The sequence below is a fragment of the Pempheris klunzingeri genome, chromosome 3 (assembly GCF_042242105.1).
Source record: "Pempheris klunzingeri isolate RE-2024b chromosome 3, fPemKlu1.hap1, whole genome shotgun sequence".
NCBI lineage: Eukaryota > Metazoa > Chordata > Actinopteri > Acropomatiformes > Pempheridae > Pempheris > Pempheris klunzingeri.
In genome coordinates, this window is record NC_092014.1 from 12,316,504 (window position 1) to 12,388,592 (window position 72,089).

The 72,089-nt window shown below is 39.4% G+C and overlaps 1 protein-coding gene across 1 annotated transcript; it reads left to right on the forward strand.

Moving 5' to 3' along the window:
- The first annotated feature begins 434 nt into the window (after positions 1 to 434).
- Positions 435 to 20,539, forward strand: suclg1 (succinate-CoA ligase GDP/ADP-forming subunit alph). Its single transcript, XM_070827468.1, has 9 exons — positions 435 to 494; positions 2,914 to 3,014; positions 5,443 to 5,559; positions 5,792 to 6,004; positions 6,600 to 6,657; positions 7,285 to 7,368; positions 10,623 to 10,774; positions 14,819 to 15,007; positions 20,104 to 20,539. Exons 1-9 carry the CDS (start codon positions 461 to 463, stop codon positions 20,128 to 20,130), a joined length of 975 nt encoding a protein of 324 aa, XP_070683569.1. The 5' UTR covers positions 435 to 460; the 3' UTR covers positions 20,131 to 20,539.
- The last annotated feature ends 51,550 nt before the right edge of the window (positions 20,540 to 72,089 follow it).

Genomic DNA, 72,089 nt, shown 5'->3' on the forward strand with positions numbered 1-72,089 from the left:
AACAGCATTTAACACAACAACAACAACAGGGATGCTACACTATAAATGCCTGTGAGGTAATATTGGGTGAAGATTTGTTTTTAATTACTGTTTCAAGTTTAACTCAGGGCAATCAGACATTTACTGAAATTATCCAAGTGGTTGACGCGACCTCTAGTGCTGACATGGTTTCTTTCACACACCCTGTAGAAAACTACACTACCCAGCATTCATTGTAAACTGAGGTAGCCCACTGTATCGCCTGATATATTTCTTAACACGTCTGTTCTTTGTACTATAGTCATAATTCACAAAAATATTGACAGTCAATCATAGATACACACGGGACATTTTGAGTTAATTGTGAAACTTAAAAAAATTCCAAGATTAGTAAAATTGGAGATTTCAGGGGATATTTGTAGTCAGCTAAAATCCGTGTGACAGGTCCTCAGCCCCCGGTGTCATTGGTGAATGACCGAAGATGTCTCATAGCAGGTTGTTTGCCAGGCTGCTTTGTAAGTATTTTAATAAATTGTAGTCGTAGTCACTTGAAATGTGTGACAGTTTAGTATCTGTAACAGATGTGTACTCATTGGCTCTGCTGTGCTTTCGCTTAGCTTTGCAGGCTCCTACAGTCTTGACCTGCTAGCAAAGCTCCACTTGGTTGACTCAGTTAGTTAGCGTCCAGGCTAGTTAGCCACATTAGCCTGCTAACCGTCAATGTTTTTATAGCTCAATGACAGTCAGCCAGTCAGCTAACTAGCCAGGTTTTCGCTAAAGTCCAGCTGAAATCTAATTTTAACCCCGTGCCAGCCTGCTCCCAGGCCAGAGCAAGCGGCGGTCTTTGACCTTGCAAGTTCTCTCGACTAAATGTAGCGTGTCCGTTATTTAGCTTTGCTCAAGTTGTTGTTATGAAGTAGATCATGTTTAGCTTTCACTCAGCAGTGGAAGCAGCTAGATTAGCTGGTCAGTCTGTCTGTCTGTCTGTCTGTCTGTCTGTCTGCAGCATCTAAGTGTGCTTTAGACAGTGCGTTGACAAGACTACAGTTGGTACTGTTGGATCATTAAGGTACAGCTGTAGTTCAGTAGCTGTTACTTTGTCAGGACATGGAGTTTAAGTGGGGAGCTGAACTTTGTACTGTGTCATTGATAAGTTGTCTCTGACTGAAGACCAAAGTTCATTCAGTGAGGATGAATCCTGCTGCTTCAGTTTAACCTTGTCAGACGCTACTGTTTTTATTAATAAACCTAAAATACATTACTTTGTCAAATGTCTGAATAAGGTTGAGTGGTAAGCTAGTTATTGCATTCAAAAATATGCAAACAATTACTTTATTTGGTCCTAGCATACAGCTTTAGTTTGATTAACTTTTCATGCAAGGTTGAACTGACTGTGTTTTGATAGGGGAAAAACTATTTGAATAAATGAATTAGCTTCATAGGCTTCAGAACATGTGTGTCCGACTAGCACACAGAAAAGTCTCAATTGACCATTGGAGGTCACTGTGTCACATGCCGCTTATCAATTATTGGTTAATGTAGTACTTTACCAAATGTCAGAAAGTAGTGAAAAATGGACACCAAAGGTTCTGACATTTGTAAAGCCTTTTTGCTTAATGAATTACTATTTATGTATTTAATATTACCATTATTGGTTATCAAATAAAAAAAAAAAGTGAACTAATCAATTGAGCACTAAATAAGTCATTGTATGTGTATTATATATGTGTGTGTTTATAATAAAATATTAAAGTGCATGCAAATGACTAGAGACAGCTATGATTTAATACCGTCAAAGCCATGCTGAAGTTTAGTTAAAACATCTGTCTAACCAGTTACTGCTCATGAGGTTGTGCATGCATGCGGTTGTCTCAGAGTACATGTAAACTTTGACAGAGCCTCCTCACGTGCACTTTGACCTGAAAGCATCTTGTTGCTTACTACAGTGTGTGTAAACCGGGGATTTGGAAATGGCTGTCTGCAGCTAGTGGCAACAGGGTTGATAAGAGCTGTGGGACTCGACTGAAGCATACAGTAAACATGTAGAAAAGCAAAACATTGAGCTAAAAGAGTCCAAAAATTGCAGAGCTGGGTTACGGCACTCTGTGAGGTTGTCCATACAGCAGTCGAATGTCACATTACATGTGGTCATATTATTTTATACTGATGAATGCAGCTTTGAAGAAAGTGAAGCACTAATATTCCACCTCCATTTTTAAACATCTGCAGTTACCCTGAAACTTTAGCTCACAGTATACAAAATATTCTTGTGAAATGCCTTTTTGAAATTAACAGCATTATCATATTCAGTCTGGTAAATTATAGTACAACTCTTCTAATCAGTCAGTGTAATTAGGCATAATGTGTTTATGTGTCAAATTTCCCACAGTAGTTGACACCATTGCAGATCGACAGTGAAAACAACCATCTGTAATTTAAAGTGTTTGTGGGAAATCTTAGAAAGCTATGCATGGTTGTGGTTGCGGGTGCAGTAAAAGTCAGCTGTCAAGTCTGATGAAAAACTGAAATTGTTGCTAAGCAGCAACAAAAGGTGGTTGCAGAGGCGAATCAGTCGTTGCTAAAGCACTGAGTTCAGTACGAAGAATAATTTATTAAAAGAAAAGGGAAGAGATCTTAGTTTAACCTTTTGCTATTCACTGGGAACAGAAAGAGACTTGTTCTTACTGAAAAAAATGAGAAACTGCATTTTGTTACGTTTTCTTCATCTTCCCAATGTTCAAACGATAGCTTATCGTTATGTTTTCCACACCTTAATTCAAAAAACAAAACAGAAAAACTATCTATCTGTCCTTGTCAGTGAACAAGTAATAAGGAAGATTTCATTCTGTAAGTTTTAAATGGTTAGTATCTGCTCTGTGTTTGGGTCACCTAAAATCAATCTTTGTTGCCCTCTTTTTCTCTTTCTCCGTTCAGTGCAGCAGAATGGAGTCAGGCACTGTTATACAGCATCAAGGTCGAACCTTTACATCGACAAGAACACAAAGGTCATCTGCCAGGGTTTCACAGGGAAACAGGTTTGTACTGGCGACTTGTTCCCATCCACACGTTTCTTTTATTACTGCTTCACACCAGATTAGGCTACTGAAGTCGTAAGGTTTCCCTTACTACTCGCACACAATTCCTCATTCTTTCTGCACCTAGTGCCTTTCTGTATGGGTAAGATCACGAGAAAGGGAAAATCCAGAAAGGTTTATTTAAAGGGAAAACCTCTCTGTTGCCTCAAGCTGAGCAGCAAAAAGCCCAATTAGGGCAATTAATTCATGTAATGGAAGTCGTATTTCCAAACTAGGCAGAAGAATCATTTGTAGAATCACAATAGAATACAACCGATTAACAGTACTCAGTCAAATTAAGTAAAACATTTTAAAGAACTAAAAATCAAGTATAATTCACGGGTTTCAGGCATAGTGTTAAGAGTAAAGTCAAGACTGGATCTGAGAGAAGAAATGCATATTATTATTTGTAATATTATTCATGATCTGTGTAAATGCTGAAGCATCTTTGGATCAGTTCGTACTGCTGTAATATACTGTAGTTCACTGTTGTAGTGCAGCTGTTGCCAGAGTTGTTTTTTGCCTTAAAGGCTTTTAAAGTAGGTTTATTCCTGCTTTATGTCAGCTAGTTTTGGAGAAAATATTTAAGTTTAAGTTTTTTCCCCATGACCGGCCTTAGTTTTACTCAATAATAATACCTCTGTGTGATTGGAAGGATCACCACCTTCCAGTTATTTCTCACAAGCATGGAAAGGCTCAGGTGATTCGTTTTGAACCATGTCCAGTCAAGGAGAATAAAAATCTTGGCAAGTGGCTTCAACAAGCCAGAAATGTGGACTTTACAGATTTATAACCCCTCCTCTGTCCTTACGCACAATCCATTTTTCATCCTCCATTTTCTCTTCAACATAATAAAAGGTTGTTAAATATAGTTCCAGTGAACACTCCGGGTAATTAGAAAAGGATGAGAAATGAAGCAAGTGCTATTGAGTGCACATTGTGGTGTCTTTCTGGCTTGATAAGCAAGTAATTTTTCAGATTTATTGTCCCAACATTTGCGATAATAATGACGGGCAAAAACAGCAAAGTTAGCAGAGTGAAGGAGTATATTACAGTTTGGAAAAAATGCTGATTCATAGCTTCTAATTCCTGTTAATAGGCCAGTCATAATTTTTACATGAAGGTCATTTATTTGCACTTGTACTTATGACCCTTAGCTACTTCACCTACATTGTTTCAGCATCTTCTGTAATAATTAACTGACTACAGACTGATTGGATTTGTTCAGCAGAAAATAAATTTACGCTGCCTTGATGTGCTTATTTTATGGGAAAGTGCAACTGAGATTCACTCACAAGATTTTACCACCCAAAATACATTCTGCTCCCTTTAGTGTTATTGCCGCTGTGCCTTGTTTATTTTAATTTCAAATGAGGCCTGATGGTGATATTTGTACCGAACACAGAACACTATAAACGACGAGTATGAGCAGTTGACTGAGATTACCAACACCAGTATTCCTCTCATTACCTACACATTTTTTACTCCTGAACAAGCTTTAAGGTTGGGTAAATTATCCTATATATGCACACACACACATGAGAAGAAGAATTGTTTAAGGTTGCATCTTTCCATCGATAACGATGGAAAATAATGTAAATTTCCCTCTGACATATATGGTATATGTGGGTTTGAACAACGTTTGGCTGCATCTGCCCTTAATGAGCATGGACACATTTATAGCGTGTATACGGTTGATATCTTTCATTGGTGTTTACTGCCATGCCAAATTATTAAGGTCAACACCTCCTCAAAAGTACAGTGTACACCCACCAGATGTATGTGAGCAGACAAAGCACCAAAAATTGACACTATCTTTCAGTTATGACAATTAAATTATGTTATATATTATAATGGAAACACAATGTGGGCACTTTTCCTATGAGAAATTGATATCTTTATATGAATTGGATGTGTTTCTTTTCAACTTGAATGAATGTCGGGACCAAAACCTTCAGTTGTGGCACCACAGCCATGACAGGTTCCCTGCAACTTACAAGGAAGTGAAAGTGTGGAAGTGTAAACTATCTTCCTTGGGAGATATGTTAGTGTTTTGTCAGTGTCGGAGAATGTCCAAAGCTGCTTTTGATTTGTTTTTCAAATGTTCTGCAAGGAGATTAAACTAATCTTACATCATTATTTATCTGTCAAGAACATTTCGATTTCTTCTCACTGGGTGCATTTACTAGTAGCTTCATCCTCTAGAAGAATCCAGCCCCACTTCTGTATCCTTCCCTGTACTCAGCAGCACAGGTGATTAATCCTGGATGGCAGCATATTTCCTCCTTCCTCTCTGTCTGTAATGATATCTCAAGGTTGATGCTACAGAAGTGGCTGTACTCCACTTCATTACACACTCATATACGCACTTACTCCTCTTTGCTTGTAGGGAACGTTTCACAGTCAGCAGTCTCTTGACTATGGCTCCCAGTTAGTTGGAGGCGTTTCCCCCGGCAAGGGTGGCAAGACGCACCTCGGTCTTCCAGTCTTCAATTCAGTCAAGGAGGTACGTATGACTCCTTATCCATCTGTGTTCTTCCTTTTCTTTTAAAAGTCTGTTCTAGACATATGGAAAACAAAAACTGAAATTTGTGATATGGCTCTCACAGATTTGCTGTTGATATCCTGAAGGACTGTGATGCTTTACAGATGATTTTCTAAACATTAGGTGGCACTATTTCATAACTTTAGAATTTCCATTTTTAATATGCCACTGTTACCTTCATTCCTCGCCTCAGGCAAAGGAGGGCACAGGGGCACACGCCACTGTGATTTATGTACCTCCTCCGTTCGCGGCTGCGGCCATCATTGAGGCCATCGATGCAGAGATGCCCCTGGTGGTGTGTATCACCGAGGGCATCCCCCAGCAGGACATGGTGAGAGTCAAACATAAGCTGCTGCGCCAGAGCACCACCCGCCTCATAGGCCCCAACTGCCCCGGAGTCATCAACGTAAGCTCACACACCCACACACACACACATACACTGGTTGAGGCTGAGAGAGCTGAAAGTCCAAACTCCCTCTCAGGGATCCAGGGATAATTCAAATTTAACGCATTAATATTCTGTTACCTTTTTAGACAGTGAATGCAAAGCAACTAAAACATGAAAGAAGCATGGTTTACTCATACTTGTGTGTTTTGTTTTCTTTCTCTGTCTTTACTAGCTCTAGATAATCTCACTTATCTCGACTGAATAGCCCATGTTTTCTGGATTTTAGGTTATAGCAAAATGTGCATTTTGACAAAGAAAACTTTAATAAGTTATCCGCACTCATGGGAATTTGTGCAGTGAATATTCATTGAATTTGTTCTGGTTTATTTAAAGTGAGGTTGTGGCGCAGAAAGTAAAGCTAAATAATAAATGACCATGTTCCATAGAGAAAAGCTTTTCCACAGCAAAGCAAAATCTTAAAGTGGAGACTGAATTCAAAGTTCGGAAACTAGTAATACAAAATTTCCAGTGATATTGAGTTAAAAACACAGTCATACGTGTTTGTCATAGTAAATGTTTTTTATTTTGATTTAAATGTAAAATCTTTTCGCAGCCTGGAGAGTGTAAGATTGGGATCATGCCGGGCCACATTCACAAGAAAGGAAGAATTGGTGAGATTTCCTAATTTATCTGTGAAATTCATGAGGTCACACACTTTGAATTTTTATTTTTAGACCTTAAAGCATTTAATTAACACCAGAAGATGTAAGCAGCCTCTTAAATGCCGAGGTTATTAAAAGAATAACTGCTGAAAAACAGCTTACATGTTTTTCGTCTTGAAAGGGAAGTTCACCTCCTGACTGTTCTCCCAACAACAAACTTTGAATGACTCAAGTTTGATGGAACAGGAAAAAAACCTTGATTCATACTAATACCTTTCTTCCCATATTAAAGTTTTTTTTTTATAGCAGTGTACTTAAATCTTAGATTGAACTTCTGCTGGTGACAGCATGATTAGCAGTGTGTGCTGCTGTTAACCAGTGAACCTTTACTGATGGGCTGTTTTTATTGTAAATCGGCTGCCATCATTCCCAAAGCATAGACGGAACAGCTGTTCCAGAGCTGTTATGTGATAGTGATCACATTTGTTTTTACTGTCACGATGAAACAAATCAGCCAAAGTTGGACAGAAAATAACAGCTGCATTTTATATCATTTTATCACCCTTGATTGGAGCGTTTATTTTTTTTTTTTGCAAAATGACAACATAATTTTTTTTTTAAAACTCTTTCTTTCAGGCATTGTGTCTAGATCGGGTACCCTGACATATGAAGCGGTGCATCAATCTACACAAGTTGGACTGGGCCAGTCACTCTGTGTTGGTAAGTTACAAATGACCTGTGGCATATTGAGTTTAAATTTAGCACACAGTAACACAGTTCTTAGTTTTCCATCCAGACAATATTTAAACGAGCTGTTGCTGGGCCTAAAAGAACAAATTAATCACGTCAAGGTGACTTGCTTTGTGGGATGCTGGAAAAAGATTTTTTTACAGAGAAAAATTGAGGAAATTTGAGAAAAAGAGATGGCTCTTGTAATGTCTCTACACTTTGGTGTTCAACAATCATGCCAGAGGAGTTAAAGAAAACACGAACATTTTACCGGACGTGCTGGAAGTAGGACAGTGAATGGGAAGGTCACCTTTCAGTGAAACCCATCAGATGCAGGCACAATTCAGCAAATAGCACAGACACTTTTTATTAAAAAAGCACTTGCCAACTTTCTGATCTTTGCATCGACTATTTCTCTCTGTTCTGAGCATTGAAGTTGCTGCTATCTTTGAGGGGCACTATTGAGATTGAATAGACGATCAAGTGGCTCAGATGTAAATGGAAAATTTTGCCTACTTTCATATGTCTTTGTCCTGAAAATCTTGAAGAAAGCGTGTTTCATCTCTGATCCATGACCACAGATTTTCCTTTTTTTATGCACAAACCAGAGGAGTACAACGTGATTCCATATCACATCTTTGTAGCAAGGTCTTTCAGTAGTGGACTACTTCGCTTCAAAGTATTCTATGAATATCCACAACAAACAAAACTACTCATGAGGCATTAATATCATAAATGCCTTTTGGCTGCCTCTTGTCTGTCAATTCATGTTCCTTTTTGGTGACGTGTGTCAGATGTCAGTGTTACTGCAAACACAGCTACACCTTTATATTCCACTAATCAAAGCAGCCTAACCCAACTTTCTACCTTCCTTTCTGGTTGCAATGGCTGGACTTCTCAAAATGTCCTCAAACTTAAGATAATTTCACAAAAGGTTTGTCATTGACCAGTGGCATATTGAGTTTAAATTCAGCACACAGTAACTTTCTTCTTAGTTTTGCATCCAGCCAAAATTAAAACAAGCTGTTGCTGGGACTAAAAGAACAAATTGATTACGTTAAGGTGACGTGCTTTGTGGTTTGCTGGAAAAAGAGTTTTGATAGAGAATAATAGAGGAAATTTTATTTAAGTTTGTGTTGTATTTGATTTGAAGACAGAATGATAATTTTATACCAGACACTCAACACCACATGGCTACATTTGATTTGAGCCTCACTGTGAATGATGGCATGACCTGAGGTAAAGGGAAAAGGGACAACGCACAAAGAGATGGCTCTTGTAATGTCTCTACACTTTGGTGTTCAACAATCATGCCAGAGGAGTTAAAGAAAACACGAACATTTTACCGGACTTGCTGGAAATAGGAAAGTGAATGGGAAGGTCACCTTTCAGTGAAACCCATCAGATGCAGGCGCAATCCAGCAAATAGCACAGACAGTTTTTATTAAAAAAGCACTTACCAACTTTCTGATCTTTGCATCGACTATTTCTCTCTGTTCTGACCATTGAAGTTGCTGCTATCTTTGAGGGGCACTATTGAGATTGAATAGATGATCAAGTGGCTCAGATGTAAATGGAAAATTTTGCCTACTTTCATATGTCTTTGTCCTGAAAATCTTGAAGAAAGCGTGTTTCATCTCTGATCCATGACCAGGCAAATTTTCCATTTTTGTATGCACAAACCAGAGGAGTACAACGTGATTCCATATCACATCTTCAATAACAAAAACTTGATTCATTGGTGTTGTGGCTCCTTGTCATTCTCATTGTCATAGGGAAATGATCATTTGCGAGCCCATACCTGTGTGTTCTATATTCTCCTGATGCAGCTAAATATAAATATCTGAGTTTTGGTTTCACTAGTCCATCTGCACATACTGTATTGATAACCATTGTATACCGCTCTGTTATTTCTTGGCAACACAGCCTTTGGCCAACTTATCTGACGCCAGGAAATCTATATTAAAGGACTGGTCGGACACCCGAGTTAACTGAAAAACAACTCTGCTTCATTATTATTTAGACATTTTAATTATGGAGTGTCCTCTAGCCAGACTTCATAAAGCTAGTGCCACAACCGTATTAAATATTGTAGAGTTCATTAAGGAGGTTTATTGGTGGTTCTGCTTGCGACTTTTTAAGTCTGAGGATGACCTAGGGGCTACAGCAAATTACAGTTAATACAATATTTAAAATCACTGTCATCTTTGTTGCTGCTAATGTGGTTCTCTTTGATTAGTATTCATGTAATTTTTTTTTTTTTCCTTAGTGTTGCCAGGTTTTTTAATGGTGTGAATATAAATTACGGTGACGCTTTGTCTTTGAAAATTTATCTCATGGAGGTTTGCCCATAATCTAGATCCTGGTGTCATTTTCTGTGGAAATCATCATTTTTACAAATTATTATTGGTCCCTTGGGACTTGGAAAATATGAAAGGAAAGGCATAATTAAACTACCATGCAGAGATAAAGGTGGATTCGGACAGTTATACCATTAAACAAACTTTGAAGTGACTTTGAATTCAAATTGAAAAATGCTGTTCTATGACCTCAGCTCAGTTTAATATTATTTGGGAAACACTGTTGTTCATCTAAAGTAGCTTTTGGAAAGTACTCAAACTCACTTCACTTTATTGTTACAGTGGATCACATAACACATGTATGTGAGTACGCTTATTATAACAAACCCACAGAGAATTATTCCCCAATTCTGCAGTTCCCCTCAGCTCTATGAGGTGTTTTTAGCAGCTTTCAGCTTATTGTTTTGGTTTTACAACTTACAGCATTACTGTTTTTGATTCGGTCATAGTTCTTTCCAAATGCAGCAGGTAGCTTTTTCACAGCAAAAAAGCTTTGATAAACCCAATGTACTTTACCACCAGAAAGGTCAGACTGTCATGGTTAGCAACTAACTGGTGAAAATAGTGGAATAGTAGTCATAGTAGCCAGAGCCAAATATTTATGAAATTGAGGCACAGATAAAAGTTGGAATACTCATGCTGGAAGTAATTCAGTCCAGTAAAATGTCATGGTCTTATGTCAAATGATTCAGGCAGTGCAGAATGGTTTCAGGCAACAATGGAAAAAAAAAAAAAAAAGTCAGTATAATTCTGATCATTGCAGCACTATCAGACATTAAGCTGCTTCTTATTTCGCTTCACAACAATGTGATCCTCAGACATTCCCCGGAATTATCCTTTGAGAGTCTTGAATATACAACATTTGTTTACTTTGTCTCCTGCAAGGTATTGGCGGGGATCCATTCAATGGTACAAACTTCATAGATTGCCTGGAGGTGTTCCTGCAGGATCCCAAGACAGAGGGCATCATCCTTATTGGTGAAATCGGAGGCAATGCTGAGGAGAATGCAGCAGAGTACCTCAAACAACACAACTCTGTAAGGAAATAACACACTGGACACCCATTATTTTTCTTCGCTCTCCCTGTAATATCCTCTGCCACAGCGCTTCACCTCTGCAGGTATATCTGTTCATATAAGAAAAATATATCCTTCGCTGAATAGCTTTGCCCTTTCAAATCTATCAGCTGCAGAGAGCACTGGAAACCATCGTAAGAGTAGAACAAGGTAGAACTATATGAAAGTGTCCTTTTTTTTTCAAAAATAACAGCCGCAGACTGTCTCTCTTTAGTTTTGTGTGTCCGTGTGATAAAGACAAAGAGTGACAGATGGGACGCAGGAATGATTCACGGGGCAAATCTGCAGTGTTGACGAGCAGTGAGGCTTTTGTGATGCCAATATGTGATAAATAGCAGCAGGTTGATGATTGGCTTACGTAGTCAAGTGCCTGAGAACTTGTAATTGACATTTGTAATTTCACCAGTCCTTCGCTTGGCATTTTGCTCCTTGCAGATGACTTTTACTCTGTTAATTTTTCATCGTGTATGTGTTTGTTTCTGTTTGTGTGCGCATGCTTATGGTGCTTTTAAGCTGAGAAATGGACTTGATTTGCCCTCGGCTGCTGTAATGCATGCAAATCTCCCGCTGGCGTCTCAGGAGAATAACTCCTCTCACTCAATAAATAAAATACACACACCACTACCACCACCCAATCACCCAGAGTGTTGACAGCGAGGGACAGTTCAAATGAAACACATGCATGAAAAAGCCCAGCAGAGCGTGGGAGTAAGCAGCAGATCTTCTGTTAAAAGTCAGTTGTGTAGAGCATTGGACATAAAAAAAAAAAAAAAAAAGAGTAGTTGTGGATGAGAAGAGAAGAGAGAAAGAAGTCTGGATACATTATTTTAACTTTAGCAAACTTAACTTTACTTGATTTGAATATATTTGAATTCACTTCACCAATATCCTAACCTAGGGCAGCTCCCGTATGTGAATTTTGCATTAATATGAAGCACAGTCTTACTGAAAAGGAGTCGCAGGTGAGCTCAGTCAAAATAAATACCATAAAATAGTGACGACCTAAACTTGATGATAGATTCTTTCTGCCCCCTGATGATCAAGAAGATTTAGTTTCTTTCTGAGATCTTTAGCACATCGATCTGTTGTAAAGAGATCTGCTTTCTATGCTGCCTGATGTGAATTTATATCCTTGAATTGGCAAGTGAATTCTGCCAATATGTTCAATACTCAAACTTGATGAAACATCCAGACAAATTCCAGGTCGTTGCAATAAGGCTTTCTTGAGTGGAGGGTTTTTTGGTCAATGTCACTGCCTTGCATTACCCTAATAAGAACTCAATCACCTTTGATGACACGGGTCATGCAAGCCTCAGAAAATTTTTTTTCTCTTTAACTTTCATTGTTCATTTCAAATATACAACAGTGGAAGTTAAAGTTTGGGAAGAAACAGCATCTTTAGGTAGTATTTATTAAGAGTTTAACTCTCAAAAAGACAGCTAATCTGCTTCATCATAATTGTGTAGGTTTGATTTGATTAGATTTTATTGACAGTGGGATGACAAACTGAGGAAACAACCCACCAACCTGCTGGGTTCACTGGGAGGAGGAACAACTGACATCAGAAAAAAAAATCAGAGCTTCGACTCATAGAAATAACTTAATACGTTTTTTTTAATCTTTATTAAAAACATTCATTGAAAATCCTCCATGTCTATTGAAAATGACATTGGGGGGGATGGATACAGCCCAGGAGCTTAGACGTTGCAGAAGACTGCAGCAAAGAGAAATCTCTTATGTAAAATAAACTAAACTTTGGCAGAAAATCGTGTGTTCATGTATGATACCATCAGTCATAGTGAGAAGTTAATTGAGAAAATAGCCTTTTTTTATGACGCCACATTTCACATTTACTTGACAAATTCTGCCACACTGGACACATTAAGTACAGACTGCTCAGTGAAATTAAAGGTCCAGTGTCATGATTGATTTCTGTCATGCAACATTAAATATATTGAATTCCTATTTGAGATATACACATTATACCAAAAGGTGAAGAAGTATTGATTTCAGTATCCATCAGTGTTACAGTTGAGCTACTGCAGAGTGTTTATCTACTGACGCCTTAATTCTGTAAAATTCAAGAAAACAACCTTATGCTTCTCACTCGGTTCTGCTGTCAAATTTTATGATTCAGGGCATATTTCAAGGTTCAGTCTTCATCAGTGTCTGCATTACTTGCCAGCATAATATCGTCTTAAAAGTCACCTGTATCAAAGGTCTGCCTATCGTTGCCAGAGTTTCACAGGCTCTCTGAAGTCAGAAATAGGTTTTACACAGAATAACCATATTACAGTTTGCTTCATGCATTTCAAGTAGGTCGGAGTATTTGGCACCTAAGCTACCGTAGAGGTTTACTGATTATTTTATTTATTTATTTATTTCCCTATTTCAGCCCAAGCCTGTCTCCACTGAGCTTAGCTAAACCCCTTGTAATTCTGTGGAAACAACGCTGAAAACAGGTTGTAGTCTGGAGGAAGACGGAGGATAGAAGAGTGTTGGTGAGCTCAACTGTGCACACTGGGTTTATTCATGCTTACCTCTCATCTTTATAGGGGCGTATAAATGTCTCACTTTGGCTTTTTAAGCTTGTGAGCACAATTCCTTACCTTGGAGCCAGGCGGCTTTGTGTTTATAGAACAAAGCCTTCCTCTAGTCATGTTGACACACAGAGGTGGATGAACTACCCTATCGGTCTCATAATTAAGGTAATATATCTAAACTGTTAACTGTAGAAGACAAAAGACGGGTAAAGTGAATGATGGTGAGACTCTCCTCCCTGTATGCATTGTTAGTACTTAGTATCCAGGGAGGCAGGGATTAATAGAGTAATTAAACCCCTTTCGTTTGAGGTAGATTTAAGACTTGATTCACATGAGGGCGGTTTGTTTATTCAAGACGCGATTCGACTTCTGAATACTGAGTGGGGTTTGGTGCCACTTTGCGTTGTGCTTACACTTTTCAACGCATAGAACAGATGCTTGTAACATATTTAGAGCACTTAAAAGTAATATTCCCTCTCTCTTCATTTCCCTCTTAGCTTTGCAAATGTTAATGTCTCATTAGCGATGCATTTCTAGCCAAGGTTCTCAATATTTCCCTGGCTGATATACGTCCTGCTAGTCTTAATTATTAAAAGTCATCTCCAGTTTATATTAGTGCCTGCCATCTTGTGTCTGCCAGTGGCAGGTCTGAATTTGGAGCTGAAATGGCAGAAGAAGTGGGTGTCTTTGAAGGGCCGCGCTGTATTGCCTTGGCTGTTAAACATGCCACATTCACTCTGAAAGCAGCCTGCCAGATGAGCCACAGCCTTTGTTGAAAGCCCAGGACTCTGTGTGCGTGTGTGTGTGTGTGTGTGTGTGTGTGTGCGCCGTCCTCTACAATTATGTTGTTTTTCCTAAGTGTGAAATATTAGCTGCTGTATGTACACACACACACACACTCACACTCACTCCTTCCCTCTTGCAGGTTATGATGTTATTGCTGAAGATGAAATATTAGCTCTCTTCACCTTGGAAATGATCTTAACTGTTGAACGTAACATCCATCAATGAGCAAGCAGCAAAGACAGGCGCTGAGCTAATCAGTGCCTGCATGACTAATTACTATCTCAGAAATGAGATGATATGAAATGGCAGGAGCCTGAGCCCCTATCTGGTCATACACCAACCCATGCAATTAAATGGCTTGATTGACCCTTTGTTTTAATAATGCAGGCTGAGACAGAGATGGCGGGTTAGACAAGCCTGTTACCATGGGGGCTCTGTAATGGGAGGACATGGGGTGTTTAATTTCTAATGAATGAATAAAATGCAGGTGCAGAAAACCAATTCTGTCTGTTTTAGTACACCCATCTTCGCTTGTGTTTCTCCCTTCCTTCCTACTATTCATCCACTGTGTTGCTAAGTGTGTCCACATCCACCCATTTTTCCTTCCGTTTATTCTCCCTTTCTGTCCATTTTGATGCTCTTATACAATCATGTATTTCTTTCTCTCCCTGTCCAGGGTGCTAATTCAAAGCCCGTTGTGTCGTTCATCGCGGGGCTAACTGCTCCTCCCGGCCGTAGGATGGGCCACGCTGGCGCCATCATCGCTGGTGGAAAGGGTGGAGCCAAAGAGAAGATTGCAGCCCTCCAGTCAGCTGGAGTTGTAGTCAGCATGTCCCCCGCCCAGTTGGGCAGCACTATGTTCAAGGTGAGTCGTTTGTTCCAGCTGAATGATAGTTGTCATGAACATCGGAGGAAAGATCCTAAGTACAGTTAACTAAGTGCTGTACTTACTGTAAATACAGTTTAAGGTGGTTGATCGAAATTGTCATGTAGTTACAAAAAGCTCTGCCACACAAGTCGCACATTAAATGGTGCTTGTATGTTAAAGAATCAGTAGTAATAATCCAATAATATAAATTACATGATAGTATTTTTATTTTGTGGTATTAGTACTTATGTTAAAGCTGTGATCATGATGTGATAATTCTACTTTTCCGTCTGGGTGTACAAGAGGACAAGATACCAAAAAATTACCAAGAAATGTATTATCATTAATAGTAAAAAAAAAAAATCAGATAAGTTTATGATCCAGTTTCACCAAAACTTTTCACACTTCTCTGCACCTCATTATGGAAATGTGATGGCAGTTTTACATGTTGGTCTCATATCTTAATAATCACCCGAGTCACTTACATGATGCTTGACGACAATTATACTACGCTGGACTTAAGAGTAAAATCTCCATAGCACTTCATCTTCCCTCCTCTAATGGTCCTGTCATATCTGAGTAAAATCTTAAACATTTCCGTTGTCGACATCTATGTCTGTTTGATCCATTAAGTAACATTAATAGCAGGCTGCGTGTGTCCGAAAGGGGTTTTACTTACAAGAGACATTAGAGAGATCTACACTACACTAATGTTTTACTCACCATTAAAACATAATCCCAAATGTACTAAGCTCAGATATTTCCCTTGTATTTATTTTATTTCATGGCCTCATGAAATCAGTCTCATCTCATCTCTTTCTGACTTGCATCTCTTTTCTCAAACCTTGCTTCTGTCTTCATCCTCAGTTTCTGTCTGTATTGCCGCTGGCATATTAAAATGTAACACAGTGTTTGCTTCAGATAATTACAAATATAAAAAATGTACAGGAAAATATTTCAGATCATCATGACAAACAGCCAAATGTACATTTCTGTGCTTCACTGTTTTACTCTGAACTGCTGGAATTGATACAAATAGCTTTAAGAATCCTACGCAAACAAACTAAAGAAGAAAGGTCACATTTTCATCATGCAGATGAATATGCAAGTTAATTAATGCTGGCTGTCGGCGTAACTAATTTGCAGCTATTGTAATAAGACTGTAATAATGCTCGTCTTTTAGCTTCAGAACAAAATATCCTGTGATGCTGGGTACTTTGAGCGCCATCTTTCATCACTGAGCAGTCACAAATGTGAGACGTGTTTTCTTTTTTTCTGTGAGTAGCAAGGTTGAGATTAAACTTTTAATATGCCGTAAAGAAAGGCAGAAGAGAAGGGCAGAAATTAATAAGCGCATGTTGACAGTGGCTGAGTTGGCGTCACTGCCCCTTTATTTCAATTTATCTCTAGAGAAGCACTGTTAACAAGATGTATAAAAAGTGAAAGCATGTATTACACCCATTCATCATCTTATACTTTCATTACCACTGCTGGCACTACTGCACACAGATATAGATTTACACACGTTTTTTTCCCAAAGTTTAATTCATAATCATTGTGTGTAATGATGAAAAACGTGCGACGTGGTTGCTCATTTTGCTGCACGTTGTGTTCATACATCTCTCTTAATTTCATTGACCGCTGTAATCGAAGTAAGAACACCTAAGAGAAGTAAGCAGACGTAATGCTTCAAGAGTGGGCAGAAACGGTGACGACCCCGGAGAGCATCTCTGCCCTCACTGACCTGCATGAGCGACGACACGAGCGGAGAAAATCTGTATCTGTGAAAATGGATACATGCGTCATCATATTCACTGAGAAGTTAATGAATTATACATACTGCTACAGTGGGTGGGTTTTTTGTTGGAAAATATCAAGCTGAACAAAATATTTCCTTGTATTAACTGCATTCATTAATTTGGTTGTTGGTGTTTGGCGTGTTCATCCCAAACAATATCTTTAAGTAACAGCAACTTTATGTTGTTTATTTCTTTGACTCTGAAACAGAGTTTATCATAATAACAGATGCAGGTTTAGGTAACGCAGCATTCATGTATTGCCACTACTGTCTCTGTTGAAATTAGAGTGGTTTCACTTAACCATTTGATAATTAGAAGAAGGTAAAATACATTGGGCCAAATAATATATTTCCCTCAGATCTTGTTTTTTAAGTTTAAATTAAGTGTTGTATAATGCACATCAATACACCCATTTACATCCAGGTGTGTATTGGAAAGAATTTGTGTTTGACTATATTCATCTTTTCCTCAAACTAACTAAGTAGTTTTGCTGCCTAAACCTAACCAAACTGCAGTTGAAAACTAATAATAAAAGAGAACTGAAGTCCACAGAAAAAAATATTTATTAATAGATTTTGCAGTTGGACTTTAGCCCTGCTCTCCAGGGTGAAAGTCTTGTAACTAAACCACTCGGCGTCCACACTCCAATCAACCTGAGGAGGAATATATCGCTCTATTATACTGTGTGACTGGACAAGGCGTGAATAGCTGAATAGCAGCTGCCTGGCCATTTGCACCAGGGTGCAAATGGCAGATGAATAACTCATTCAAAAAGAGTAGCTGAATTCAAACTGTCAGCATGGACTTTATTAGAATTATTGCATTTCTATCCTGGGCCTTGGGTGCAGGAAAATGAAAAAGAAATGATTTTTAATAGAAAAGTAAAGTGCCACAATAAAACTACCAATTAGGGAATAGGGGGGGAGAAAGAATCATGTTTCACCTCTCAACTGGAAATATTGTCATAAGCTTGAAAGGTTCTAAGTTTACGGTTTCATTTATGTTCTGGATTTTGACATATTGTATTGTTTCTCATTTTAAGTATGAGTTTATGGCTTACTGATGTTGTAATTGTCTCAGGTATTTGTGATTTAAGCTCTTACTTGATCGGCTGTTGCAGCCTGTGGCCTTAGTATAAAGAAACTGTTGTTTCATGATGTGCCTGGGATGTCTAACGAGGATTCATAACTGAAACTTTGTACATTTAACGACATCACTGCTGACAATTTCACTTACGACATCTGCACATTTATTCATAGCCTACCGTTTGCCTACATTTTTACTTAATATGATCAGTTATTTGTAGACACTTGTATTTCTTAAAGGGTCCTCAATCCCCTGGAAAATTTGGTTTTAAATATTAAGTATTGCTATAACAATAAATATTCACTTCTAATGAAGCAGCAAAATTTGTGTTTTAAAAAAAACAAAAAAAAAACATTCTGGTTAAGAGTTTAACATTCAAATTCAGCTAATCCTCTTCATCAGGACTGTGTGGGTGTGGTTTTATCATATCTGAATGACGGCACATAAAGAACCCGACAAAGGTCATCAGATTCAGATTGAAAAACAGTGAAACAAAACAGTGAAATAACCAAAACTGCTTAAACTTTTGTAGAAAAGTGTGCTTTATGTAGGACACACACATAGCTCACAGTAAGATATCTTACAAGAAAATGAGACTTGCGAGCCTTGAACAGTGGAAGATGGCAACACAGTATGTCGAAACAAAATTACATATGCAGTGCTTGCACTGATATCCAAAAGAACTTTCAATGCCACTGGCGCAAGGGCAAGATATCAGAATATTTATGTTTATCTGAGAAAGACTTGATTCATATGCAAGGTAGAATAATTATGACCTTTTACTCGTTGCAAAATATCCGTAACTCGTAATGGCAGCAGCTGATAATATTATCCTGTCCCACTCAATATTCACAGTGAACCCTGCATGCACATGTGTGCAGACAAACAGAAGCAAACTCAAGCTTTTGGTTGTGCAGTAAATTTGAAACTGAGAAGGTTACGGCGGCACACAGACTGTATTCACGGTGCCTCTCTCTATATCTGGCCCCATGTGTGTCACAGCTGTCGTCACTGGCAGTGTGTAAATGCCTTGCTTCTACCCTCATGTCAGGCTTTTCTCTGCTCACCTCAGTTTCAATCCAGGCGTATTTTCAGCTGTCCTTTTTGAGTGGCAACCTCTACTTTCCTCATTTTACTCTCCCCTCTTACTCTTGACTTGTCTTGTCAAGCATCTGAGTCTCGCACTCAAAGTCGGTTCTGTTTTTCCTCTCTGTCACAACCAACTCTGCTCACACCTTTGTGCTATCATTCCTGTCTTGTACCCTTGAGTTACTGTCTGCTACCTTGGACCAACAAAACATCTGTCTTCCTATGCCATAAACGCACTCTCCTCATCCTTTCGTCTTGTCGCTCTTCCTATCAGTTACCCCTCTTCTCTTCTCTCTCTACCCCTTTTCTGTCCTCATATCTTCTACTGCTTTGTCCCTAATTACTGAACTCTGTACCAGCCCTTCTTTTACCCGTCCTCATCTGTAAAGCAGAAATCTAATGAACAAGGCCACAACTCTACCCCTTCACTCAAGCGTCTCCTCATTCATTTCACCCTTCCCAGAAAGTCGAGGTTAGAGAGGCTGAGGTTGCCTCTCAAGCATTTCAGAAACCTGAAAATACTTCCTCCTCAAGGTGGCAGTAGACCTTCAGGTATCCACAAGCCACAGAGGGATGGGCCAACATGTGCAGGAGCACTTGTGTGTTCTGTAGACCTGATAAATGACATTTGCATTAAGTTACTTTCCCCCTGTGCAATGGAAAATTCTGAGGGAACGACGTATTCTATCATCCCACGGTTTGTGTGATATTTTCCAAATTGAATATGTAAATAGCTACATCCTTTTTAATGGCTATCATAATGCTTTCTCATTTGTAGTCACATGGTTGGACTGTGCTGATAAACACAGCCACTGTAACCTCACATAAATCAGATTTTTGCAGATGTGTAGCCTCTATCAATCACAGGAAGTGAGCTGTTTTAAATGTTTGACAACTGGAACTTGGTGACACGTACAGCGCTACATAATTTGCACTCTCCAGGAAAAACAACAGGCTCTGCAAAGCTCTAACCACCTCGGTTTCCCCGCCTCAACAGCAGATCTGATACACGGGATCAAAACAGAGCTGTGTGAATTCTGCATGAATAAATCATTCACTTCTGTCTCACTTCATTTCACATTGTCTTTTCTTCTTCCTCTCTGTTGTCCATCTCTGTAGGAGTTTGAGAAGAGGAAGATGTTGTAAATTGTGCAAGAAGGCAGCCCACCTTTTACCCCCCCCTGCCCAGAAATTGAGACAAACAGCCTGATTCTGGAGGTGGATATGCCCTACAGTATCTGTAAAACCTGATTATTTCAACAACAATGCATACACGCAGTGTTTATACTGTAATTTCTGCCATGATCTTGTACCTTGCACATAACACAAGAATAAAAAAAATGGTGTCTTAATAGTATCCTGAAGAACTCATTGTACACAATGTAAAAGCTCTTTAGATGTTTTTTCTTCCTCCACACAATGACGACCGCTCCAGGAAGGATGCCATGGTAACCTTTGTGATCTGTTTCGTTCTGTTATGCTCTTGCTGTAAAACATATTCATCATTCAGTTTCACCGGCTGTCCACCTGAATAAGAAATATTTCTCATATCATTTTCCTACTGTGTTGTTTCTGTACTTTCACGTGGCACGTTGATCAAGCAGAAGTGGTCTTGTTATAGAATGAGCTCATATTTCTTCAAGTTTGGAAGTAACATGGGCACAAATCTTAGTATTCGTGTAAAAGAACATGCATGTTGAGCAGGCGCGATGTTTTCAAGCTTTTCAGCACAACCTGCGCACGTTCCATATTGTAAGTACAGAGGCAGTTCTCAGGGGAGGAGTTAAGATGATGCTTTTCTTACCTTAGATCTTACAGTTGAGTTCAGTTGAGTGCCTTTCCTCAGTTATGTTAGCTGACATGTGAAATCATAGCTTGCCGTGTTGATGCCTCTACACTGTTAAAAGACTATTAAGAAAGAGAGAGAGAGAGGATGAATAGACAAGTCAATTAGTCAATCAAAAGATAAGCAACTGGCAACAATTTTAAATAGTAGATGAATCACTCTAAAGCCTGGTCATGCCAGCATTTAAAACGACAAACATTTTGCCTGAGATTTCATTGAAATTAATTAATCTTTGGTGATTTTTGACACGCAAATTCATGCTGTTAGCAAGCGGTCTTGTCGATGCTGATCTTTGAGACCTGCAAAGACTAAAATGGCGGAAGCTGTTGTAGCTTAGTAATTGTGTTACACCATCCGCTTTTATTTAACCACCTCAGGAGTGTAAACTGCAGTACAAAAGAGGAAGAGTTTGCAGTCAGACAGGAGTTGATGATATAAAAATGTGTCTCAGAAAAACTTATTGACCCCATTATCTGTCTGCCATTTGGCAAGAATTTTATCCCCATCCTGATGACTCTTTGAAATGAAATGCTGTACAGTCCTGAGAGCACAATGCCAGGGAGGTGTAAGCGCTACCATTGACAGTTGCTTTTTTCAGCTCCCAACAATTGGGCTTTGTCTTGTCATTATTCATTCAGTGTATTTTATCGGGCCTCACAGCAGTAAGAACTTTCAGGTTAGCCTCGAATTAAGACGAATATCCAAGTTCCATGAAAAACCTACAGGTTAAATTAATGCCTCATTACTGCACACAAGGTGAGAGGAGGAAAATGAAAGGGGCGGGGGGGGTAGGGTTACAGCTGGTTCTGCTCCTACTGAATCTTTTTTAAATAAACATGTGTAATGAAGCATATAATGCCCCACACTGGACATCTCTACAGCCTATTCTTATCTGCTCCACAGCAGTCAGCCAAGGCAGATTATTCTGTGTACACATTGTTAACAATTACTTTTTAATCTGCATTAGCGAATTAACATAATGACTGACAGCGGAACAGAAAGCTTATTTGTTTAGAGGCTCAGAAGTTCCTTCTTGCACTGAAGTTGGCAAGCTGTAGCCTGCTTTGGTTTGACTTGTATGTAAGATGTAAAGGAGGCCATAGTTTGCCTTCTGGTGGTATTTAGCTTAGTTAGTTTTTTGACTTTATACAACTTTAGCGCAATTAATTGGAAGTTAAAAAATAAATAAAACTGTCACCAAACACGCTGGAAAAGAGACAGATGTCAGTGGAGTAAGTTTCATTAAAAAATTAAGTTGGTTTGAAGGTGCACCATGTGAAGCCAACTACAAAAGTGAATCGTTTTCTTTCTTCTTTCTTGCTTTTCATCTAACCAGGAGCCACATAAAATGAGTCATTTTGACCCGTTAAGAAATCAAGGTTTAACTGAATTATCACATTATTGTTGATGACTGACTTGATGCGTCCAACAGTAGGTGATTCCTCACTTAGCTAAATCAAATAATGACTGCAGTAAATTCCTGAGGGCTGTTATTAGCCAAAATGTTCTTAAAATGCACCACTTGGTGTATAAATGTTTGTGAATACCGTACAGGATATGATGAGCGGATGTTCCAATTCAGTCCTTAATAATGTTATTAAGCAGTTGGTGAGTATATAGTGAGCTTGTATTGCACTGTACAGCTGCAATGATTAATCAGTTAGTTGTCAATGATTAGATCAATTGCCAACTATTTTAAAATTGCTTTGAGTAATTTTTAAAAGTTACACCCTCTTGAATTAGAATTTTCTGGTATCTTCTTTATCAAACTCTAGCAAACTACATATGTTTGGATTGTGGACAAAACGAGACATTTGGGACGTCATCTTTGGCTTTGGGAAACACTGAGCAACGTTTTTCACCATTTTTTGGCATTTTATTGATAAAATAATCAGTTGTAGCCACAGTGCACTGTTGGATCCTGTTTTCCCGCAATGTAATTCCAATAGATAATGGAGGAGCAACTCACATCTGCAGAACATTAAAACAACTTACAAAAGATTTGTTTTGATTTGAGGACCCACAAATAAACATTTAAGTGTCCACCGTAAAAAGAATAAAGTTTGTGCTCGTGATGAATCGTTTTTATAGGTGTGAGTAAAAATTAATTGGTCAGGATTTGAGAGCACTCAGTTTCAAGATCTGAGAGTTGCTTTTCGAAACAAAATTCTCATCACCACTTTCAACCTTCACCTTCAGTAACAAAGCAGCGCTGATGATACGTGTATTCAGTTTCGATGCCATCGTTTTTGGTGCAAAGAACTGGAGAGAGGTGGAGTTGACAGTCTATTCTCCCAAACCAACGCGTTCACTTTCTTCAAAAGCCCATGAATGGCTGACTTAGACTCACGCAGACCCACAGCAAAGGTCTCATTACCTAGAGAGTGCAGACTTCAGCCAAGTCAACCGTCTGACTTAAAGAAACAGGGATATTCCTCCGAGCAGACGGCAGTCTTAATGAACTCAACAGGGTACCCTGCAAGTGCCCTTGCACACACTGCAACACCTTATGACTAATGTATGTGAGGAGAAGCTGAACAGTGCCAGAGTGCCCAGCATGTAAATCAGTCATTTAATTAAATAGTTGCTAATGAAACAGATAAGGCAAATCTTACGTTATGAGGTAAGAGCTTCTTTTTTTTTTCTAAATTTCCACACCGTTCAGGGATGAGTAGGCGCCAACATGCTGTGTGCGGCAGGTCATTAACATCACCAGTGAAATGTTACAATAGCACAAGCTGCCATCTGTCAATTAAAGTAGCTTAACCAAAAAGTTGCGCGATCTGGAAGCCGTACAGGTGCAGGTTAGATTTGTTGCTCCTCTTTTTAATTACCTGGTTTGTTGGCAGCGGCCCTCAATGAGGTGCTCATCCATTCACTGTCACATATTGCTCTTTTTATCCTGAGAGTGCCGGCGATCATTGTCAGATTGTTTCATTGATACCATTGATCCTACCTGAGGCTGCGAAGTCTGGTTGGCACAATCTCCATTAAAGCATTGGAGAGCAGCAGTAAGGATGAGAAATAAAACCAAGGGGCTTGACAGTAGCAATTTGCATGAGGCAGTATTGTTTTAATAGAACCACTGACTTTAGATTGCTTTGGGAATTGAGGGCAAGGATGAGGACAGAGGCGTGGATGTATAGGGATCTTGGAACAGAGCCCCATTCTTTTCTCAACTCAGCTGTGGATTGGTTTCTTCTTCAGACAGGAAAGGTTTTATTTGTCTGGCTTATGATGATAGAAAGACACAAGACAATGCTTCACACACAGAGCAGGCTGCTCCATTTTGATAAATTCATTCATGTTACAGGCATTTATTCAATGACAAGAGTGAATAAGGCAGCCTTGTGTTTGGTTTTCTAAAATAATTCACAAAAGCAATCTTGCTTGAGTTTTATGGGGTTTTTTTTATTTCTAACAAGACACCCTATGATTTCTAAGTTGTAACCAATGCTTTATTAATGACTTATGTGATTCTGTAGAATTGTTAGAAGCCATTCACAAAACTTAAAGGTGTAGTTTGACATTTTTGAGAATACGCTTATTCACTTTCTGTCATATCTTATTAGTAAATACTTTTCCTTCCCGAAGAAGGAGGGTCATAAAGGGCAGGTGATGCCTCGGACTGATCCATTGGCCTCATCGACTGCTGGACTCTTTATTAGATTGTTTGTTCGCTTACACTTGTTTATTTCAGTGAACTTTGTAAAGCACTATGAGACACTCTGTTGTGATATTGGGCTATACAAATAAAATTGAATTGAATTGAACTGAAATACAAGGTTACAACCAGCAGTCACTTAGCTTTAGCTTAGCTAGCTTAGCACAAAGACTGGAAATGGGGGAACAGCTAGCCTGCTTCTGTTTTCAGCTTAAAAGAAACTATACCTACTAGTACAAGAGGCTGAAGCTCACTAGTTAACTCGTTATATCGTTTTATATAGTTTTAAAGTGACTAAGTTTGCTTTTGAGGAAAGTTCACTACTAGGATTTTATTTTCATGGTTTCCACAATCTGTATTATTATTGTTATGATCATTTTGCAAGTCATTTCTGAGATTCGGGTCACTGCCGCAGCACTCTGAGATCTCAGCAATTGCTTTGGCGTAATGATTACTGACAGAAATAAAACAGAAGCTGCAAATGTAAAGCTGTAAAATGTTTTAGTTTTCACCTAAGGTCCCTGAAAACTAGGCTTCAAATTATATTTCTGTATAACATTTAATAGTCATGACAAAATAAGAAACAAAGTATTGTGAATTGCCTTGATGAAAGTGCAGATAAACTTAAATTATTGGCTTTTAACTCTTCTATAAAGCATCAGTAAATGGGGAAAAGGCATTAGGTACAACCCTCGTAAAGAACGTCTCATTACAAAGTGGCATTGTGATTTTACCTTGCAGCTGAGAAAAGGTATGGACTTGAAAAGAGGGGGATGACTTTGCATGCACCTCCGTTGGTGGCCATATAATGACTGTAATGGTGAGCTCACATGCTGGGTTATCATGTCCGACCAGTCGGTGCGGCAGCTCCTCATCAGGATTCCTCCCAGTGGGAAGGACAGCAGTGTGGGCTAATCCTGAGCAGAGATGGGTTTTGATGTGCAGGGGTATATTTTGTGATTTGAACACGGGTGGCCTTTAGTTCACTTGTCAGCCACAAATGTGTTTGCAAAAATAGGAACAAGACTGACAAAAAATATGATAACCTAGAAACCAGGCCGTGGCAGTATCATTGCCGTTCTTGTCATGTGTGCCTTGGTATCATCTCGTGAACAGTCTGCCTGCAATATTGCACTGTCCCATCATGTTTATTCATGCAACATGTTTTTTTTTTTTCTCTTCCAGTGGTGCAAAAACACAAAAGCATGAGCCTGGTTACACAGGACTACTCATACTGTTCATGTCTTAGAGATATGCTACAGAAGCTTACATGCATTACACTGAGGGTACAGAGGAATGTATAATGAATGTGAATGAAAGTTCCTCTCATACTTTAATGTTAATTCAAAGTTCAGTTTATGCACTGGCTTGTTTGTCTGCAGCTGGAGGATGGATGTATCTCATTACATGTCATGATTCGCAGCTCCAGGCGATGCCTTAGGATTTCAGATGCTGTAGAACATGAAGGACATTATAAAGTGAATTAATTCTTCAGCTTTAAAGACATAAACGAAAAAAAGCCACAACCTCAAATTGCCCCGTTGAACTTCTGCAGACATGCTTTTCGTCTTTGTCGTGATTTTATTGATCCACTTGTTGCCGTTTTGTGGACATTTATTGCCGAGCTCGGTCATTTCACCTGCTGTCCTCTGCAGAGCCCCTTCTGGACCTTCATAAACACAACTCCAATGATGATAAAGATATTGTGACTTATATTTCACTCAACGGATGAGTGAAAGAGGACAATTACCTTTAAGAGCTGCATCAAGACGGCAATGTCTCTTGATTGATGTATTGATCTCAGCCATGGAGTTCCTCACAGCACAGACGTAAGTTTACCTGTACTTTTGATGAGAGGAAAATTGAAAAACATCGCAGTTTGGCACATTATGGCTTCCTAACAGCCCAGAGTCTCATCAGAAAGGTGATCTCCTTCTGCAGCTCATTCAGTCCCTTATAGCAGATTGCTGTGGAGTACCTCCCCACTGCTGCCTATCCATCATACCCCGAGTGAACACAACAGATCCAGTAATGTTAGACTTAACACAATTTAAGCTTTTCTCTATGTTTTGCCATTATCAAATTTAGTGCTGGTGCAGGTACGTTAGGGAGTCTCGGCGGGCAAGTTGATAGGTAGACAAAAATCCAAGGAGGAAACAGCTCCTGTATAACAACACTTTGGAAAAAGGCTGAGAGAGAATCTCCTGTGATTTGAAGGTCACAGGTTCGATGCTAGCAAAAGGAAGAAAATGGGAGAATTGCATTGGTCTTAAACCCTCCAGGGAGTCTTAAAACACCTCGGCCTCCTGGTGAAGTACACCTGAGAAATAAATGAAGCAGCCATCTAGGCTCAAAAAATGCGGTTTGGTCGTGAACGTTGTGTGTGTGTGTGTGTGTGTGTCTCAGGGGAAAAAGCTCCTAAAATTCAAATAATTAGATAAAGCAGAGTTGTTGCCCCCTCACTCCAGTCTCTCACTCTACGTCTTCCTTCTTTTTGCTCTAACCAAATCTGGGTTACCAAGTGGGCAAAGCAGGCAACTGGCCTGAGACCCTGAGGGGCTCCCAAAACACCCTAATTCACTGTGTGGCAATTGGTTTATGGTAATTTTATTAGCTGTAACTTTATTTGGGAGTACAAAAATAGACAATAACAGCAGGCCTTAAGCTGTGTCCTGCTTTTTTCCTTGGTCTTAAAGTTCTGCGTCAAAATCAAGTTTTAAAGCAAACAAAAGGATGAACAAAGTAGATGCAACTGTTTGCAATTGTTTGACAAGATTACAAATTGTTGTTTCTACTGTCAAAATGTTGATTACTGAGCTTTAGAGGTGTTGATAACCATAATTCTCTTGCAGAGAGCCTGCTGATTGTAATCCTTATACTAAACTAGGATAACCACCTCCACACATCATAAACAGGCGTAAAAGTATCAATCTTCTCATCGTCTTCCATACACCAGAAGACATTGAAAATACTTTTGAGAGACTTTTAAAAGACTAAAGTCTGACACTCTGTAACATCTAAAGACAATGTGATTTATATCACAGAGTTTTTAGTCACAGACTAAGCATATTCCCCAAAATGTTAGACTATTTCTTTTGGGCCTTCCTTATTTGTTTTTAATCAAATAACCACACAGCAAACCTGACACCGTGTTATCTTCTGCAATAATGAATAAGAGGGAGAAACGGGGAGTTCGAGATGGCCCAGCAGCCCTTAAGCAGGTTGTTGCAGCCATGGCTATAACACAAATCTGCTTGCTGCAGCCACAGACCTCTCTGAATTCCTCAGTAGCCACATACTTCTTTATATTATAGGGCCAATGTCTAGGCCTCAAACACCAGACAAAGGTGACATTGCTGTTTCTTTGCATTCTTATTTCTTTGGTACTTTTATTTATCTTGGAAAGTCTGCTGAGCATCCATGCTGTATTCCAGCTACACCCTGCTTAACATTCATGGTACAGTTGCACACATTCACGCCTGGGAGCAGCTCAGTGCAGCCGCAGTCTTCAGCTGTTGACCAGTGAGCGGCTCCAGTGGAGCAGCCGAGTTAAGTGTGTTACTCAAGGGCACCTGGACAAAAGTAGTAACAAGCCCTCCAAGGCCTGACATGACCCTCGGCTGGTTACTTTTATTTGATGTAGCTTCTTGTAAAATAAATATACATTTCTACTTGAAAGATGAACATTCTCCAAAATGAAAAGCAAAATTAATATTAATATTTGTTCTTTTTTTCTTGTAGACGGTGTACCGGCTGTTCTTGATGTTTTTGACCTTAGAAAACCTCCACATAGTCTCTCTCAAGCATGTCTGTTTATCTATCTTTTTTTTTCTTTGCTCTGCATATCTGCCATGCCGGTACTGTCCCTGAGGTTTTGAGCCAAATTTTTCACAACAGCAACTGCAATAATCATCTCTATGGTAACTCATTGAAAATGCTTTGCTGCATTTGAAGCAGAGAGGACAACAAGCCAGCGTGGGAGGGGGGAGCGAGACGAGCTGGGAGCTTTTCGTTTCATTTTCAGCTGTTTTCCATCCATCAGTTATTCATCCGTGTTTTAAGTCCATCACTCACACTCACTTAAGAATCCCCAGATCACATCAAAAATGGAATTGGGTGAATGCTATTTTTCCTGCCAATCCTGGTCCATAAATGAAAAAGGAAACTAAATAAATAAATAAATAAATAATCAAATTGTGCTGTCAAAAATAATTCATTCCAATAACATGTCAGTTTTACATCAGTAAGTTGTCAGTCAGTTGTAGTCAGTTTTACATTCTGGCCTCTACATATACGGCTGTAAGTGGTTGTCCTAGAGTCACAGATGAATAATCTATGTGTCCACTAAATTCTGCTTTCATCCAGCTGGGAAATACCAAACCAGCAGTGCTCAGCGAGGTGTAGGACTCAAATCCCCGGCTCTTTACTTTTATCTTTTGGTGCAAATATTTGTCTCATGAATTTCTCTTCCAACTGTTCCCAGAGATATTATATCCAAAAGATAGAGCACAGGTTCTCCTCGACATTTATTTAAATCTTTATTATCAGTTCAACCGCTCCTTACAGCTCTCGGCTCAGGGAGTATTACTTTCATACATTTGCTGTTGGAATATGTATATAAGGTTTCAGCGGTTTTTCCCCTGGTGAGAGACGTATTTGTCTGCTAGGAGGAGGGTTGCCTGTGTTATGTGTTGGTTCAACCTCCGTATGTATCACTCTGCTAAGATTAATTAGTGCTGCAGGTCTGACTTAAAGGTCGCAGCCTGGGGATCAGTCAATACAGCCATAGCAGCCTTGGGACATCTCTGGACAAATTAATGAAAATATAAGTGATGAGAAGCACCCAGGTGCTTGCAATGTGTGTGTGTGTGTGTGTGTGTGTTAAAGTGTCTGAGGTCAGAAACTGTCTGGTTTAAGCCTATTTATTTCAGATCTTTTGCTGCCTGAGAGGAGAAATATAGAAATGAAAAGTTATTTCTGAAGAAAATAAAAAGACACTTGTATGTTGAAAATATGTATTTTTTCAAAATGTGTATATATCGATGTTAATTGGACTTAGTATTTCATAATTCACTCTTTTTATCATAATTTTGATTTAGAATCTCATAGGTTTTTGAGTAACAATCTCAGAATTTTGAACTAGAATGCCAGAACTGGCTATCTGCCACACGTGCCTGTATTTCAACATGTGTAAGTAAGCGTGGCAGGTTTGTCAAGCTTTGGATTTCTCTAAATATTCAGACAGTTCATGGTAGTACTCGTTGAAAAGCCAATAACAGTAAATATTTAGGGAAAGGATTTAATAGTACTAACATAAGGTGCAAGCATGACCATGTCTGGCTAACTAGATTAGAGCCTACAGTAATAGCACTAACATTGCTATTTGGGCATTTGAGGAAGTAAATTCTCCGGCAAATCCAGCCAAACTCTCAACCCGAGATAGGCTCACATTTGCCAAAGTCATCAGTCATCGTTGCTCACAGTCATCAAAGCCTTTTCTTTTGCAAAAGGGAAAATAAAAGGACTGTATCAAGGTAAACTGCAAAAAGGGCTGCGTGAGACTGGACAGCTTGGTTTGTAGCAGCAATAACTGACTTTTGTTTTTGCTCTTTTTGAGAAGGAACCATGAAAACATTTTCATTTCTATTATGCCTTACTTTTCATTTCCATTCTTTTCTTAACAGAAATTGACTCTCATACATGTAATTTTGCATTCACTGTGAAATACAACACTGTCATTACTGTCTCTTTTATATATTGTTGCAAAACTGACTGATCTTAAGAACATGGTTTTTCAGCTTCTGCTCTGCCCATCATCTTGCACTTATAATATCATAATAATGTCAGAGAAAATGTTTAGCTGCCCCTAAGTCCCATAGTGGATTATTATCTCTGCACCTTTTCACACCAACATCAAAAGACCACTCCTATTCTCCGAGGTACATCTCTTGGTCTTCAAGCTGTCTTTGTGGTGTGTTTTCCCACCGTTTCCTGAGAGACAACAAAACTTCTCTCCTGTGTAACAACAGTGTTGACCCAGCCTGACTCGCCAGATGTTGAGATTTTCTGGATATTCCCCCTCTGAAATGTTGCATTTACACCACAAAAGCAAAATGCGAGCATCGTTTTCAGGCGTGTTAAACAAAATGGGCTAATTAGGATGGCTGGCTACCACTCATACTGCGTTTTAATTTGCCTCTCACAGTGCGGAGGTTCTGTTTCACTTTACAGTTTGTTGACTGCCAATGTGTGGGAACAGACTAAAATGCTGACATCGGATAGGGGCATTAATAAGGATATCACTTCTGCTGCCCTGGGTGCCCACATCTAAATAATGGCATTCAAATTGTACATACTGTGTTCTGCAAGACACTCTGCTGGAGACTAAAGCAATTTGAAGGCAATCAGACAGTGACTAGAGAGCAATACTCTGATTAGATAACCATTATACAAGATTGGCTGTACAACACTGGACTATATCTCACGCATTGCTAACATTTGTTCCACTCACCCAACTATAATATGTTGACAAGCATGGCAGCATTCTGACTTCCTTGTTCCCGTTTTGGAGAGGACGAGACGAGAAGAAAAATGTTGCAAGGAGCACATAAAATGTACTCTGCTGAATAAATGACACCCTGCCCTGGATGTGACATGGAGCTTCACACATAACAGGAGGCACAAGCCATTAGCGGAGAGCGAAACTGAACGATGAAGACATATTTTGTGTTGTGGGACTCAAAATTACAGTTTGGGGGTGCAGAGGAGGAAAAAAAAAAGGGAGGCAGTGGAGAGGCTTTGGTATGTGGGTGTACGAGCGATGAGCATGAATTGTGAATGAGAAAGTGTCTGAGCTGAACACTTGCATAACAACTTAGCTGGAAGAGAAATCCGGCTTGCTGAAACCGAAAGGGATGTACTGGCTTTTTTGAAGACATCTTGTCGTGTTGTTCGCTTCTCACTATGATTATGGTTTACACATTAAGGTTATTCATAAATTATTGAATGTTGTCATGTGTGCAACCTCTGAAGATACTGGAACGTTTGAGAGCTGATATTCTTTTTTTTTTGTAGGTTTACAGCTCCTCATGAGGCTAGTTAACTAAACTGATTTAGCAGATTACCTGTGTGGAAAATGAGAATTGATGCACGAGAACTGCTGAGCAAAGTGCTGAAGTGTCGCTTCATGTAGACTTTATTATCCTGCAAATTAACCATTATAACCATTATTGTTACTGTTTCTATTACTGTGCATTGCTGTGTTAATTTTTGCAGAAGAAAATTGCATAACAGAACTAAAGAGTTCATTTGCATTGATTGTGGCTTTATTAAGTAATGTTAGAGTTTTTGTTAATCTAGATGAAATACAGCAAGAGCTTCTGGCTGCATGTGTCAAATCATTACTGCATTTAAACTCGTCAAGGGCATTAACTTTGATGAGGAAAAGAACAAGGGCTATGTCCTCAAAGGCTGCGTGCCTTCCATTTGATCTGGTGTCTTTGCTTATGTGGTGCTTGACAGTGTACAAAGGACAAAAAACATATATCAGAAAGAAGTTTTGAGAGGCTGGCACCCACAACATCTTAGCGTTGTGGTTGTGTTGCCAATACTCAATTTATTTTCACAGTAGTTCAACCAGGAAAGAAAATAGAAACATTTTTGAAGTTGTTCTAATTAAGTGTAAGAACTCAGTGTTCTTACAAGGATACTCCAGTGATTTAGTAATGCGTTTTGAGAAAGCTGATGAACTCATAACAGATTTTTATTTTTTTTTTTGGTGGTCAAAATCAAGGCAGCAGATGCTTAGTGATCCTAACTTTTATTCCCTGGCATGGGCGAGGCTCTAAAAACACTGAATCTTACACCTTCCATAATGCAACATGATATGCAGCTCTTTCATTAGACCCAGGCAGCCTGATAAATGTCCTTAACTTTCAAGTTTCCAGCAGCTTTCTATAATGAATTTCCAAAGCCACTGAGATAAGATGTTATACAACTGTTTTCACTGGCTGAGTAACACTCCTTATGACATGTAAGCTGATCATCATGTGTAAAATCTATACAGTGTCCCTTTAATTGTGAGTAAAATCAGCCTACAGTACGTAAAGGTTTACCTGCGTATACATACATGCCGTACATCTGCAAAACTGCTCTCCCTACTATCAGCTTGTCTTATTATCAACTGTTAAGAGTTTGTTAAAGCTTTGGCGCATTATTTTGTTTAGTCTGTTGTGACTGTTGAACATGTGAAGTGTGTTTTGGTGTGATGCCATTTTTCCATTCAAAATTAGCTATGTGGTATCTACTGTAGGGGGCAGTAACACTCTGTAGTAGTAGTAACAGCTTATGGGTTACACTACAGAACATCGCGCAATGTTTTATAGAAGAACAACAATCATTTTTTACAAGAGAGGACCAACCAATAACTCAATAAAAAAAACTGTGAAGTATGTTTCAGTTATCATTGGTAGTTCCAATGAAGCAGATGACTTATAGAAAGATGAAAGACATCCACCTGTTGACAAAGTGATATGTGTTTTACCTTTGAATGTGACAATAAACCAGCCTATTGCTCAGTCAACCAATCTCTCTAATTTTATTTGTGTTAATAAAACAATTATCCTCGCCAAAGTAACATTGGATGAACAAAATGACATAGGCTGTACTGCATTAATATGTTTGACACCACGCATATCACAGCACTTAAATAGACGGTTAGTTTGGTGCGCTGGGACAAAAAATACCCCCTGCAATTTACAGGATAATATTTGCACAAATGAAAACGTTCAGCACTACACACAACATGTCAGCAAGACACAACAAGCGGCCAAGCTCATCTGTTTCTGCTGAGCCAATTTGAATCACTTGAACACAGAATATCTGCCAGACAGTAAACTGCTCACCTGAAATACTGGAGCACACGTATCAGTCAGCTGGCTGCAACACAACAGCTCATGCATCTAGGACGGCTGCTGAGATGTGTTCCTGTCCTGTCACGCAGCATTTAAATACGCCAAATAATCAGTTTAAGTGCCCTCAACACCATATAGACAATAAAACAAAAGAAACTCTGTTGTAGATTCAGTATGTTGTTCATATTGATTTTCAGTCCTCTGCTGATGAATATAGCGTAGATGCAGATATTTCTATTTCAGTCCTTCAGCCTAAAGCAGCCCATACATGACCCCTTTTCATAAGAATGTGTTCATTATCATGTTGAGCTAATACCATAATTTTGACTTGGGGGTCACACAAGGTGATGTGAGGCAGTTTTGCCATGAGGCTATAAATGATACTGACAGTATGATGATCTACAGCAAACATTTTTTTCTGTCTCTGTTTTCCAGCTGGTAGAGCATGTTCACTTTTTTTCTCTCTCAAACATACAGTATGTAAACTTAGTTTCTCCTTCCTTACAAGCTTTGCCCTTTGGCTGGTCCATAAGTGCTGCTGAAGAAATGCTTACTCCTAAATCATTTAGCACGTTTTGTGGATCAATGATTCCCCAACTTTGGAGGAACGATGCCTTTTGGATTGATGTTTCCCAGAGCAACACTCTGAGTAAATATATCTGCATTCATTGAGCCGCCCTGCTCAATCACACAGCTTTGGCTGCAGCACTACAAGATAGCTTGCACCCAGAGGGAGATACTGGCAGACTCTGTTAGGCGTCTTGCTGACTGCTCAAGTGCCTTTATCTGTGCATTTCCTAATGGCATAGTGCTTGCATAGACTTTTATGTTAAAAAAGAGATAATGTTCAAAGTGATTTTCTTTCCCTCATGACTTAATTAGTGATAATTACGCCACAGAAGTGAATGTTTTCAAACTTGTCCTGACTCTTCAGTTATTCTTTTAGGTTTACTGTGACTGAAAACTTCATAAAATTGATTTCAGTTCTGTGAAACTGCTTTGTATTTGAATCTTTTGGCATCTTTAAGCTCTGTCATTAGAAGGTAGTCTTTTAATCATGCACTGTGGTTCTTTTTTGATTTTGTTACACCTGCCAATTAATTCAAATATGAGCGTGATTCAATCACCTTTAAATATTTTGTCTGATGCCTTTTAAAGAGAATAAATCCAAGAGTAGAGATCGTTCTGCTGTACTGTAAATTTCCAGGAAAGATTGCTGCTTCACCTGATGAGCTCTCTCTCTCTTATTAGATGACCTCTAGACATCTACTGTACATCCTCTGCTGTCATTTGACAAGTAATCAATGGGTCCTTGTGAGGACAAAAACGATCCCAGCGGACCATTATAATGTATACATACTTTCACTTGTTTAATTGCTCGGCTTGTTCCAAGGCACCTGCCAAAAAGGGGTGATGCCATCTGTTTTAAATTAGCACTGGCCAGGAAGGAAGCGTTTGACAGGTTTGTATAAATCAGTCAGAGAGGAGATGGAAGGGCTCTCATTATGGCTATGCTGATCCTGGGAATCAATCATGACCCAGCAGATGTTTCCAAAAACATTTTTAGTCTTGCCTCGCCATCCTTATCATCCATCAGCATTCCTACGTCAGCTAAAAAATATGAATAGTCAGGTACAGGTAGAGCAACACTCAATGTTTTGGTTCTTTGTTTATCTTTCTATTTGATCTTTAAAACTGCATCAACATTTCTCAAAAAGTAAATTAATGTTAACTTTCTCCTTCGTCATTTAAGAAGTATAATTCATTCAATTCTATTTGTGAATCATAAATGTGAACCCCCCCCCCCCCCCCCCCCCCCCGTCATCCAAACACTTCATTTTATGTGCATTTATGTAAATACAGTGTATGATGAATACTGTTTATAACTTCAGCTATCAAAAAATTAAGTTAGTTGTATGGTGGCGAGACAAAGTGCCTATGATGCTGTTCACGATATATGGCCATATGGTGTGTGTGTGTGTGTGTGTGTGTGTGTGTGTGTGTGTGTGTGCGCGCGCGTGCGTGCAGTACGAGCACCCATGCATATTGATTTGTCTGTGCTCACAGCGACAAAGCTCCAGTGGCTGACTCTCTAAAAGTAGTGATAATAACTTTTTAATTCCTCTGCAGTTTGAAACCTGCAGCACAGTCTGCCCACATACTGGGAGAGGACAAAATTAACTGTAACACCTCAACATATAAATCGATCCAAAGCAATAACAGCAAAAATAATAGCACTGAATACAGAGGCTACAGGGCTAGGCCAACGTAATGTCAGCAAGACACAAAATAATCTGCATGCTTCAAAAGAGGTGCTTTTCAGATTATTGACCAGCATCTGAAGGCGGTTGTACATTGACAATTTTGAATTTTAATGGGTCAAACAATATTTTTTCCTTTTTTTTTTTTTACCACATTTGACTTTTGAATAAGTGACAGCTCTATTTCATGACATAGTTTGTTTCAAGACTGGTGAATCCGTAAGGAAATCATTTGACATTCTGGGCTACAGCCAGTGGCCGATTAGTTCAGTTTAGCATAAGGTCTGGAAGCAGAGGGACACACCTCCTTTTCTTGGCTGGTATCCCCTTTTAAATCACAACTTGCCATTTTTATACTTTTTGTACACAAATGAGATATTGCATGTTAATAAGTGACCTTTAGAGGAGCTGTGACTGTTTCCCCTATTTCCATTTTTTTATGCAAAGCTAAGCAGATTGGCTACTGGCTGTACGAGTGTGTCATATTTAAGGGTGAAATATGTGAGTGGTATCCTCTTATCTAACTCTCGGCAAGAAAGCGAATAAATTAATTTCCCAAAATGTCAAACTATTCCATTATGGTTTGTACATGTAGTATGTACTATATGTACTATATACATGGACTATACTTTGCTTACATTCTATGCTCAAATGTCCCAGCTATTTCGTCCAGCCCTTGTGCAGTCACACAGAGGTCGATACAGCGCGACTCACATGAAAAACAACACCGCCAGTGTAAAGTACTGAGTGCAAAATGCATGACAGAGGATTAAACCACCCTCCTCCCAGCTACCAACACACACACACATTCACACACTATCAACAACAACAGCAGCGTGCACAGCCATGCATGCACTTATACACACACATACACAAGGGCTTTGGATGAAAACTAATAAAAAAGCCTGGCAGAGGAGGAATGTTTTGAGCCTACTCTTTAAATTGATAAGATTAGGAGCACATCCCAGGTCATCTGGCAGGCTGCTCCACAGTTTCAGGGCAGAGTGACTAAAAGCAGCTTCACCAGATTTTGATTCCATTCTTGGAACAACGAAAATTCCCTTACCAGATGATCAGAGAGGTCTGCTGCTGATAAACAGTGAGCAAGTGAGAAATCTATTGTAGAGCTGGGTCATTCTGTGCTTTATAAACCAGAAGTGCAATCTTAAAGTAAGTTCTGGAGGCTTAAAGGGAGCCAATGTAAAGGTCTAAGCACAGGAGTGATGTGCACAATGATTTACTGTGTGTTGTAGTCTGTGCAGCAGTCTGCTGGGAGAGACCAGAGAGGAGGGCATTTCAATAATCTGATACGCTTAACACCAATGCACATGCAATGTAAAAATAAAATAAAATGAACATATTGAGCAGCAGAAAGTTTTTAGATTTCCTATACTTAGTGCCATCATTTGCCATCAGTCAGCATTTTCACTGCACAAACACTATTGTTCTGACATTATACACCAGGGGGCTTTCATATTCAGACGCATCAACAATTTCTTGGGATTAGACTGGAGGATGTCATCTTGCAATACACTAACCGTATCAGACTGTAGCATCCTCAGGAGAAAGGTAAACTTCACTGGCTAGAATTTGTGATCTACACGCCAGATGATTTACCATGACAGGTGTTCTGTGGTCAATTCTTTGCTGTTACACTCTCAGAAAATACTTCAAAAGTTCTTCCAACGCTTCATTGGTTCAACAACCTTTGATTGAAGTTGAAGGGTGAAAGACCACTCCTCTCTTGCGGTGGCCTTGAGGTATTTTTCAGCTCTGTGAGAGAGACGGCTGATTTTTAAGGTGCTGTAGATACAATTATGTTATAGCCAAAGGAAACATTGTGGAGCGGTATGTTTGGATGCAACTATAGTCTTGACAGCTACTGGAACTACTTTAATACAGTAGTCTAACTTTATCAATCAATTAATCAGTCAATCAATCAATCTTTATTTATATAGCGCCAATTCATAACAGCGTTATCTCAAGACGCTTTCCATAAAGAGCAGGTCTAGACCAAACTCTTTAATTAAGAGAGAGATCCAATGATTCAGGAATTCAAAATTAAGGATTCAAGAATCCCCACATGAGCAAGCATCAGATATTATATTAGGCAACAGTGGCAGGAAGAACTCCCCTTTAACAGGAAGAAACCTCAAACAGACCAGGCTCAACTATATTACTGACAATAGGAACATGACTGATAATGAGCAATATGGTAACGGTGAATAACTTGTAATAATATATGAATAACAACGTGACTAATATTGTTAAAAAGTGGCGGCAGCTGACGATCCGCAGCAGCAATTCAGGGAAGCCAGAGAACCACAGCAGGAGAACCATGACTAGGATCCACAGGAACCGGAGAGATGATAAAAAGCTCAGAAAGGCTCCGGGGAAGATAACAAGTTAGTAAGAGACATTAAAGGGACATGAGGCATAAGGATGGAGAGGAAGATGAGGAGAGAGGAGCCCAGTGCATCATGGGGAGTCCCCTGGCAGTCTAGGCCTATAGCAGCATAACTAGGGGCTGGTCCCAGGCCTGAGCCAGCCCTAAACTATAGGCTTTATCAAAAAGGAAGGTTTTTAGCCCACTCTTAAATGTAAAGAGGGTGTCTGCCCCCCAAACCAAAACTGGAAGGAGATTCCACAGGAGAGGAGCCTGATAGCTGAAAGCTCTGCCTCTCACACTACTTTTGAGGACTTTAGGGACCACCAGTAGGCCTGCATTCTGGAGCACAGTGCTCTAGTTGGGTAGTACGGTACTATGAGCTCTTTAAGATATGATGGAGCCTGACCATTAAGAGTACTGGAAGCCAGTGAAGAGAAGCCAGTACTAGACAGTCCTAGTTCTCATCAGCACACGAGCAGCAGCGTTCTGGACCAGCTGGAGAGTCTTTACAGACTTATTGGGGCAGCCTGATAATAAGCCAATAATCCAATGCAATAATCCAACCTGGAAGTGACAAATTGGTGGACTAGTTTTTCTGCATCATTCATAAACAGGATGGGCCTGATTTTAGCAACATTACGTAGATGGAAAAAGGCAGTCATGGAAATTTATTTTATGTGGGAGTTAAAGGACAAATCCTGATGAAAGATTACTCCCAGATTGGAGGCCAGAGTAATGCCATCCAGAGTAGCTATATTGTTAGAAAATGTGTTTTTTTTTCTCTTCTTTTTGTTAATATCTCCCAAGCTCAGCATTTGATCTCCTTTTACCCCCTCTATATGCCCACTCTCCTGACTGTCCTTGAAGATGATTTCCCTGGCTTTCCCTGACAGAAAATATCTGCACTTTCCTCCATGTTTCTTTCCGAATGAGTTTTTCCTTTCCTTTCTTTTTTAATATTCGTGCTTTGTTGTCTTTATTTATTGATTCAAAATATTGGCATTGTGAAGATTCAGAATGTGAGTAATCGTTATGCTTGCCCTTGATTTTATTTGATTTAACGTGCTGCTTAGACCATTTTTAACCTTGGTGACTTTATTGTTTGCCACATTGTCCTTCTGCTCCAGGTGGAAGTGGACAAAGGTCTCAGGCTGGACATGGCCAACAACAGGAAAACATTTATATACAGACAAACAAGTAGTTAATTAATGTCAATGGGTTTCCTATTAAAGGTGTTTTAGAAACCTACCACACTAATAGAGCCTTTATATATTTTTCCCCTTATTATAAAATATAATAAATATTTTTTTAAATCACAAATATGAAATTGCAAGAGGCTTCAGTAAGAGTTTCGGCAAACATTACTCAAAAAGGAGGAAATAATGCATTTGTTGGGGACTACTTTCAGCTGTGGATTAATACATATGTGTTGTGCAGGAAAGTGTAGGTGGGATTGGCTCATTAAATGTGCAACTGGAGAGAAAATTTAGTTTATAAAGTGATTGTGTCAGAGTTCCCCTGACAGCTGTTTTACTGTATCAAAATATTTGTGTCGACGCATTTAAAAACAGTAGCACTGACTAATCACATCAAATACCTAGCTGCCAGTCAACTAGCCATTTGGCTGGTAAGTTAATTAGACACTAATTACAAATATTTACTTCTGAGGTATTCGAAAAATTGCGGCATATGATGAGCAGTGATCCCCACTGATGGGCGCATTCATCTCAGTTCTTCCCCATTTTCTGAAATCCCAAAATAAGCGATAAACAACATTTTAAAGAGAAGGGATTTATCTGTGCTGGTAGTGGGTGGACAACTGATATAAGGATTATCAGCAGGACATGTTGTGACAGTAAAATGAGTAAAGAGTGGTGGAAATATGTTAACAGTTTGCGAAGGGGTAAAAATAATTAATCAAAAATTCATAGCATTACCATGCCAAATGCGATAGTGTGATAAACTACACTTCAAATACAATGAAGCCAAAATAACGGCGGCTTTAGATAATGAATAATTTGTACAACTGCAGGATTATGAGCGTGGTATCTTCACAATAGAAAGAGACTATGGCATTAAACTGTACCCTTGCCTCTGACTTTGGCTAAACTAACCTCTGATGGAGAATGAGAGAGGCTGAGGTAATTGAAATTCGTGTTGTTTCCCGTTCAAATAGCCTGTGTGACACCATGTAATGACCACTGGTTGTTATGAATTGTCCAGACATTGTATAAAACTGTGCCAAGAAACAGCGCACATCTACTTGTACAGTATCACAGTTGTGCCATGGGAGGTGCACAGGTGGCAATATCTTCCACCACATTGGAATGTTATTTCTCCTTCCTCTCCGGCAATTTATTTTTATTCTCTCATCCTTGACAATTGTTTTGTTGTGGTGCAGTGCTGACAACTGTGAGAGACTTTACCTACTCATTAAATTTCAATATGACAGGCACATAGAAAGGAGGAGTTCTTTACTGTGTGTGAGTTTGTGAAAGTATGTGTGCATGTTGTTTTGCACTGTATATTTGTGGTGCATTACTGGTTTTCTCATCAAGTATGCAGTGTAAAGTGAAGAGAATCTGGGGAGTGTTTGTGATGCCTGAAGAAGCGATGTACTGCGCTGTACGTTTAAATGATTAAAACTACTTGTGTACAAGTAATGGTGTTTATCTATGACATTTTAAGTAAGTAGCCCATCTGGTGATCTGTATGCAACTAATGTCACTCTTATTGGCAAAATGACATCAGCAATTAATAATAATAGAATACGTTTTTTATTCAAGCAAACAGAGAATACATAAAGGAGACACTTGAAACATGACTAGCAAATCACCGTATACACTGTATGAGCTTGGGTAGAGATTTGATATGGTTTGTTAGGTGAATCATACAGTAAGATGCTAACAGAATCCTAAGTACACTTTTCAAGCAGTCTGATTGTGCCTGCCACAACATGCCGGCATGAAAACAGGCACATCTCTTAAAGTTACATTTAGCTAAATTTATAAGAGATATCTATGAATTATTATTATATTAGTATAAGGACTTTAGCAGTTACATTGGACCTTGGCATATTGGACTTTGCAATATTTAGCATGAATCTGCTTTGACCACCCAATAAAATGTCAACAAAGTCATGCTGGGAGTTTTCCCAAAGACAGAACTCAAGGCTCAATGAAACGGGCAAAAGACAGAAAAGCTGGCGATTCTTTGATATTCTATTGTATCTGTATATTCTGTTCTTCTCTATAGAGGACATGCAAGCACATATATCCAGAAAAATATGCATGCATACACAGAAGAACATGCTAATTAAAATTCTAGAGTAAAGCTGTTCAGTTACCTGATAACTTCGCTCTATAGTTGTGAATTCTCTGGTGTAAGCGATCTGTTCCATATTAATGGGAGCTGTTTCTTGCCTGAGCCACTTCCTGCCAGCTGCCAGTCTCCTTAGCAATTAATTTGATTCCATTTGTGTTGAAGAAGAGTTTGGGCAGGAGACTGGAGAAAACAACAGTAGGGAGAGGCAACGTCTTCCGACAACAGGGCCTTTGAAGTTGCTGGTGCCCTTTAAAATAATTATGAATAGAAAGGAATGAAAACATGAAGAACATGCTGATACATCTCAAAGACAATGCGGGGTTACCTGATACGCCCGTTTACTGGAGGGTGATTTGTCTCCCTTTAATGATTTTTAAATGATATTTCAATCAAACAAAATCTCTGTGGTTGCTTTACAATCTTAAATACAATAAATACTGTATCAAAGCCTTTGCACACATTTTTTTTCTTTGTTCCTCAGTACACTACTTTTTACCTTTGAATTTTTGAATTCCTTCAAAATGAATTTCACTGAAAAGCACCTGTTGTAATGACACAGTGGGTGCAGTATATACATTTACATACATATGTAATTAGTTAGTAATCACGTTATTAGCATGTATATTAGGTCCTGGTAATCATGAGTACTGAGTTTCAGGAGTATTTTATCACAAAACTGAGAAAAAAGTTAACATAAAACAATTAAAAATTTCAAATGTTTTTAAAAATCTGAATTGCAAGTGTTTTATGGTGAAACAAATGAATACAACACATTTATTAGACCTAAAGAATACACACAATGAGTTTTGGTGAGAAGCACTGAATGTAAATATGACATGTTTGTTTACACGGAGGACACTTTTAAGTTACTCTTGAAAACGAGATGCTTATTGTTGACTTTGACATAGTGTGACTTTCAGGAAGTGGCTTATCAACGCAGTGCACCATGTTATTTGCTCTGGATATTTTTCATCTATTTGTTATCCAAATGTCACTGTACAAGACAAACAAACACTGAAGGTAAAACTAAAGACAAACCGGTTTACTCCCTGCAATCCCACGTCCCTACAAATCAACAGGTCGAACAGAAATGTTATGCTTATACACTGGTCACACTGGCATCACACTAATATATAGATAATTAGGCTGTAAGTTAAATGTTCTTTTACAACAGACAAAGCTAACTAAAGAAAATAAATTTAATTGACAGACTGTCAATTATAAATATTACCAATAATGTAAAAGAGAAAGAAGTCTCTGAAGCGTAAATAACAACTTTGGCAAAGCTATTAACGTCTCGATTATTCATCTGCTACTTTTGGATTTGTTCCAACTTTTTCCTTGTTCAAAAGTATGTCCCCTACTGATTATTAGAATTATCATATGTTTAAGCTCATCAAGGAATTGTAAGATTAAGCTGAATCACACACAAGTGGGCATGAATTAAAATATGAATACATAGTTTAACATTCAATCTTATGTTTGAATATATACAATTATGAGACACAATTATCACCAAAAAAAGAATCAATGGCTTAAGAAAACAGTTCTAAAAGTGTCTGAAAACATACTATTTTGATCAAAAAGGTAAAGTAAACACATTATAAGATCCTGAAAGCCGTTCTAAGAAGGAATCAAGGGAAGCTAATTGAGAAAAGCAATTCATTTAGCCGATTTAAAGTTTCATAGTGAATTTAATTACCACTCAGTGAATAATTTCCTCAAGTTTTTCTCATTTCACACAACCAGGACCATAATTCTCAAAGTTAAACACAGGTTCATAGTTTTACCTGTCTTTAACAAAGCTCATTATCCACTGCTTTCTCCTCCTCCTCCTCCTCCTCCTCCTCCTCCTCCTCCTCCTCCTCCTCCTTTTCGTCTGCTCCACAGCTTGTCCTGTTCAGTGCAGCCAAATTAAACACAGCTTAATCCTAAAGAGAATACTGTTGCTGCTTCCAGTTGCACGCCAGTGAATGTCTGGCAAGATCTAATCTAATGCAGTTTTGTGTGATTGATACCACACAGGTGTTGGTCTTGAAAATGCTAGTTAATATAAAAAGCACAAAGGGGGTTTCGTTTGTGCTCATCACCTGCTTGGAGAATAGAATCAAATAATAATATAAGGATACATTTTATTTATAGTACTGTTCAAAACAGATGTTACAGGGTGCTTAATCAGACAACAAAACCAAATGAAGCAGAGTAATTAAAACAACAACAAAAAATAAGCAGCACAAAAAGAAAAAAAATATATAAATGCCCCAGATGTATGGCCCAGACAGCGAAGAGACGATGTTCTGTGGTCACAAATGTGGACCGGGGAACAGCATGAAGTTGCTCATTGGATGACCTAAAGTGGATAATAACATTTTACAGTCAGTTCTAAAATGTAGAGGAAGCCATTGCATGATGCTAGGACAGGTGTGATGTCCTCCTTTCTGTTAACCCCCAGTAAAAGCCTTGCAGCAGAATTTTGAATCAGTTGTAGCCATGAAAGTTGCCTCAGACTAAAACAGTAATACAGGGAGTTGCAGTTGTCAAGTCTTGGAAAAAAAATAAAAGCATGCATGACCTTCTCATTTCACTGAAGGACAGTTTTATTTTTGAGATTTTATTCTGGAGATGGTTCTTAGTTTCAGGAAATGACTAAATTGACCTGGGGGTTATTCCATCAAGGCAAATAAAGGAAAAATGGCTTAGTTTGATAAGCCACTGTAGCACGAGACCTCGTCTCTCGTGGATTCCCCCAGCACTCAATGACCACCAGACCGTAGATCCAACACAAATGTTTATTTTTCTGAGAAACACCACAACGTCTTTTCACTCGGGTGGTGTCCTGCCGTTACCGCTGCCTCAGCGGTCGGTTCGGCCAGCTACTCTCGGCTGTGTCTCACTCCCTCTCCCAGGTCCCGGCGTGCTACTGCTTAAATAGGGAGAGAGGTAATTTACTGCACCTGTTCCCAGGTGCGTTGGTGCTACTTACCTCTCTCCCACGCCATCTCCTGGGCCAGCCCTGCACCTCTCTCCATTGCAGCTGAGCTCAAAACCAGCCACCCCTCCACATACATCCCCGGCCTAAACCCCCCCCCCCCCCCAAGGGGCGGGAGAGGAAGTCGGTCACAGCCATCTGTGCCCCCAGTCTATGGATCACCGTGAACTTAAAAGGCTGTAGAGCCAGATGCCACCGGGTGATCCGGGCATTGGTATCCTTCATGCGGTGGAGCCATTGGAGTGGGGCATGGTCCGAACAGAGGGTGAATGGGCGTCCCAGGAGGTAGTAACGCAGGGCGCCCACCGCCCACCGGATGGCGAGGTACTCTTTTTCCACCATGCTGTACCTGCTCTCTCGCTCCGAGAGCTTCCTACTGAGGTACAGCAAGGGGTGGTCGACTCCCCGCACCTGCTGAGACAAAACGGCCCCCAGCCCTCTGTCCGAGGCATCAGTCTGCAACATAAAGGGGAGAGAGAAGTTAGGCGTGTGCAGAAGTGGCCCCCCACAGAGAGCCTGTTTCAACCTCTCAAACGCCCGCTGGGACCCCTCCGTCCACTGAACCGGCTCTGAGGCACCTTTTCGGGTCAGATCAGTCGGGGGACTGGTGAGGTCCGCGAAGTCCGGTATGAACCGGCGATAGTACCCCGCCAGTCCGAAGAACCATCTGACCTCTTTTTTGAATTTGGGCCGCTGACAGGCCTCAATCGCCGCGGTCTTGTCTACCTGTGGCCGCACCTGCCCGCCACCCAAGTGGTACCCCAGATACCGTACCTCCCATTATCAACAACCTGGCAAAGAACTTAGACAAACTGACTGGTATAAATGCAGATGACTAATGACAAGTGACAGGTGCTGACTGGAAGATTAGCAGAAAGGTGTGTTCAGGAGGGTGGGGTTTAGGAGCAGGAGGCTCCAGCAGTGCACTTCTGTCTTGCGCAGTCCTTGCTTCAACTTTACTAAATGTAAATTCTTTAAACCACAACCTATATAAATAAATAAATAAATGTCTCGTCTAAGCCATTCTTAGGTGAGACCTTTATTCATTTTATTCTATTTTAGTTCTTTTACAATTGAACTAATAGAATTCTGTATACATTGTGTTTTCTGTTTTCTGAAGGGCCCATTACTGATGACGTGTCACAGCCATATATTCTTCTACAATGTCTACTTCAATTGAAAACGTATGTCTATGTTCAGAGACATCAGTTCAGACCTTATTCTCACAATGTGACCAATATTAGAAATAAAGTTATAAAAAATCATCTTACCACTTTCAAATCAATCAAACTTTTTGTGATATAGTACCGTCCTCGACAACCAATTCTTCTGAGCTGCATATGTACGCCATGTATGTGCACAGTGCAAGGTAATTTGAGTTTGGTTAGAGCTAACATTGTTTAGACAATTGTGTTAGGGGAATGGCTTGAGTCCTAAGTGAAAGTAAACATTGTTTCAAGCAGGGCTTTTTCAAGTAAGCACAGCTTTTCATTGCTACTGATGTTTCAGTACCTTAGTTGCAAAACATGGTCCAATTGGTAAACGTCTGCCTTGTTATTGTTTCGCTGCAAGCAGTTTTGGTGCATCCACTGATTTCAATTAAGCAAATTACACAGGGGAATAAACCTATTGGGGTCATTAGAGATGTTGGACATATACAACTGGGTGTCATCTGCATAATAGTGATAAGACACAATGTTTTTGCATTATGTGAAGAGCATTGCCAGCAGATGCATGCTATTGCATAGAACAGGTTTTAAAAACTCAATTTCAGCAGGTTATCTGAGTTCAGTAGGGTTCAGCTGGTCTTTGCGTCCTGCGATGAACAAGCAGTGGGTTGAGTTTGAAGTCAATAGCCTACTGCCTCAAATGAATTCTATTTTTTTTGGTACAGGTCAGTTCTCCTTCAGAAAGCAACAGAAAGGAATGATGAGGCCTAAACCGGTAGAAATGCAGAAGTTTAGCAGGCTGTAAATGGTGGTCGAAATTCTCGCTACCCCTCCTGTAAATGGGAATGGACTCGGACATGACACGATTTTCCCAAACTCTCAATTGTTGAGCATAATGGTTCAAAATCCTGTTGTAGTTTAATACATTGTTTTAGTTTGATGTTGCTCACATTAATGTGGACAATAATTGCATGGGGAGAGGGATGTAGGTTGATGGGGGGAATGATATATTCCATCATATTCATAAACTTAGACCCCGAGAAATAGTAAGTGATGCACTTAGGAATTCCATGTAACCTAAAAATGGAATCTCCAATAATTAAATATCTGGCTTGCTGTTCTGACAGCTACCATCATAAGTGGCTAAAGTGGTAAAGGGTGGTGTGTAGGTTTACCAACAGCACCTGCTGCTGCAGCCAGTGCTATGTCCCAACTTGTTTTCAAGTTAACTGGGTTCGTATATGCGTGCAGTTGTCTTCATCTAACAGCAGCAGCACAGCTACCTATGAAAAAAGAAATGCAAAATATAACTTTTGCAAGGTCGCATTGAACTGGATCCATTCTGCACTGAGACCCACTCTAGGTTATTTTTCTTTTGCTTCCATTCATGTTTTGAGTACATCAGCATCCAGGTAACATTCCAAACACACATTGTTTCAGTTATGGGCAGACAGAGGAAAAACAAAACTGTCTGGCTTGAAACATGAAGAGCAAAGACAGGTGCAAACACCCAGACACACTGACCATGAACTGCCAAGGACCAATGGGACACACACAGATACATAACCACAGAGAGAACTAATCACAAGAACAAGAAACAGCTGGAGGCAGACATTGGCATAAGGATGGGAACACATGCATTGGCTAACAAAGGAGACAACAAGGGTGCGGTACACAACAGCACAAGGGCAGAGCAAATGAGACTACCACCAAGACAGGTGTGCAGTGGAAAATAAGGCTGAACAGGGCAGCAGCATCACAAGAGGAACACAACAGATACCAACTGTCTGGAATAGCCAATGCAAAGCAGAGATAACAAAGCACCCAAAACAAAATCCCAGTCCTCCAAAAATCAAGTGATGAATACTAAACAGACTCAATAACCATAAAGTAAAACTGGAACTAAAGAGACATAAAAGTGAAAACAGGAAATCAAAGGAACTAAAACTCAAAGTTGAAAAAAGTGCATTTGTGAGTCGAGCCACATCAGGAGAGTCTACAAAAAAAACTGTTAAAACAGTCAAGCTCACGTATTATATCAAGCAGTTTGTAAATGAAGGTTCAACAGTTTGTATAGAAATGTAAAATTGCAAATACTGTTAAATACGTATATTTGTGGATTTCTACAACATTTACTAGAAAGAAATTACTGTCCATCAGACATTATTTTTCATATGTAGATATGTTTAACATGTACAATAATGATAGTTTTACAATTGTTCTTCAAACAACATGGTAAATTGAATGAGATCATTTACCTTCATGGGTTTATACTGGCCTTCATAGAGGCCCTCTTTTTTGACAGTCATCACAGTAGACAATCTAACAAAGTAATACAATTGAGAACACTCAGATATGAAATATGTAGATATTTTCACAAGATCCTCAGAAATATGGAACAATAATGCACCCACCCATTTGGTGATGTGTGCTTTCATACCAGACCAGTAATACTGCTGAATGATTGAAGTCTAATGTAACCAGTTGTTTTAGATCAAACCAAAACAAAATGTTACCTGGTTGCTGACACTACTTGATCAATATGTGAATGGAAGCAAAAGAAGCACAAGCTCAAATGGCTCGCAGTGCAGAGCAGGAAGTTTGAGACTTATACTATTTATGGTAACAGTGAATTGATGAGGACTTGCAAAAATACAATTTTCTTAAACTTCTTTTCTTTTGCAGGCGGCTATGATGTTGTGTTCACTTATATAATCTTATTTGCTGCAGCAGAAATGCCACTAGAAAAATTGTCAGTTACATGTTTGTGTGCCGACTTTGATAACAGAGGCAAACCCCACCTGCTACTGTCAGGAGAACACAATGCGTGCACATGTACATTACGGGTAACCGCTTAGCATGAAAACCATTTGGGACTTGACACTGGTAGTGGAGAGGTTGAAGCCCATGTCAAGCAGGTTGTGGCTGGGTGAACAGTGGTGAAGCCTGGGCATTGCTTGAGGGTCTCCTTGACCCACATGGAGGCAAGTTTTCGTGGCAGAGCTCACAGGGGTGAAAGCCAAGGTGGAGAGTCACCTGTAGCTCGGAGAGGTCAAAACAGTTTTCCACCACAGCCGCCAGCTGGTTTCACTGTATCCAGTGCCACATTCTGTACAGCGATATACATGATGTACAGATATACATGTTCTCCTGTTCTGTAATCCAATGGTTTACTGTATAATTAGGTTACTTATAGTCCAGTTTTGGATAATTAAATCAGTCTACACTTAATTCAAGACTGACTTCATGTCAAGGCTATAAAACTAGCTGGTGCTTCCTGATTTATTTTGAAACCATCTTGCAAATCAGGGTTTCTCTTGTTCACCTCCTATGTGTCTATTTTTTTTTTAATCAGAATATTCACAACAGCTTTGCAAGAAAGCCAAGTCAAACACTGCTTCTCTTTAAAAAATACAACATTAAGTGGGACACGTAGCCTGAGGGTGCCATTTTATCAGCAAAGTTGACCTACTGGGATTTGAAACTCAGATAGATGGTTGTTGTATACAAAAACCACATAACATTCACACAGAGTAAACCATAGATGCAGGTCACTGTTCATATTAGCAAAACACAATGCACATATAAAATTTATGGCTTATACACATGTCTTTTCTTGTTTTTCTGCTTGATCTTTGGATAATACAGCATCCAACAGCTAATTACCCATGGGAACTTTAGGAATAAAAGATTTCTTTCTCTGACTCATAACCCACCACCCAGCTAGGGCTTTTCTGTGTGGAGTTTGCATGTTCTCCCTGTGCCTTAATGGGTTTCCCCCAGATGTTCCAGTTTCCTCCCACAGTCTGAAAAACATGCAGGTTAGGTGGATTGCCTGTAGTTGTGAGCATGAATGGTTGTCAGTCGAGAAAAAGCAGATATAGCTAATGGATTGACTAATGGATGTTTTTAAGAATAGAGGTATTTTATAGTTCTGCAGTGTAATAGCCATGTAGCATTCAAAGACAAATAGATGTACAAGTAAAAGCACAAATTAGATGTAAAAACAGATGCATGCCTTAATATTAAAAAGGGAGAAATCTGTATTTTTACCTGGTTTCTTCAGTTAGTTTGTCAGATACTTCCTAGTTTGCCTTTGCTCCTTTATGTCGTATACCACTAACTAGGCCTCCATCTGTTTCTTACGTACAAAATGCAGCAGCCATTCCAGGCAGCATTAACAGACGTCTCTGGACTAGTCGTCCTACTGTCAAGCACTTAATTGAACTTTATTTTGTCCTATATTCAAGGTTTTCAACATACTTTGAGGGCAGGTCAACTCAAATGAGCTATCAAAAATCCCTGAAACCATTCGACCTGTGTCTGTGTAACATCTTGGCATATAAACACTGTTCAATAAACAGTAACCAACACCAATTTCATCTTTTGTTGTGAACCCGTTGATAGTGCCAGACAATCTGCTCTCAGGCCTGTCTGCCAGTCACTCCTCTCATTAGCGTCTCTTGTACCCGGTTGAAGGCCCATTCAACCTCACCGTATCCTCACACAAGGTATTAGAGACAGGTTGACAGTCATTACAACCAAACCATCCGTCATCTGCCTCTCAGGGTCAAGTCCCTCAAGTTGACACCCCAGTTTGCAGGTCCCGTCTGCATCACTAAGTGGGTCAACCACAACATTGTGCAGCTCCACATTGAATGCTGCGCATGTGAATCCAATATGCCACGCATTTAAAGTCATGCTTGTCAGGATGAGTTCTTCGTCTTCGTCCTCAGCCAGTCAACATGGTGAGATTGCTCACGGGTGTCAGGGAGGAGCCGTCAGAGTCTATATTGTTTGGGATGATCCTGAGCAGAGGACTTATGTTATACGTTATGGCCTCTTCTGCCTCTGCTGCCTGATTTAAAGAAGGGTAATAAATAACATGTATTAGAAATATTGATGCAATTCAGTTTTCTGCTGTAATCTATTACATTTCTCTCATGGTGGATATGCTCTAAACTGTCTCAATTAGTGGGGTTTTACATGCTATAGAAAAACCCTTATTACACAATTACAACTTGCATATGTTTAACTGGTGCATTTTTCCTCAACCGTTATTTTTCTATTCATTTAAAGCTAAAGTGCAGGACTTTAACTTATAAATGAAAATCCATAACATTTTAGCCCTTGCTAAATGAGCTCACACAATGCTGATAAAGCTTATCAGTGCTAAATGAATCTGTCTGTATTTTCCCTTACTAGTGTTGCGTTTTATGTCTACCGACTGTTGTGATGGGATAGTGGATTATAGAAACTAAGAATATGATGGAAAAACCTAACAAGCATTCAAGAAAAGTTCCTTCAAATATATAAAACTCGGAAAATCAGCATACATCATAAGCACATGTCAACAGTGTAATCAATGAATTGCTCTCACTGCCAAAAGCAGGAGACAAAAGTTCCATAATGCAGGTTTAAAATGAGGATGTGTGTAACTGCTATGGCAGAGGAAATGTACCTGCCGGAGTGAAAACACAACAGAGAGAGACTGCAGTGAAAACACGTGGCTGCACTGATAACAGCCCAAAGGTGTTGGACTGTTTTTTTTTGCCTATATTGGCTCCGTTCTGATGCTTTCTTCCCCTATTTGTACTGTAAACATTCTTTTCTTGTTTGCCTCTCGAAATTGCTTCTATAACTCGATAATAACATACAGTTTAGCAAATGGACATACATTTTCCAGTCAGCCTAAAAAAAACCTTGGTCACACTAGGGCAAACATACTGTATAATCTAAAGTTTGCCTTCTGCACTAAACTCTCCAATAGATGTCTTCTTTAACAAATCACAGTGAACATTTAAAGCCACAATATGCAGTTTTCCATTGTAAGGTGCCAGTTCTTCTCTCTAACCCCTAACGCTGACGAAACATCCCCACATTGTCACTCATCTTGATAAGTTGCCTCGAAACAGCATCTGCATAGACCACAACACGTGTTAAAGAAAGGCAAGGAACACCCAGTACTTCCCCCAGTATTCCCTCGCGCTTTTTGTTGAATTTGTCTGCATCTTTCGGTCTTGCTGATAATTTTCTCGCTATTCAATGTCAAATATGTGTGTATTATAGTTTTACAATGGCATTCTAGCACAATCAGAGAAGCAATAACTACTTTAAAATGTTCCTACTTTATAAAAAGTAGCGAGTGTTTGAGATTACAGTACATCTTTTACTATGCAACAAAATGTTTTTGGTAGGTCAGGTCACCAAGGACTGCATTACTTGTAGTCACTTTGCTACTTTTCACCAGGAGGTATATGTGAATTAACTTGACATAATGGGATCTCAGGGCAAAGTTTACTGCCTTGGGCCACGTTTACTTTAGGTTGGCTTGACTTGGACAGAAACATTTCTTGTCATCTAAGGTCTCTACTGCTGTATTATCAATGTAAATCCTGTCAAGTGAATATGCATACAGAGCCTCAAATGATGATTTAATCCTACAGTAAGTGTTCCTAGATGATGCCATGAGTCCCTGTGTGAATGTTAAATTAAGTCTCAACGCTATCTTAAATCAGGCTTTGTGCCAAGCATCTAGTGGCTGGACAGTTTTTCCACATACTCACCAGAATATTTGGCCAGATGCTCCGAGTGTGTGCATGAATAATACACACCATCTCTAATGGCTCCTGTGCTGTTGGCCGGAGAGCTGTTTGTGCTGCAGTGGGCGGTATTGTGTCAGTCTGACATAAGAATCATACCGAATTCACATCTGCACTGTAAAAGCTTTGCAATGTTTTCTGGCTGCTGGAATGAAAAATCAGAGCCTGCGGGATTGAAACATCTGCACTTATAGCAGAATACTATAGCCACCTCAGGCTGTCTTGGTGAAGTTTTAAATGTAAACAGTAAATAGGAACATTTTTTAATCATATCCACAGCCATATCACCACCTTTTAAATTGATATAACAAACGTATTACTTGTTTGCACATCCACCAGGGCAACATTATGATGAATTTGTGGTCATGTCCCTAACCACCTGATAGATGCCCAATATTGTCTGAGCCCAATATTAACTCTCTTTTAGCTCTGTTTGTTCTGTACCAACCCCTGAGGGTCTCTTAAGCTGCTAAATGCTCCACCAGCCAGTCACTGGCTGCTTGTTGCTGAGCAGGTAGTGTGCAGTGGATTTTTAAAGGTTTTTTCATTGTAAAAAGCTGGCTGCTGTGGTTGAAAATGACATTATGAGAGTGTTGAGAGGCAACCATGACAGTGAAATTGCGGGTTAGACAGTTAAACAATGAGCTGGAACTTGTTGTAAAGCTTTGTAAAGCCAAGGGAGCTGCATACTCTGGTGCAGTTTTAAAGAATATTGATTATAGCTGCTTTAAATAATCTGCCATCCACAAATATAATCTTCTCCCACAGCTTGATAAAAGCCCAAAACCATTTATACTCTAAATGTGATCTCAACGCAGCTTTGTGGTTTGTGAAGAATGACATGTCTAGACACACTTTAAGTATGAAGCACTTTGTTGTTTTGTTTAGTGAGTTTTACTTTAGACCCCCAAAAAACCTTTGAGAAGAGAAACATCGGATAATGTCAGCATTCTAATGATATTTTAAAGACAACATTTGTAGCCAAGAATATTAACATCAGTGACAGCAGTAGGCAATGCTGCAACATTAACATTAATATCTTTCAATATCTGGCGTCTGACATTGATGAGCTTTCACAAAAACAAAGCAACCATGAAAAAAACAAGCCTCATATTGGTGTGGTTTTGTGTTTCATTTCCTTATTATGCAGTTTTTATTGCTTTTCTCAAAGCAACTAAGACTCTGCTTTGCTGCTTTGAGACACGCAAATCCCACCAGGACTTAGACAACTGATCGGAAAATCCTGTTTTTGTGTTTTTACTGGAGACAACTGCTGTCTAAGTGCTACTACAATATCAAACTATAAAATCCATTGGAGCAAAAGGAAATATGGTGCTTGTAAACTGGTGTGATGAAATAACAAAGCATTCATTTGCTTTCGATTTAAAGGACAGTGGCACTGCTTTTGTACGTGTTGGCAGATGTAATTGCATTATCCCACTCCCACTGATTGCTGCTTTTTGTGAATGAGCGCCAAGAGGACTTAAGTCTGCTACTGATTTATTCCACATGGTTAAAATGAAGGTGCGATAAGCTTTGCATAAAACTCAGGTGTTCTTGATTGAATGTTGTGGTGAGAGAAGCAGCTTTTGCCAATTTCTTCAGCGCCCCCACTATAAACAAGTGGTGTATTGCCTCATTACGACTCACTTGTGAATTTTTATTATTTCTTGCGGTGAGTCGTCAATTACCTTATCTGCAGCATCTCTGAATTCCCCTGGAAGGGTGAGTGTTTTCCAAAATGCCCAGAGGTCTCCGGGAAGAGTATTTAACAGCTGTGGTCCATCACAGACACCACGCTCATGGTTGGAGAAGCAGGTTCGCTGGATGGAATGCACCAAAGAATTCCAATGAAACACAGACAGGAGGAGAGCATGCAGACTCCACACAGAAAGACTGCAGTCGAACAGCACATTCAAACGCTTCTGTCCAGTGGGAGAAGAAGAATCCAGATCCTTTGAAGTACCAACAGAACAATGAAAAAAAACACCATTACAAGTACAAACCTTGCATTTAAAACCTCACAGAAGTAAAAGCACAGTAAAGTATTATTTACAAAATGTACTTAAAGTATGAAAAGTAAAAGAAAAATGCCCCATATAGCTGAGATGTGATTATACTGTAAATGATGTAAATGAGGTTCACAAGATAAATCAGCACTTTGAGTGGGCAAAAAGACTAGAAAGGCGCTTTACAAATACAGTCCATTTACCATGTACTCTGAAATGTAGCTGAGTGTAAGTATAAAGTAGCACCACATGTAAATATTCATGTAAAGTACAAGTGCCTCAGAATTATACTTAAATACAATACTCAAATGAATGTACATAATAATTTTCCCTCTCTGTTTCTTGTAATGAGCTGCCAGTGTTTAAACATACGTACATAACCATCGTCCCACTATGCTACTGTGGTACTGCAAACTTGACATGGAGCCTGATCTGTTTAATCTATGAGCCAGTATTAGAAAATGTAATATTTTGAGGTTGATTGCTTTTGATAACTATTTTTATATTATTATATTATCTTTATGTTGTTACATTGAACAATTCAAACCAGATGAAGCCCAAACACTGACAAAACTCACATTGAATAATTGATTACCAAATCATCAAGATTTAGATTTGCATAAGAGCTTTAAGGTCTTATCAGATGCACCATCTCCTGAAGGCCTTCAAGAGGATGGTGCATCTCCTCCTTCACACAGTATCTGGAAGTGTTTCACAGCTGACCTCCCTCACGTTGTTGCTTCTGAAATGGATAAAGAGGAAATGGGAGAACAGAAAGATGAGTCTTTGTGATGCCATTGCGTCGTTTTCATTAGAAACATTAGGCTAGATACAGATGGCTAACTGCACCGCAATTGATGTGAGTTCAGATCACTCTTCCTTATCTTGGTGTAGTGCTGCTATCAGGTTAATCAGTGACTCAGTCCTCAGTCACAGAGGTTACAGAATAAAAATGTTCTTGCTTGTCACGGCTGTTTGCCATTTATGCACTCTGGAAGTGGAAATGCCACCACATCACTGGTACTATGGACTGTGTATAGCCAACACTAAATGACCAGAAAATTAGGAACCCCCTTTTTAAATACAATATTCCTACAGTAAATGTTATTGTTGACGCTTCTTACGGCTGTAGTTTGTGAGGTTATTGCATGGATGGAAAAATATTCTTCCTGTTATGTGACTCTACTTGAAATATACCACTAGTGAAATTTTCTTTTTGTAACAATACCAGTTTGTGAGGTTATTGCATTGGAGAGCACTGTAGTGTATCAGTATGTATTCTTAGTCCACCATACAGGCAAATAACATGGAGAAAATACTGCACAGGTACCTGAGCCCCACCCTGATTTACACCTGCAGTGAGACGTAGCTTGTGGCAGCAATGGCGGGACGTCTCAAGTACAGCGAAGTCCGACGACGTGTAGCCGCGACAGGACGTCCTTGACGTAGCTAGCTAACAGTTAGCGGTAGCGCTAGCGCAATTATGCTAACAAGAGCGAAAGTTATTGGTGTCTCACAAAAACTGATGTCCGTCCAGCATTTACACGTCAATAAATTGGAGACCCATCGGGAAAAGCGCAGCTATAATAGGAGTCACACCGTAACGGTGTCACCTGTTGCTACATGGAGGCAGCCGAAGACAGCATCAACAGAGAGCTAACAAGAGCCGCCGTTAGCTAGCTGCTAATTTATCAATTTATGAGTCCGAGGTCTCGACAGCAGAACCACGGAAGAATGAAACTGCAGTAAGTGTTTCCAAATGTTGATGGCGCTCTGACAGTAATCAGCTCTGTCAATTCTTGATCCTTCTGAACATTTTTCCAAGAAGACGAGGCAGCTCCTTTTTTATTAAAAAAGTTAAAAATAACTTTGGAGACAAATGCAGAGAAAAGAGACCACGCAGGTCGTTTTATTTTGTTTTTTCTGCACTTATTTACACGGCGAAGGACTAGCCAGCTCAAGGAGAGATTTATATATAAAAGCTATTTAACGTTTAATAAGTATGCGTACATGCACAGAAGGCTGCTAAACGGGAGCAGTTCACACACAGTTCAGTGGAAGGAGCATTGTCCTGGACCATTGAGGATGTCCCTGATGTACAATACAACCAATCTGCTGCACACACGGATGTATCCATGGTTAAATAGAGGACTTTTCCAGAGTGAAACAAGAAAGAGTTACGTCACAAGGTAAGAATTGTTTGTTTGTTACTTTGATGATGCTGTATGAAAAATGGCACATCACCATAATAGTGATCAGTGCTGAAAATGTTCAATATGTACTGATACTGTCCACACACACACACACACACACATAATTTCTCCAAGTTTTACATTGAAAGCCACACATATAAACAGCAGCACTGTGTACTTGTTGTTTGCTGTTATTCTATGAAGGTAATTGGATGATTTCGGTGTTGTTTGCTTTTGCATGGCTTGGGAATGTCCCTTTCATGTTGGTAAGGGGAAGTCATTGAGGGGCTAGGGTGGTACCTCCTGCTGGTTTGAGAACAAGTTGTCAGCTCGCAGTTAATTTAAATCAAATTTCTGTACCACCGCGTTGTGTGAGTCTGTGTCTGAACTTAATGTGGAGACACGTTTCCTACATTGTATTTCTGTGTGGCAGCTGCAGCAGCATCGGGGTGTTGCACCGGATACGCTGAATGAAAGGCCTGTTGTGCCACTGCGTTGTTTGTTTGATTGAGATGGCTCTTTTTTGTGTTACCAGATGAGTCAAAATTTAATTTCCTGTTTCAGAATTTCAGCTGCTCATTTCAGCAAGGAGAGCCTTCCAAAATTATTGTGTCACAAAGACTTCAATTCAAACCTCTTACTGTCGGAAAAGAAGCACTTATTTCCTGGTATCCAGGCAGGTATGTCGGCAGATTAGGTAAACAACATTAACAGTTTATTTTGCACTGCATGTCGCATGGATGGAAAAATATTCTTCCTGTTATGTGACTCTACTTGAAATATACCACTAGTGAAATTTTCTTTTTGTAACAATACCAGCAGTGGAGGCTGGTTGAGGTTACAGGCTCTGAGGGTCTTTGCTTAAACACAGATATTATCCTACTGTGTTTTTCTGGTTTGATTTGCAGCAAAAAGTCAAAATATTCAAAACATGAGCTGAGAACTGAGGAGAATGCGAGCTTTCAGTTTATTAGGGACACCTGTACAACATGATGCAGATTGCAGGGACAGAAGAACATCTCGGTACGATTGCGCAATACATCACCACTATTAAGTGCTGTATTACCATAGTGTTGAATCGACATCTCTCTCTTTTGGTAATTAACGAGCTAAATAAAAAAACAAGCAGAGAAAAACACTTCTCTGAGACTGAATAGAAGGAAGGATTTATTGCAGGGACAGTGGATCAGACGTACAGTAGCAGTGCATCCAATAAACTGATAACTTAGTGTACGTCTGTTATATTTACCCACAAAATGCAAATTCCATCAGACAAGAAAACACACTGCTCTCCACCAAAATGAACTATGGAACCTTGTATCTACGTCTGGTTATTGTGAAACAAACTGAAATTGGAGTTATTTGTCAGGTCAGCTCAGACTGTTTATTTCTCTACAACTGGCAGAATGATGGTGGAGGTGCTCAAACTGTATGCGAAGGGCTTTTTTTAAAATCCTGGATGTTTTAAATCTTAACATCATTTACAATCTTGCCCTTGCAAAGGGACCTTGCAAGTCGACTCCCCGAGTTTATGGGCTCTGATGCGAACTTTTACTCGCTGCTAATTCTTGCAAAAACTTCTCTTCTTTTTGGCCCCTTTTCTTATGGCGCCCTCTGTTGGACTGGAAGTGAAGCTGGGAATCTTAACTGTACGTAACCTTTCCTGAGGCACTTAGCACCGCGGAGATCAATGGAGATTAGTCAGCACTTCGCCAAGATTAGAAACCAAAAAAATAAAGTGATTATACAGTATTGAGCTCAACCCTGTGCTATATTTCTCTATGTATGTGTCTGTACAGAAAGACTGAAAGATGTGGGTGCACTATCGACAAATTACATTTGTCTGACACCAGTCGCCTTAACTGATGGTGAGAGGTGCTTAAATAGGATAACATGGGTACTTAATTATAGTAAGAAATAATGAGAGGATGAGATCAAGCTCATATTTTAGTCTGACGCAGTTTGATAGATTACATTGTATGTGGTGTGCTCAGGTAGGATAAAGACTTCATTGTGTCACTTCAGGCAGGACTTTCATACTGCAACGCTTGTCTTTGGAAGGTGAGAAAATAAAGTCACTAACCCTCCTTCTCTATTTAAAAAGTAATGACTGTAAAACTAAGAGAGATTGTCTGTGCGAGACTCCTATATTCTAAAATCTTCAGCGTACAGTGCTGTGAAAAAGTATATGCCCCCTTACAGATTTCTTCTGTTTTTGCTTTATTGTCACAGTTACATGTTTCAGATCATCAAACAGATTTTAATATCACACAAAGATAACCTGAGTAAATACAAAAAGCAGTTTTTAAATGATGATTTTATTTATTAAGGGACAAAAGCTATCCAAACCAACCTGGCCCTATGTGAAAAAGTAATTGCCCCCTCCTTATTAAATCATGAATTAACTGTGATTAACCACATGTTTGAAAGCTGATTTCAATTTCACTTGCCACACCCAGGCCTGATTACTGCCAGAGCTGTAGAATCAAGAAATCACTTAAATAGACAATATGAAGTAGGCTGAAAGATCTCAAAATGCAACACATGCCCTGATCTAAAGCAATTCAAGAACAGACAAGAAACATAGCCATTGACATCTATCAGTCTGGAAAGGGTTACAAAGCCATTTCTAAGGCTTTGGGACTCCAGCAAACCACAGTGAGAGCCATTATCCCCGAATGGAGAAAACATGGAGCAGTGGTGAACCTTCCCAGGGGTGGCCAGCCTACCAAAATGACTCCAAGAGCGCATCGACGACTCATCCAGGAGGTCACAAAAGAACCCCAAACAACATCTAAAGCATTGCAGGCCTCACCTGCCTCAGTTAAGGTCAGTGTCCATGATTCAACAATAAGAAAGAGACTGGGCAAAAATGGCCTCCATGGGAGAGTTCCAAGGTGGAAACCACTGCTGACCAAAAAGAACACAAGGGCACATCTCACATTTGCTAAAAAACATCTTGATGATCGCCCACACTTTTGGGAAAATATTCTGTGGACTGACGAGACAAAAGTGGAACTTTTTGGAAGGTGTGGGTCCTGTTACATCTGGCGTAAAACTAACACAGCATTTCGGAGAAAGAACATCATACCGACAGTCAAACATGGTGGTGGTAGTGTGATGGTCTGGGGCTGCTTTGCTGCTTCAGGACCTGGACAACTTGCTGTAATTGATGGAACCATGAATTCTGCTCTCTACCAGAAAATCCTCAAGGAGAATGTCCGGCCATCAGTTCGTGACCTTAAGCACAAGCGCACTTGGATTATGCAGCAGGACAATGATCCGAAGCACAACAGCAAGTCCACCTCTGAATAGCTAAAAAAAAACAAAATAAAGGTTTTGGAGTGACCTAGTCAAAGTCCGGACTTAAATCCGATTGAGATGCTGTGGCATGACCTTAAACAGGCCGTTCATGCTCGAAAACCCTCCAATGTGACTGAATAAAGACAATTCTGCAAAGAAGAGTCGGCCAAAATTCCCCCACAGCGATGTGAAAGACTCATTGCCAGTTATTGCAAACGCTTGGTTGCAGTTGTTGCCACCAAGGGTGGCACAATCAGTTATTAGGTTTAGGGGGCAATTACTTTTTCACATAGGACCAGGTTGGTTTGGATAGCTTTTGTCCCTTAATAAATGAAATCCTCATTTAAAAACTGCTTTTTGTGTTTACTCAGGTTATCTTTGTCTGATATTAAAATTTGTTTGATGATTTGAAACATGTAAGTGTGACAAAAAAGCAAAAACAGAAGAAATCTGTAAGGGGGCAAATACTTTTTCACACCACTGTATATTTAAAAACTACTAATATTGATCTATCTGTCTTACAGGAGCTGTGAGATGGATCTTAAAGACAAATATTATTTTGTTGCATTTTGTTTTAGTTTCATATATATATATAAAAAAGTAATGTAATCTTTTACTGCAGCCAAGAAACACCAAATAAGCAAGAAGGAACCAGCTGATTTAATTTAATCTGTTTTAATCAGATAACTGCAATGAATGATACCAGCAGAGGAACCTGTGAGTTTTTTTTTTTTTTCTCTGGTTACAGCATTGCTCAATTCAGCATTCAGGCCATTTCTTGCATCAAATTGATCTTTATGGTAGACAAATGTTAAAAAAACAAAACAACAACTTTAATTGTAGTGTAGCCAGTAGCTAGTCTAGTGTAGTGTAGCCACTAGCTTTACCTATTATTAATTTTGAAAAAAATAAAATAAAAAAACAGAATCTTCCATTTTAATTTGTATGTCTAATTTGCATGCAAGCCGTAGAGCAAACAAATCAAAAACTGGAGAAAAACAAAAGAAAGGAGAATGAGTGCTCACCTGCAATGTGCACTGTTTTATTTATGAAGGCTCTGCCAGGCACGATGGAGACAAATTACCTTTTAACAATGTGAAATAGAATTTTGTTTACAAGGCTACGCTTCCCCTTGCTTTTTCAAATGAGATTTTTCACAGCTTCTTCATTTGTATCTCACAGCATTATCGTCTCAATCTTTCAAAACCAATCAGTCTCAAGAAAAGAACAGGAAAAAAAAGAAGAATGAATCACTGCTGTTCATAAAACAAGCCATTAGGTGTATTTATGAATGCACACCACATCAGCCAACGGCTTCAGACACCCCCTCCTCCGTCCTCCTCCAAACCACCCATCAGTTCAGTCATTGCAGTGGCATGCCCTCCACAATTTTATTTACAGCCGAGTACAGTCAGAGTGCCCTCTGTGAAAAGGCTGCACTTGGTGAGATTTGGGAGATTTTGGTGAGACAGGAGGCAATAAGAGAGTGTGGAAACACACTCAACTACAACACAACTGTATCACTGCATCACAGAGCTGCTGCGAACAACCGTTTCTAAGCCTGGAATCCATTTCAAAGATTATCAGCATTTTATACTGAGGTTAACCAAGCAAAGCATATAGACTTGTTTGCAACATACAGGAAGGGATTTTGGCAGACAAAATCAACATCTGTCAAATCCTCTCTTTTAGCGCCTTTGTGTGCTGGTGAGATTTTTTTTTTTCTTTATTGTTTTGTTTGCTTTGTTTTATATTTGTGTACATGTGATTTTCTGTAGGGTGTTTTTCCTTTTCAACTTTCAAATTGTTTTGTTTAATTAAAATATTTGTTGATTTTGAAAATGGTGTTGTAAAATAACACCACACAACAATATAGATACCATGTTACAGAAAAAAAGAACAAATAATGTGAGTTATATAACATAACAGTGATTTGTAGTGCTGTACCAAATTTGTCATTATGCAATTGAACACTAGCAAAGTCAGGTAGGTAGAATCATTTAATTTTAACAAAGAACTTTGTCATTGTAAAATCATGGGTTGATATGTAAATATAATGAAAACTTTAAATATTACATTATGATGAGAAGTCCAAAGAGAAGACCTTCGAGGATGTATCACAGAGCTTGACAGTGACGAATTGATCCAAAATTAAAAATGACAAATTGATTTGTCATTGCCAATTTACATTAATCAGTTTACACAAATTGATTAAATTTTTATTTCATGCTTGCGATGAGGCACTGCACAGCACAGTGGAGGTCTTTCACATGCATATTTCATTATCTCTAGAATGCTTAAAGTAAAGAGTTATGAGATGACCTTTTTCACAGGTCGCATCATTTCGCATTGATCACTTTGAGGGTCAAGGAAGGCTACTTGATTAGAAAGTCATAGTCGTGGATCATAGGGGATTAACCATCTACTGTATATTGATTGCATTTGGTCTGTAGGTGTAATGGAACAGTGGAAATTCTGACCAATGAAATGTGTAGCTGTTCCACAAACCATAACTATGGCTGAGACATGCTCACTTGAATTCAATCAGAAACCTTTTGCATTGCACAATCATCCCAAGTAAGAACCAGGAAATTGTGATCGCAACTTAGAATGTACCACTTGTGTATTTTTGACACTGATGTTGTACCTACTTTGAATAAATTTACACTGACTTAGGCAAGGTTCTGCTGCAGCAGGCAGCAGATCCCTTACACTTGGATAAAAACGTAGGCAACAGGAATGCAAGTTACCCTCAGGAATTAAAAATGATCATAGACGTCTCATCCAGGGCCAAACAAGGTTTGCTGGGGGACCCTGGAGAAAACCCCTGAAGGCTCCCTTGAACAGTATGTAGTCACGTACTGGCCTTCCAGGATTCTGGCAGCCAGTGGCCCCCAGATAGCTGCCTTCTTTGTGTGTTCAGTAATCTTTTCTACGATTGCAGTGGTTTTCAAAAACCTGCATTTTGTTAAGTGAGCCTTGTACTTTTTTTAATTTAAATTATTCATTGTCCTGTCTGCCCATACAGAAGCTCATAATGTTTGATATCTGAGTGTGTATGACTAGAATGGGTAATGCAGTTCCATTAAATACTTTTACCAATCTCGCCTTTGGCTCTTCCAGTAACTGTATCTTCCTAGAAATAAGGTACCTTAACACTGCTGTAAACCCAACAGTGCTGTAAAAAAATTGACAAAAGAAAATTGATATTTGCCGCTGCACAGCAGCCTTGTCAAAGGGGAAGGTATAACTACAGCATAGCTATCTGCAGACCAGCCCCTCTCATTGCAGTCTTCTTTGTAGGAGGAATGAGTGCTGTTAAAATTTTACAACCCAGAGATGGTGCAATGTATCGTACATTTTTTATAATCTAACAAAAAGCTTCTTGATGATAGGCCAACGCGTATTCCGCTGCTCTCTCTGTGTCTGTCAGCAAAGAGGAGATAACATGTGGTTTTCCTCACAACCGTGCGCTAATGTGCTCACTGTAGTGCTGCCAAACCTGCTGTGCAGGATAGAACATCAAGATGGAAGAGGTAAGTGTAAACAGGAACCCCCCCCCCACATACACACACACACTCACACCTTCCACCCCGAGCAATAGAATAGTGCTGATGGACAAAATGAAAACCTGAAAACATGGCTTTCTTTTTAGCCTGGTTTGAGTCAGCAGGGACAAGAGGTGACAGAGGTAAATTGGGGTCATCAAACAAAAGAGAGAATATAGCACTTTGCTTTGCTGCCCAAGTACCCAAGGCTGAGTGATTGATGTACTGTTGACCAAGTGATCGCTGATGAATTCTCTTTCTTTCGCTGTCCCGATTAAAATGATTTTTGATGAGGACTTAAGGATTCGTAGCAGTCATTCATTACTAAGACTAAGGACGTTAATACATCCTACAATGAAATTTGGCTGCAACAGATATTCTTAGGCACCATCTGGAGCAGGGATATTAAAGCATTTGTTTTTATTAATTAATGGCAGCAGACATGGTTGCTCATTAAGCTAATTGAATATAACATTTTAAAGTTTAGTAGTTCGGGTGCACTTCTGTCTTTTTTTTAAACAGTAACTAGAGAGAATAAAGATGGCAATGGAGCGTCGCTACTGTACAGTGTAAGGTGTCAGTTTGTAGCTTACTGTACAGGCGTGTAGAGGGGGAATGTGGATTTCCATTTATATTCTGTATAGTTCCAGTATAGACTGTGCTGTAGTAGACTGCTCCTTTCAGTCCACTAGTTACCACACCTGGGCGAGGCCTTGGTATGAAATGCAGCTGCAACTAATGGTTATTTTGAGTATCGATTAATCTGCTGATTATTTTCACAATTAATTAATCGCATTAATTACAATTAGTTTTGTATTGAGAATGAAAAGAAAAAAAGCTGGATACCATGTTCCAAGATGGTACCATAGTCTTTTCTATGAAAGCTGGTCAAACTTTTTCAAACAACTTTTCTGTGTCTTTGAACTCGTAAAATACATACCCAGTAGATACACGTTTGCCAATGTCAAGCAATGGCATTGGCAAACGTGTGTCTACTGGATATAGAAAGTTTCTGTAATGCACAGAAATGATTGTTATCTGAAACTAAACTGAAATGAACTCATTCAGTGTAGTGCTGTGGTTTAGCAGTCCCTTGTGTGGAACTACAGATGCAGCCTTGAGTCTCTGACAGGGACAGGGATTATGAATGACTCCAACTTGGTTTGAGTATGTGTTCAGTAGAGCATGTTATACATGCGTTTCCTGTATGAAAGTCGCATAAGAAAAGCCTTAAATTCTTTAATAATCTTTTGACAGCCCAAAGATTTTACTGTGCTGTGACTGGCTTTTGCCACTGTTGCTATGGAAATGCTCTGACATTTTAGAAAAGCAAAGTAGACAGACATTGTTAGAGTTAAATCTCCAATTCCCCCTTCAAGGAGAAGACACACATGATGAATGACTGCCTCTTGTCGTGTAATGACATTTTCCTGAAGGACTTTATAGGATAGCTGACATGAAAGGAAGTGAAGCTCTTAAACATGTTACCGGTGCAGCTGGCATGGAGGGTTTACTGCCAGTCATTATAATACATGTGTACAATGTCCACTGTAAACATGAACATCATCCGTAATACATTATTTATTAGGAATACTTTACAAATTTATATTTGTTATTGTCTCACACACATAGCCTACTCATAAATGCTCCTGGACCTCTCGATGCTCCTTGGAATGGGAATGGAAACAAAACCCACCCGTATTGCAATATCGCCAGAGAGTGCAGTGTTTTTAGTTTTAGTTTAAATATCAACATTTTTCCTCACAGCAAGTCACTGACTGCAGCTGCATAATAATTGAAATATAAGAAATACATGCTGGAAAAATAATTCCAAAAGATTTTTTTATTATTTATAATTTTATCATTAACATGTAATCTTGACATTTTCTGCCAGTGCACTTCAAACAGGAAGGACAAACAAAAAAACAAGCAAGCACACTTTTGAGTGGTTTCAGATTTTATAGTAGGTCAAGACTGAATCACTATGCACTCAATTTAAGTCAGTTTACTGTAGAGTCTAAAAAGATTTGGAAAAACATTACACTCTGCAACTCCATTTTCAGAAGTGACAGTTAATGTAGGCTGCTTTGATGCATACGCCCCTCCTTACTGATTAAACAAAAGTCAATTGTTTTTATTATATTCAGAAATTTCTTATGCCTAAGAGCACTTTGTAAATTAGGTGAAATTTGGATTGCGTGTTGTTTTTTTTCTCCTTTTTGTCAGCTGCCAGAAACATCAAAGTAAAGTCACTATCAACGCTAAACTGGATTAATTAGAGATTCACCCTGTCTGCCAGCTTATGTGCTTGTTGTACAATGTGTTGGTAGGAAAGTTGGTGAAATTAGCCAACTTTTTCTCCATTGTTCAGATGCATTGTTGGAGACAATCAGCTCAGTTTTGAGAATAGATGACACAAACACCAAACCTGTGTTCCAGTTTGCCAAACAGCAAACACATGCTCCAAATTGTGCTATGTTTTCAAAAACAAAGTACAATCAACAAAATCACATAATGGTTTCTATCAAGAAAATAAATGTTGTGCACTGGAAGGGCTAGTTTGGTTATTGGTGAAAATTGATTATTAATAAGACTGGACACTTCTAAGTGTCCTTATTAATATCACAAAAATTATTAATTTAATTAACAATATCGGGGCACCACCCTGGAGTCAGGGACCAATAACCAATCTATGAAATAGTCTCAAGATAAGTTCACTTAAAATGTTGAGATTTAAAGACACTATCTTACATTCAACTGGACTTGAAGGATTGAATTCGAGCACAGACTATCGCAACCAGCTGTTATCACAACACATAAACACAATAATTACAAACAACTACTCTTTAAATGCACAACAGGTTTTAATTAAACTCAGCACATCGATCACAATCAATGATACGTTGTTGACCAAATCCTCCTATGCTAATAATCAAATAGCTATTAACAGATGATTAATAAAACAGCATAATCAAAGCATTCAGCGCATGTGGGTGTGTGTATGTGTGTGTGTGTGTGTGTGTGTGTGTGTGTGTGTGTGTGTGAGAGTGAGAGTGTGTGTGTATGAGGGAGAGAGGGAGTATGTGTGTGTGGGTGTGTGTGTGTATAGGTGTGAGAGGGTGTGTGTGTGTGTGAGGGAGAGAGAGGGTTGACGTCGCGTGGTGACGTAGTCACGGAGGTGATTACGTCACGTCCGACTCCTAAGATGGCGGATGAGCCGCAAGAGTTTGAAGAGAGGGGTCTAGTGCACCACAGGGCTGTAATTAGTAGTCTGAACACTAGGGTAGGACACTACCACGTGTGTACAGTGACTGCGATTACAGGCCTGAAACACTAGGGTACAGGACAGCCTTGAGGGTGTCCTAGCGGCTGTAGTTACCGGCTTAAACGCTGGAGGCAGATTACTGCGGCACGTGGGTTTGGTGGCTACTGTAACTAGCCTGAACAATAGGCTGACTGTAATGGCGCCGACTGCGCCTGTGGGCTATATGTATGTAGGATGTATGTGAGTGTAAGAGGGTTGTTAGTACAAGAAATAAAGAGGAGAGTACAGAAGCGATGGTTTTAACCGTTGTGGTGTTCACGATAACCAGCTGTTTTATCACTCAGCGGCACGGTCGATAACTCTAGTTCACCGACAGCGGCACTGGCCCTTTAATCGATAAAACAGCGTTACCGGCTCTCCACGTGTTGGTTGCTAACACTGCAAGAATTCCTTGCACGGCTATGCAAGACAAGAAAAGCACAGCTAACAGAAAAACACGCTTGGCACGAATACCATTAACTGTAGCAAACAGAAACTTAAGGAAACAAATAACAAACAGCACAAATCTTTGAAAACAAAACAGCGGCGGTCTGGCAACTCTTAGCTTATAGCTTCAGTTTTAGCAGCAAGAATACAGTAAACCACACAATTAATATTAACTATCTCTGCCCAGACATAAACCTCTCACTTGAGATTGCTCTGTGTGCGGTCAGTGTGTAGTCCTGGTGCGCCATGGTCCGCTGTGGAATGGCGGCGAGGAGAAAGTCCGTTATACGCATCTCTGGCGTGTTCTGGGTGCACTGGTCCGTGAATGGCAGCACGGGAGCAGTGGGAGTCGACTTATTGAAAAAGAAGAACGTGGCGTAAAGTTCTTTCTAGTTCTGGAGAGGACGGCATTCTGTCTCTCCCTTCTGCAGGCAAGAGTATGGGAAAAAACGCGGGTTGCTCTGTGATTTCCCTAAGGATCCTGATGTGTCCGGTGTGAACACGAAACTAAACTAAAACAAACGAAGGGGACAAAAACGAGGAAAGAACAGCTATTAACTCGTCCAGCGAGCGGGGGAAAAGCCGTTATCTAGATAAAAGGGGGGAGAAGATGTCTCTTCGGGTCACCTCCTGTAGCTACTTACGTCGCGATGTAAAGAGGATGTGGTTCTGGCGTTCACTGGTCTTATACCTGTGTGGTGACGTCACAGCCGTCTCTCAGCTGCTCCTGGGTTTTCTCCCAATGAGGGCCCAAGGTGCGGGTCCTTGGACCGTCCCCCTACCTAGTTTCCTTACGGCACCGCCCAAGGAAAAGTTGGCGCTCATTTCTTTGTTTGAGAAAATTCCTTTGTTGTAGGCTTTGTGGTTACGAGCAGGCCGCTCTTTTGTCTGGCCATGTGGCTAAGGCACAACATAATGCAACAAAAAAAGCTTCTTTTTCAATGCATCAGTACCAGTGAAGACAACCCCAGGGAAAACAAAAACTAAGATAATGAATCTGACACTTGAACTTGAACTCAGGTCAGCTCACAAAGAGCACAGAGCGTGACTGACATTACCACTCATGACAACCTCTGACAGATGTCAGTTATCTGCAACTGCTAATGAACAGCAACCAACGGCTATGGAGTATGAAAAACTATGACTGCAAATTAAATTAAAGATGTAGAGAGTGATATTGATCTAGAAAACAGTTTCTACAACATCACACGTAATCACTGTGAGCACTAGTGTAAAAATGAGTAGAGTAGTATCAATAATGCATTTCAATGGTGGGAGTCGTAACGCAATCTTTTCAGAAATCCAGCGTTGTTTAAGACATATTGATACAAAATTTACTTTATCAGCACTTTCTGAGTCTTGGCTTAATGGGGAGCAAGCTGCTATGGTTGAAATTGATTATGAAATTGAGGGATATGAGTAAAAAAAAAAAAAGGTGCAGTTGCTTTTTATATTGCTAAAAATGTATAATTGTGAAGTTTTGAGTTAGTCACTTGTTACAGGATCATGCAGTGAGACATTCAGGGATAAGATATCAGGGCTGTATAACAATATAAACAATACAAAAATGGTCTTTGTTTGCAGGGATTGCAACATTAATCTGTTAAACCCACTTAGACAACACAATGTAACTCATCAACTCAATGTACAGTTTGAGTCTATATTCCTCAGTTACATGTCCAAGTAGAACAACAATACACAGTGTTACACTCATTGGCAATATAATGTTATTGATAGAAGGAAGTGGACTACTTATAAATGATGCAAGTGACCGTCTGCCAGCTTTTGCAATCCTTCAGCCCTGTATTAGGCCAAAAAAAGATGGTGAAATTATCAAACTAAATAGACACAGATTGCAGGTGCAAATAGTTTTTTTTTTTTAAGAAGACAGAGTGAAACAAGATTCTAATAGAAGATATAGATGTACAGATGTAGATGCAGCCTATTAGGCTTTTTTGTCTGTAACAGTTGCCTTTAAAAAAAGAATGTCTTCTGGTAAAGAAAGAAGGGAAACAGAAATAAGCTGAGAAACCAAGGCTAAGGGAATACAAAATGCAATCAAGAATTTTCAGTGAAACGTACAAAAGAAGCAAAACACATTTATAAAACATACAAAAACAAACTGATAAGATTTATGAGATGGAGCAAAATTGATTATTACATTAAATTACTGGAGGGCAACTAAAAGAACATTAAAAATGTATAGAAGGTACTGAATGACAATATTAAAAATGGAACTGGAAAAACAGGACACCTAATACACCTCCTGATTAAGAATAAACAACTACTAATGATACGGTTGTAGTTGCAGATGATTTTGATTATTCTTTTGTCGGTTCTGATCCAGGTTTGGCTAATGAGATAGCAAGGATTGGTAGTAGAGATGCGAAAAGTAAAGGTATATATTGACCATGACTTTTTACTGAAAAAATGACAAAGATATGGAGTGGTACTCTCCTGTACCAGTACCTACCAGTATACCCAAATAAATAATTCACAACTGCTGAAGGCTACTTGTGGAGTTTCCCATGTTTCAGTGTTGGGACCATTGCTGTTTATTTTTTACATTAATAATATATGTGAGGTTTATAAAACATTAAAAATTATTGTTATTTGCAGTAATACAAATTTATTTAGTTGTGGTAAGACTTTGGCACAATGTTTCTTCTTTTCATTCCGCCCCCAACTGCTGAACGTTCATCAAATCTAACCTTTTCATGCCTCTGCAGTGACGTTCTCAGAAGTGAAGGCAGTGATCATAGTGAGTGTGACCCGTGTGTGAGTGTCTGTGGACTTTCTATTACAATGATGATACTTGCACCTCACATTGGTCAAAATGACATTGTAACAAAGTTAGCCAACTGTCGCCTCTCAGTAGACACAGAGGACATTTACATACCCCTTGTTCCTGCAGCGGCATCTGTTACTGTCTTCACTTGAAACTTTTCCTCTGAGTGTGTTTGTCTAATTGCAACTGGGCGAAGTGAACCAGAGATCATCATAACTTAAATGAATTCATTAAAAATAGTTATCACTGCATTACTGGATTTGCAGTGTCAGATCACAGTTGGAAGCAATCCAGTGAAAAAAGACAGTAATGTGAGAAAGCTTTGCAGCACAATAGGGGCAGCATTGGGATTTGTGTTAGTAATTACAATAATTCATTACACCTCCTCGCATTACTTTTTCACTTTTCAAAACTGCCAATTGCTTCTTTGCCTTACATTCAGAAATCAAGGCTACGCGGCCGCCTTGAGCATGTGCTTCTCTGTAAATGGCTAGTGTAATCAACTATCGCTGATGTTAGCTATTCTTGGCATCCCGTCACTTGTCAAAATCAAAGCACTTGGAATACATTCAGCCAGAAAAAAAGTAGACCTAAACCTCTCTGCTATTTCATGTATAAGCCATGCGAGTAAATTATCTTTTATCATTCTGCCCTAATTTAGTTATTAGAATTAATAATAAATGGTAACCATGAGATCGTCATTGGATTTTAAAACGATCCATGACATTAATCTTTGCAGAGTAAAGGAATTGAGTATTATGGGTCAGTGATGAACACATAGCACAAATCAGTCAAGAATGAATGCGTTCTCAAACGAAGATGGAGTAATTCTCTAAATGCATGCTAAACTTACACTTTATATAATGAACAACCTTTCTTCCTTTCCTCCCACAACATCCCTTAAGCTTCACCATTTCACTATTCTTCCACTGTCTCAACACAGCAATTAGGCCGCTCACCACCTCTCATAGTTCATTGTAGCTGATATATGTTCTAACCTCCAATGATCAAAGTTCAGTCATTCTTTTAATTAGCCCCACAGGTGCAAACAGGTCGTAGATGGGAGTAGATTTATTAAACACGTAACCCCCCCCCCCAACACACACAACTTGCACCCGTACACACCCACACGGCTGTCATGTTAGTGCCTGTTTTGGAGAGCTTGCATTGAATTCCTTTTCTGTAGAGCTTGTTAACGATTGCAGTCATGCTGCATTACTGTGAGGTCAATATGACAGTGAATGTGCTTTTCCCTATTTTCCAGCGGCTGATGGTGCTGTATTGATGGAACTTATTTTAAGCCACATGCTTGCCTCTATTGATCTATGATCTACGCTGGGATAGAGTTTGATGTTGAAAATTGTCATGAAACCAAAAGACTTAACATTTGCAAGACGGATGACTAAATTTCTATCAGACTTTGATCCAACAAACTCAAAGTTAATTCAAGAAAAGCTTATGCAGCTCACTTAAAACGCCATGTGCAATACTTTGTCAAGCTTCAACTGAATTTTCATTCAATAGTCAGACCACAAGTAGGTGACATGCAACCTTGAAAAGTGATGTTAGCTCCGAGGGAAGAGATCGATTTAAAAACTCCTCCTCAGTGTCACAGGCTCCTGACATTCTTAGAAAACTGAGTGAAACGTTATTGTCTCAATGAAGCCGGTGGATACATGATGAGAATGACTAAGGCATATCATAACATTTGTACCATTTTTACAATTGTTAGCTTCCAGCCTAATAACAAGGCTCATTCTGATATAATTTTTCATCTTCAGGTTAGCTGATCTCTGATTTTAGTCTCAAAAAGAAAACATGTTTCAGAAACAAGGGTCTTGCGCAATAATGAACTGAAGTGCAATAACAAATGCCCCGGTTTTCAATATTCTGTTGCTGTGTTTCAGACTGAATCCGTTGACGGCATTTTTGATGCACAACCATTCCCTGCACTCTCACCAAGAGGGCAATCAAACCAACAGGTGGCTGCTATGAATGCATAGAGTTGTCACACATAGATGAAACATACATACGGTATCTTGAAAAGTAAAAGCCATCTGAACTGACAATGATCTATGACATACAGGGCAGTCAGAGTACTGTTGAAGTTGAAAAACAAAAATAGTGTTCTAAAAATTCATGTGGCTTGAGAGAGCCTGATGGCATAAAAACATGTTTCCTGTTTTAAAGCAGGATTTGTCAGCCATCTGTTGTAATGTTTGTAAAAATATTTAATTTTCAAAAGATTTCATTTTCTGTTTTCATTCTCAGTTCTTAACTAGCTAACATTACAGAACCGTTTTACAAAATGTTGCTCTCCTTCTCTTTGGCCTTCAGCTGGCTGTACCATTTCTGCTT

Bases quoted from the DNA above. Each gene is read 5' to 3' on its own strand.
- suclg1 (XM_070827468.1), top strand. From the start codon at position 461: ATGTCTCATAGCAGGTTGTTTGCCAGGCTGCTTT. The intron at 7,369-10,622 runs GTAAGTTACAAA...GTCTCCTGCAAG, and splicing joins GGGCCAGTCACTCTGTGTTG to GTATTGGCGGGGATCCATTC. The intron at 15,008-20,103 runs GTGAGTCGTTTG...CCATCTCTGTAG, and splicing joins TGGGCAGCACTATGTTCAAG to GAGTTTGAGAAGAGGAAGAT.